At 36.0% G+C, this 72,089-nt stretch overlaps 2 protein-coding genes across 4 annotated transcripts in view; both read left to right on the top strand.

Annotated features, from left to right (window-relative positions):
* The window catches only part of LOC145669648 (ankyrin repeat and sterile alpha motif domain-containing protein 1B-like), a 332,601-nt gene extending 329,245 nt beyond the window's left edge, over positions 1-3,356 (top strand). For all 3 annotated transcript variants that reach the window (XM_081737896.1, XM_081737895.1, XM_081737894.1), the window contains exon 17: positions 1-3,356. This exon is cut by the window's left edge and continues 10,745 nt beyond it. The gene's annotated coding sequence lies outside the window, so the exon portion shown is untranslated.
* A 30,606-nt stretch (positions 3,357-33,962) lies between these two features.
* On the top strand, positions 33,963-34,820 carry LOC145669803 (uncharacterized). The gene has a single exon (XM_081738146.1). It carries the CDS (start codon positions 33,963-33,965, stop codon positions 34,818-34,820), a length of 858 nt encoding a protein of 285 aa, XP_081594272.1.
* Positions 34,821-72,089: the final 37,269 nt, after the last annotated feature.

Genomic DNA, 72,089 nt, shown 5'->3' with positions numbered 1-72,089 from the left:
TATATAGGATATTGCATTAATCAGGCTTTGTTATTGTAAGTCGACATTCCGGTATTTGTTTTATCTCATGGCACCATTTTCAAGTACAAGACAAAGAAAGAGTAATAATAATAATGATGTTTTCACATAACGCAAGAATATTTTAAAACAAAATTTGAAGGCGTAATATAATGTATTTTGAGGGTGAAAAATCTTAACAAAGAAATCCGTTGAAATGTATTAGTAATAAAGAAACTAACTTCCAAGTTGTAGAAAGAATGGATGGATGAGATATACTTATTTCAGCTATCGTGTTGTTGTTGTATTATTTTTCTATCGGTCTAATTATAGAAAAACTTGTTTAACAGAGTGCTGTTTAAATTATTAATGAGTATTTGTTATTCCAGGAAAGGAGCTTAGTACCTCCCCGACTCATTTTTGGATCAAAAGACCCATTATATTTCAGTCAAAATTTTTCTTGTAGGCTTTATATCTGGAGAACTACATACAGTATAGCCAAACCCAAACTATCACTTAACTCAGTATGATGCGCTTATTCCGGGGGAAAAATCGATTTAGGGTCCGTTCAAAAATGAAAACCAACAATAAATTTCAATCAAAACTTTTCTTGTCTGGGGAATCTTATATCTGGAGAACCTACGTATAGTGTAGCTAAACCCAAACTATTACTTAACTTAGTATAATGTGCTTATTCCATGAAAAAAAAAGGGGGTCAAAAATTTTGTGGCTCCTAATCCAAAAACTAATTCTTGAACAAGATCGCAATCTTTTGATCCATTTTTTATCATTCCTAAAATCCTTGTTTGCTTTATCTTTTTTATCCCTTTCTTTCATTTGAGAAATCATTTTTCTGTTTTCTTTGAAATTAATCAGAATTTTAATTATGAGATTTTACTGATTTTTTTTTTCTTGAAGTCTAGTTCAGCACCCCCCCCCCTTCCTTTTTCAAAATGAATGTGTATTATATTTAAATTTAATATTACTTCAAGTAGATTTGGTTATTAAACTTTAAAATATTAGCAAATTTAATTTTCATGGAGTAAGAAAAGTGGTGGCATAACTAATGGGGGGGAACAAACGGGCGCCTGATTGGGGGCGCAAAATGGCAAATATTTATTTTTACTATCAGGCGAGGAAAGGAGTTTTAGCAAACTAAAGATCATAAAAAAATTATATCAGAAAGTTAATAGGACAACAACGATTCACCAACCTTAGGAATGCAATGGGAGAATTACTGTGTGATGCGAATATCAGGTGTAGTTGGGGAGCGTTTTGGTTTGGTTGCTTACGGCGGAAGGGGGGGGGAGGGGCGTTAAGGCGAGTTCTTGTCCCAGGCGACAACTAGTCTAGTTGCGTTGCTGAGTAAGAAACAGTTAAATAGAAGAAATCAGTAAAAACAAACTGTTAAAATTCCAGTTCGTTTTCTCAAAAGGAAACAAAAAAAAAAAAAAAAAAAGTTCTGTACGTACAATGCGCTAAAAAAAATTAGTGCATGTATTCAATACCTTTATATATTTGAATAATTATTCGTACCATAAAATAAAAATAAGCCAAAATTTGTAATTTATTGAAACAATTATATTTCCTTCTGAAGTACAGATTTATGGCCTACATTATGACGGGGTAAACAATTTTGTTCTTGATGCTTCATTACATACCAAATGAATCAACTAATTAATTGTATTTGTTACTTTTAAATAATTATTCTATTTGAAAATTCGAATATTGGCGTTATTTGAATTTTGACAGTACTAGTTGGTCGTATTTTGAGGAGACCGTAGCCTATTACTCACAAGATAAATTATTTTCATTCCTGAAGCTGCCATTGAAATTAATCAGATTGAACAATCTCGCTGAAATTTCTTGAGTCATTGAGCAGAACCAGCAACTCAGTATCGAAACTAGAACTCATTTCTACTCTGTGTCATACGCAACGGGGGCTTCGGAGCTTTAACCCCCTTGTATACAAATATCTTAGATTAAAAGAACTTCTGCATACACTACTGTTTCTACTAGTTCCAGTAAATATAACTGGTAATGATAAGCATTTACGAGCAAAATCCAGAAAAAAAAACTAGCTGAAATCAACAATAAATATAAAAAATGGTAATACTTTTTTCGTTCTTATCCGATCAAAAAAAAAAAAAAATGTAAAGATGCTAAAATGCAGGAATTTGTTTTCTCAGTGACTAACAAGGAATCTGCTGTTAGTATACAGAATGAATATATTGTATATGAAATCTAGGAGACATAGATTTTCAAGTGCTCCCACTATATGGTCTTCGTGTAAAGTTGATACTCTACGTAAAAAGAATTATTAAAGATGAAATTAAAATATCTGAACAATTCATTATTTTAGAAAAAGGGATCCTTACTAAGTGTACATGTAGAAATGGACTTCTATAAACAAAATTGCTTTAAAAACAATTTGTACATTCTTATACTGAAAAAGAAACATCCTGTGTAACATTAAGTTGCACTTGAATATCTTCAATGATCGATTGAAATATCTAAGAAACATGTATTCGCAGCCTTTTATGATAATAATGATATTACTTAACCACTAACTCCTATAACGTACTACATATTTTAAGTTTTGCATCATACGTTTACACACCGTTTCGTGTATGCGTCGATGCAACAATTCAGTGTTGCGTTTACGATAAGCAACATCCCTGTTGAATATATATGTAGATCCAACAATTCAGCGTTGAATATATGCTTAGAATACATGAATTCTGTGTTAAATATAAACATGAATCCAAATATTCAATGTTGAACATGTGTTTATCCAAGAATTCATTCAATAATTCAGTTGAAAAAAACGTTGTAATCACGTTTTATCAACCACTAAACGTCAGACGTGCGAGAGTTAATATTAAAACACGTGATTTTTGTTGCTTCAGAGGGGAAAACAAATTTCATCACAAAACTCTTGTAAATAATTATAAATATATATATACATATATTTTAAAAATGGTGCCAAGAGGTATGCTTTTATTTTCAAAGTTTGTAAGTATGTATTATGTGTATGACAAAAAACAAGAAAAACGTGGTCAGATGTAGGTGAGAGTGAGTCCCGGTATGTTAATTGTGAGCAGTGTGTACAGATATATATTAATATAATAATAATAATTACTATTATGACGCAACAGAGTTGGTTGTGAACATTTTAATGCTTTTGGCATCGTCATGTTGTTTGCCATTTTATTTGATCGCAGTGAGATTTGTTATTGGTGCAGACTAATTATTATTATTATTCATTTCCGTATTTTATTTTGGCAAACAGTGTAATGTTGTTCATGTTTGCTAAAGTATTTTGAGATCTTTAATAAAGCTGACAAAGTAAGCTGTGATTTACTTCTTTTATTGCTTCCCCCCCCCCCCCTTCAGCGGAAACATTTTGTATGAGGGTTGACTAAAAAATTTCATACTTCAAGGACATGGCTAAGGCTCCTAGATTTTCAGATTTAAAAAAACGGGATATCCTACGAAAATTTACGGTAAATTCATAGTTATACACTTGCTTTCTGGTGAAATACCAGGATTAACTATGTTAATTCTCTCCAAAAGTGAGTGACAAAGAGTAGAGTATTCCTGTCAGTTGAATATCGATGACTAATAAAGAAACATAGTATTCCTGTCAGTTGAGTATCGATGACTAATAAAAGAGTAGAGTATTCGTGTCAGTTTAATATCGATGACTACTAGAATAGGATACTCCTATCAATTGAATATCGATGACTAATACAAGACTAGAGTATTCCTGTCAGTTGAATATCGATGACTACTAGAATAGGATACTCCTGTCAGTTGAATATCGATGACTACTAGAATAGGATACTCCTGTCAGTTGAATATCGATGACTACTAGAATAGGATACTCCTGTCAATTGAATATTGATGACTACTAGAATAGGATACTCCTGTCAGTTGAATATCGATGACTACTAGAATAGGATACTCCTGTCAGTTGAATATCGATGACTACTAGAATAGGATACTCCTGTCAATTGAATATTGATGACTACTAGAATAGGATACTCCTGTCAGTTGAATATCGATGACTACTAGAATAGTATACTCCTGTCAATTGAATATTGATGACTACTAGAATAGGATACTCCTGTCAGTTGAATATCGATGACTACTAGAATAGGATACTCCTGTCAGTTGAATATCGATGACTACTAGAATAGGATACTCCTGTCAATTGAATATCGATGACTACTAGAATAGGATACTCCTGTCAGTTGAATATCGATGACTACTAGAATAGTATACTCCTGTCAATTGAATATTGATGACTACTAGAATAGGATACTCCTGTCAGTTGAATATCGATGACTACTAGAATAGGATACTCCTGTCAGTTGAATATCGATGACTACTAGAATAGGATACTCCTGTCAATTGAATATCGATGACTACTAGAATAGGATACTCCTGTCAGTTGAATATCGATGACTACTAGAATAGGATACTCCTGTTAGTTGAGTATCGATGACTAATACAAGAGTAGAGTATTCCTGTCAATTGAATATCGGTGACTAATAAAAGATAGTATGCCTGTCAATTGAGTATCGGTGACTAATAAAAACTGTATTTTTCTAATATCGCAGGAATGATGTTATCATATTTTAGAGTGAAACAGACATTTGGAGTTTAAAACAAATTTTTCGGAGACAGACGTAAATCCGGGACATCAGGAGATCCTAGACATGGCTCATGACGAAAAGAGGCAGTGGCTTGATTGTAAGTTAGTTAATTTTCTACATAATTGTTTCCTTTTAATATTTATGTTCATTCATTTACTAATTGTGTGAAGTTTCAGGGATATGATTTATCTTCCTCCATTTTCAAATGCTCATACTCAGGATTCGTGTTTTTAATCTCAAAGGCGAATTGGTTTTCAGTCACGATAAGTTTTCTTTTTGTTGATACACCTTTATAACTTTTAAACTAATAATCAAAAAATGCTGAATGTACGATGCAAATATCGGCAGGGAGACATTGTTTGGCATATTTAGTGAAACCACAATGTTAACAGTGTTGCTAACCTAATATATTACGGTTGTTTCAAATGGCACTATACAAAGTGAGTGAGAATTAACTCTCCATTGAAAATTGTTTACAACTTTTTTTTTTTTAAAAAAAAAAAAAGTACTTAACTAATTTTCTTGAAACAAAATTTTTTCTCTACAACGGTAGAATTTATTACATGATATTTTATTTATGCCATTCCAGTATCAGTGGCTGACCATGGCGCAACGTCTAACCTTGCGTGAGTGAGCTCCTGTCGGTTCATATTCTAGTATTCTGGAATCCCGGTATGTAATTTGGCAATCCGTGGTATAAGTACAGAGATGGTGGCGTAGTGTGAAAGGACTTCGTGCCTCGATTAATGCAAAATCCATAAGGAATTGGGAATTGCCATTCGAAGCTAATGGATACACCCTATTATATATTAGGAGACGAGGTCCTTTCTCCTAATATCTAAATAAGGTCCGGATGCACACCTAATTTCTAGTCAAATATTAGAAGACATGATCGCGCTTCAATACCCAGAACGGAGTAAAATGTGCAAGTGGCTCATGAAATGTTCACTCGAAGACCTCAGAAATAGCGAAAGTGGTTTAAACCGATACATAATCCGAACTGCTTTGAAGGAAGGGTTGAAATTTTGTCTATGGAAACCATACTACTATCAAGAATTATCACCGGAAGATTGTGATCGTCGGTTGTTATGGGGATATGATGTTTGTCTGGAATACAGATTGGTCTGTTTTTTTCGGTAATGCCTTACATCCAGATGAAGCTTCGCTTCGTGTTGGAGCGGAGGAGTTGTTAGCTAGCACAATTGTTATTTATTGGGCAGGAAAAGATCTTAGGATGGTTGTTTGAGAAAAGTCAACATTGTCCAAAGGTCACAGTGTGATGCAGCATGGCATTCACGATAGTTCTGGGTCCATACGTCATTCGGGACACAATGAATGCTGAACGGTACCTTGCTATGCTTGAAGATTATGTTCACGGTATCGTATCCACGTAGGATAGCTACAACTACATAATCTTTATCCAAGATGGGACCCCCGTCTCATTTCACAAGTCCTGTCTGTGCGTGACTCCACACTCATTTTCCAAGTCGCTGGTTTGGACGTCGTGGCCCCTTTGAATGACCAGCAAGGAGTTCTGACCTAGCGCCCTGCGATTTCTTGTGGAAATGGACAAAAGAGGAAGTTTATGGCTAAAAACCTACAGCTTTTGATGAATTGTAGGAGTGAATTTGACAAGTTCTTGCAAAAGTACCGATGAAGTATCTGCAGAAGTCTGTCACAAACATCTCAACATCTCAACCATTTACGAAAACTAGTGGATAATGGTGATGCTTATTTGGAATTTTAGCAATACATAACAATTTATCATTAAGGAACAAAATGCTTTTCGTTTCATGAAGATTAGAAGTTTTTTTTTTTTAAATAAAACTCTAAACAATTTTCAATAGGAAGTTAATTCCCGCTCACAGTGTAAAATAACTTGATCATTATGAATTTTAACATACGTTAATTCTCTATGTCGAAAGAATCCAGTGCAACGTGTTTTTTTTTTTTTTTAACACTACTGTGCGCCGTTCTCGTTACACACACACACACACAATTTTGCACTCTGCCCTAAACTCTTTCCCCATTTTGAAAATCCTGCGGGAAAGCGTGTGCAATGCCTTTCTCAAAATATAGTATTGAATTACAGGTTTACACTTAACAAAATAGAAAATTGAGAACAGTGGCGTGCGCTAGGTGTTCGTGGTTTTTATTCCTCTGAGTAAGATATTATACAAAAATGAATATTTACTATATATATATATATATATATATATATATATATATATATATATATATATATATATAATATAACACCTAAAATTATATGAACTTAACGAGCTTGAATCCTACCCCTCCTCATCGGCGTCAGCAGCACATAATCTTTGAGGGGGACTTGAATGTATGGAATACCTCCAGGAGTGCGGGGGGTCCGGTGATCCTCCCTCGGAAAATTTAAGAAAAGTCTTTGCACATTGTATTTTAAAGCATTTTTACTTAAAAAGCAAACAAAAAAGTTTTTGTTTTATTTTTACCTTTGATGGTCTAGTTTTATTTTTAAATATAACACTGAAAAGCATATACTACACACTATACATATAGTTTGTTTGTTTATTAAACAGTAAAATTCAACTTTGTTTTACAATTTTAATTAAATGATACAAAGTGTGTCATAAACAAAAAATAATGGTAAAACGTATTGTGAAGTGTATACTCGGAAACAATAGTTTTGAAAACATGTTAACGTCTACAAGGCTACAACTAATATAAATGAGGGTTAACCATGTATAGTTATAAAATTAGTTTTTTCTTTTTTTTTTCTTTTTTTTTTTTTTTAGCTAAACTAAACTTACTTTGCTGCTCGTTATCTCTACAAAAAACATTTATTACTTTACAGTTTACTCTACCTTCACTTTCATAAGACAAAACCTTCTATAGATACACCGCATTGACTTGACACCTAGTCTTCCGTTCCAAGCGCTGCTATCGGCTGAAGGAATTCCACTCCCTTTCGCCAAGGCTCTCTAGCTTAGCAACAGCTGAACCCTTATTGGCTCAAGGTGTGGGTGTGTCGAGGGTGTGAACTTTAGTTCACATTTTTGCCACGGCTCAAAACATTTTGGCAGCACTATAACTGCTTTTTTTTAAGAATTGGAAACCAACTTTTGTGCTACTTCTTTCATTGTCCACTTTGTCTAACATTGTTTTGTGAACGTAGCAAGCTGCTACATAGTTGTCTCTCTTTTGCATCATAGTTCACCTAATATACTTGAAATATTGGGGGGGGGGGGGACGAAAATCATTTTACAAATATTGAGCGGCCACGTCCCCGGTGGGATTGACGCCCGTGCCCCTCCTTGGCCAATTTCTGCGTACACCACTGATTAAGAAGTTTGGAATATTGGATTGAGAACAGAGTGGCATTTGGTGAGGTGGTTCTGGGTTTGTTTTTTGATCTGGGAGAACAATTTTTCTCTATCTTCAAAACAAACTCATGCCCATTGACCATACAACTAAACAAACTATAAGTTGTGAGTAAGCGGGGTTGTCATAGAACATCCACTGAATAAACATGGAATTATAATTTATTTTGTATTGTAAATAAAACATATTCAGCCAACCTTTGAGATTAGACACTCTTATTTAGATACGCCTCAGTACTTTGCACGTCAAACTGCGATTCATATAGAAAAAAAAAATCCCGTGAAATATTGATGATTCAAAGATTGTTCTGCATTTTGGAGTTCTTCACTCTTCTTAAACAAAATATAGAGAAAGATCCCCCTGCCAACTTTGTTAGCAGTTAAAAAAAAAAAAAAAAAAAAAGATCGATATCATTCGGCGAGCTCATTAGCAGATAAAGAGTGGTGTGCAGATATTAGACCGGAAGATCTCATCCCCTTTCGATTCTCTTTTTTCTTTTTCTGTTTTATTTTAGAGAAGAATTCTAGTTTGGGCGCGAGATGAGGGTGCTTCCATCACCAGACTGCACCAAAGAGTCACGTGTCCATGGATTGCGCATCATTCCGTCCCCCCATCCGCTCCGTCAGCCTTCATACTTCCGCTTGAGTTGTCACCCACCGTTCCCCACACATGTGACGTCCCTCGCTCTCTTTTGGGCAGGAAGTTCGGCAACGTTGCTCTCAAAGTGTGCAATGAACCGGTGGAAAACGTCGCGGGGCCAGCTGATTGCAGCGATCATCGCCAGCCGCTGCACGGGGGTAGAAATTGGGTGGGGTTGGGTGGATTAAATAGGGTGTTGCCGTAGAATGGGGCAAAGGCAATTGGACGGTTAATTATGTGGTCTTTCCGTTTCTTTTTTGCCCTGCTCTATTACAGTTCTTCTCTGTTTATCGCGTGTCTTTCAGTTTCAAATTGTACCGAAGCATTCTCATCAACTTCTGTGTGTCGTCTTCCGAACGGAAACTAGGGTAGAAGAAATAGTGAGGTTGTCTAAAGTAGTGTATAACAAGGTTGCTAAAGGTCCCATGTGTTTAAATCCCAATGACTTTTTTCTTTTTTTTAATTCACTTCTCGTTTACAAAAGACAATGAAAAAATGAAACCGTGAAATGCAATGAAAGAAACCGTGTTCTAAAGATGTTAATGATTCGGCCATTTGCAACGGGTATGCAGAGCGCGTCGAACTATTTTGTTTTTGGTATCGGGTCCATAAAATACTCAACACAGATCACGATATCCAATAAATTGAACGAAAAGAGCTAGCAAGTAAGATCTTGGTTATTTTCGTATTACGAAAGGTGCCAATCTACAGGGAAAGTGAACACAAGCTTTAAAAATAAACTAAGCAGGGTAGGCTCTACCATATGTGTAAAAGTGAGGAGCAACGCGGGGAGATGACGTTCCTCCACTTCAAAAAAAAAAAAAAAAAATATGGCGTCCCTCCACTTCCTAAAAGATTACAATGGGCAAAGATAGACACGGGGGACGGCGTAACGTCATGCATCCCCTCACCTTTTCAGATTCACTTTTAACCTTGTGTGCAACACGTGCATTTGCACTGGGCGGTAGGTTTCAAAGGGCGGCAAAATCTCTCATAATTATGGGCTATTATTTAAAATAAATATTTCTTGTCTTCATGATGATGGTAGTCAAATTTACTAAGCTGGCCTTCTATTTGAATACTATATTCATAAGGTTTAGGTCGCATTAGTGTAAGGTCATATGGACAGTGCTAAAGCAAATAGTCAAACAGACAAAGCAGGAGTTGCTTGATTGTTAGCAAACAGAAGAACTCTATTTTCGAACAGTAGCGAACAACTATTCCATTTTGTTAGTTATCACAGTTTTGATATGAAAACTAGTCTTTGTTTTAAAACAAACAAGTTCCTTATCATTGAAGGTGGAAACAAGTTTTTTTTTTTTTTTTTTTTTTTTAAGAAATGATTAACAGATGTAGAAAGAAAATCAAGAAATAAAGATAAAAGAGCTAGTTGTACTGGAGTTGCAAGCTGATATATTGAGATTGAAGCTCGATATTGAATTATATCAAAAGTATTGCCATTCCATCTTACAAAGAGAGTAACTTTCATATATATATATATATATATATATATATATATATATATATATATATATATATATTACAGCCGCGGATCCAGGATATGACCAGGGGGCCTTAGCCCCTATACCCTCCCCTTGGATCCGCGCATATATATATATATATAGTTTATAGCGTTGATAATACGGATGTCCTTATTTCATTTAACGTTAACTTTGAGTTAATCATTCATTTTTGTTAAAAAGAAAAGTACCGAACAAAAGTATTGAAGGAATTCAACACAACTCCAAATGCTTTGATGAATGACAAAGTGGTTTACTTTTATGAACGTACAGTGAAACTTCGTGTTGGGCTAAAAGACTTTTTTTTTTTTTTAATCGATTTTCGGAGCCTGGGCTTATTTTAAGGAATGAGGGAAAATGTAGACCAGCACGAGGGCATTGGTTAGCATCGCTGTCGTAAGTTGAAAAACAAACCTTTCTTACTTTACTGATATCTCAACAAGCCCTTTTCAGTAAAAACAATTGTAATATTAATAATAGCAATAGGACTTACTACTTTGCTCTCCAGACACAGTTTTTGGAGAAGTTATCTACTGCGAAAAAATATTTTTGAATGAATTAAAAAATTGAATGTAACTTTGTGCGTGTGATCATCATGGACAAAAGGCAAAGCCAAATGAAGTGGCTTTTGGGATATCTACAGTTAGACTCCAATTCCAACTGGGATGTTATCATACACATGGCGGCGTAAGGCAAACTGGGGCCCGGGGCCAGTGAAGTAGGTTGGGGCCCCTTTTCAAACAATCGTGATTTATACACTTCTATTTTTGCCATTCATTTACATAATCATTCTTTCTGTTTGCTCCTCCCCCTTTCCCATTGGTGTGTGTGTTATATATTAATTATAATCTGGGATATATTAAACAAATAGGGCTGACATTCAGCATCCATGTTTATTTTTTTAAATGCTTAGAACCGCCTTCAGGCTGGTATCTACAAATAAAACTGGACTACGATTATCATTGCATTTTTTAAATTTAGTTATTCATTTTTAAACAAAGGACACGATAGAAAAAGGATTAGGAATACAAGTGTAACGGAAACTACAACCAGCATTGCCAGACTCAGAGCTCGGAATTATTCCAAAACCTGATCGAAATTATGCTAGATTCGGTCAAATTATGCTAGATGCTCATAATTACTTCAGAAGTTTTTTTTTTTTTTTTTTTAAAAAAACGAAATTGAGATACGATAACATAACAAAATACGCAGAGCGCAAGAATGCGTGGATAGAACTCAATACTTCACGCACCAAAGGTTTAACTCAACTAAACTAGTACAGTCGTTGCCAGACTCAATGGCGTATATATCGTATAAATGAATGCAAAGTGTTTGTTTACATATTTTGAAAGAAAATTACGTCGCAGCATAAGCGGAGTTGGGAATTGTCTCCTGCGGGGGGAAGGGGGCAGATGTTTGATCGGTCTCGGGCAATTTATTTCAGGAATAAAGATGGTCATGAAGTCAGAAATAAAGATGGTGAAGTTGTCAAAAAGTTGGGGGAGAATGGCCCCCATAGCTCCGCCCATGCCTCGGAGTTAAAGGATTAGAAAACCCTGGGTGGAGCCACAAAAAAAAAAAAAAAAAAAAAAGCCCAAAGTCGTTTCTAACTTACTTCGGAAAATAAGATTGGCTGTATCGTTTACCGACTGTATGAATCAATGGAAGAGGATACATTTCTGCCGTTCTTTTTCTTCCCACGACCAACTTCTTTCTCATCTCCAGGTTTTACGGCTTTTTGCTGAAATTATGCTAGGTTTGAGCAGGATGCTAAAAGCAAGATACTAGATGCTAAAGACATGCAAATTATACTAAATCTAGCATCATTATGCTAGATCTGGCAACGCTGGCTACAACCCACAACAGAAATAACAATAAGAACGAACAAGAAACGTAACAATCAAGAATCCAGAATTTATCCTACACCTATACTATCGTAGTATCAAGGCGTACTGTAATTAGATGGAATAGTGGAAGTAATGCTCCTAATAATATAGAGATAAATTTACGTACAAAACGTAACAATGAGCTGATATTGCAAAAATTGCAAATAATAATATAGCCGATGCGATTTTTAAATGTAAGCTCTATGTTTTCTAGAATATTTTTGTTCGGTTCTTGCCTTTGGTGTTTGTCCTGTGCAATTTCTCATATGGTTAAGTTTATTCATAGTTTCTCCCTGTCTGAATTTACGTTAGATGGGTTTTATTTGATTAGATTTTTCTTCCTACAATTAGCCCCATTCACTTTAACATTCGGTGTCTCTCCAGTGATAATGTGCGATCTATTCAGTCCCGCTGCTTTTGCCAAAATATCAATGAATAGTTAAAGGAGCAGTTCGACTTAGAAATGCATTTTTTATAATTTATTTCCACTTATAGAGTTGAAAATTCTAAAAGGAATGGTGTTTGTTTGATCGCGATACGTTCAGTCGTTAGCGAGTAACAGAGGAAGAAAGATTTTGTTATGACGTCATAAGTGGGCAAGGAGCGAGAGCAGGCTTACATACTACACAGTGCAAGGCATTTCGTTTGTGAGAGGTACGGTGGCACGTTCTAAGTGCGGTTTCCTTTTCCAGAACTGATTGCAAAGACTTACAAATATCATCTGCAAGTACGTATCTGATGGTGGGCTGTACAAACATTTTTATAATATTATAAAACGTATCCTATAAAGCATGAGTTTAGTGTTTCAAAAAAAAAAAAAAAAAAAGAAAAAAAAAAAAAACGAAACCAATATGTAAATAGATGACGGACGAGATTGCTGCAACACCTAAGTACCTTTTCTTTAATCATTCTTCCGATTCCCAAACATAAGTATGTTCATTTTCACGTTTTGTTGCAATTTTTAACGCTGACCCTATAATTTTGTGCTTCAAGGTATGTACAGGAGCGTAACATATGATGCAAAAATGAAATAAAATCTGTAAAGTTTGCCAGAATACGAAAAACACTTCACCGGTTAAATTTCTTTTATTCTCATAGCTGTCCGCGGAACAACTCTCATCACCCGTTTCATCATCATTGTCACATGATACAGAGAAACTAAACAATGGATCAATGTCTTGAGGAACAGTCATCGTCACTGATTCCTTCTACAAGCCGGTATATTTCACTTCCTAATTCACATTGTATAGCTTATTTCTAAAGCAGTATCTTCAGAATCATGAGTGACATCGTCTCTATTACCCTCTAATGCCTCGTCTTCACTACAACCATCAATTGCGTCTTGTACGATATTTGTACGTTGGTAACTGGACATAGATCGCTCCGTTCAATGGCTCGGATTTTAAACCTTTCAATAATATACTTGGAACAGCATTCTTTCTCAGTTTGCGTGTAAATAATTCTCCTGGTATTAGCCAGAAGTGGATCTAGACAGTAAAAACTCGGGGACGGGGGGTCAGAACCCAGACTATGATATGTATATCATGTTTACTAAAAACTTTCAAAAATATCTAAATAATAGCTTAAATCAATTTTGTCACTCAAAAACTGGGGGGCCTAGGCCCCGGCCCCAGCCTAGATCCGCCACTGCCATTAACTTTTCTTTCTGTAAACTTGACTTCTCGAAGGCAGGCTCTTCAAGATGTTTGGAACACGAGTGATTTTATTTGGTACATTTTTTCCCCATTGATTTTCTTGGGTCATAATTTATATCGATCTGGTGATTTCTCACGACTTAGAAACGTAAGAAAAGATACTTTACGCCCTCAGCTTCAATTGCACAAGAATTACAATCGAAAACACAGCAGGTGTTAGGCATTTCTACTTCACTTCACAGACACAGCACGCGCTGTACTAACACGTGTTTTCTACTTCACACTAGTGTTTCTTTTAGAAAAAAATCATTATTTTTACACAGTACTATTATATTTATTACATTATAGACGTATTATTTTGGTCTCCTCCGGGGGAATCTCTCAGAGCTCCGGGAGACAGTGCCACTCTAAAAACATGACTGGAAGAAACACTGTTTCGCACAACAAACGTAATTTTTGCTCTCTCTCTACTCTTTTTTATACTATTGCTGTAGGAAAAACAACTAACAAAAACTTCCCTCAAAAATTCAACACAGAGCAAGACTGCTAACAAATCCAAAACACAATCTATTAAATCCAATGCACTATTAAAGGTTTATCAGCTGCGTACAAGGGAGTGGTTGCTGACTCACATTGAGTTTCTCGCGTATCCCACCAATGACGTCACGTCACCATTTACGATTCATCAAAAACAAATGTCTGTAGAAGCTGAACGAGACGGCCTATCAAGATATAAAAAAATACGGGTCTCTTATTTTTTGTTTCTCTTTCTATTGCACCAAACTTGTTTTTAACTCGAACTGCTCCTTTAAGCACTAGAATATTTCTCTCCTGCTTGTCTTTTTTACTATTGTTTCCAGATTTCGCACTTGTTATATGATTATATTATTTTGTATTTAATAATTCAGTCATGTTTATATTCTGTCATTTATGATTATTTCCATTGCCATTCGTACTTAGTATTAGAATATATTATAACAAAAAATCCTGAATATATTGAATAATTGGGGATATTATAGATTAAATATGCGAGCACAAAATTCTACTACGGGTTATACCATCCTACTTTTCATTACCACTTATCACCAGTCAATTAACAAGTCTTGACAGTTTTTTATTACTTTTTTGGGGGTGCGGTGGCTCAGTGGTAGAGCGTTCACCTCCTGTGCTTGGGGTCCCTGGTTCGATCCCAGCTCAATCGTGTGGACTTTGTGGTGGACAAACACCGTGCTCGTGGGTTTTCTTGGGGTTCTCCCGTTTCCTCCCACTTTCTTCATTCCACCTTTTCATTCATTTCTCATCATCACCGTCCTCTTTAGCCTAACCGGCATAACCTTGGGACGTAAAACAAATATTTCATTTTCTTTTGGTACTTTTGTATTTTTATTGCCTTTACTTGAAACATGAAATTACTTTCGACAGTAGTTCCACTACCATATTAGCCTATGTTCCACCAACATTCAGAATGATACCTTCCTTGCTTTGGTAGCAGCGAAAGTCTCAACTATATTATCAGAATCCAGTGGATGCTATTTCATTTTCGATAGAAAAAATGGCCAGATTCGCGAATCTTTCCTGACTCATTGTGGAACGCAAGTAGGATTTTATCAATTTCATTTTGATGAAAAACCTTTCACATGAAGCGACAGATATGGGCAGTGTTATCAAAATCTGAAGAGCGGTTGCCAAACTTTAGTAAATTTCAAGCCCCATTGAAGATACATATTTCAGGATACCTTGTGGTGAAAAGTCAAGTTGTTCTTTAGCTTTCTGGGCACACCCTAGTGAACGAATTAAATCCTTACAATCCTGAAATAATAATAAGCCATCCAGGTCACATTCGGGTAGAGCAAAGCCAAATCAGAGCAACATACTTTTAGCCTTTCCTCACTCTCATTATCTAGCTGCTGCACAAAGTTTGTCATAGAACACAGGAATCCAAATCTGTCGTTCAGATCATGCATCTGAGTAAAATGATCATACATTTGTTGTCTCATTTCATCTAGAATTTCATTGATAGAGCGCTTCACTTCGGCCTGTACAATCAGATTTCATTCTTTGCTTCTCCAGGCATGCGTCTCCTTCTACTATGTGTACCCACAGTTATGTTCCACGCCATGCAACTTCTTTCAGTTGTGGATATGATTTCCTTGCCCAGCTCAAGTCTCCAGATATTAATGGTGTTAACCAGGCTCTGTAACTGAATAAGAGTTTGATTGAAACTCATATCCTGAGATTGAAGGCATTTTTGGATCTGATCAATACATGAGAGATTTGCAGACCAGAAATATAGTAAAACAATGAAGTTAAATGACTGGATGCTTGCAAGAAGTCCAGCATCTCTTCTAGTATCAAACGTTTCAATCGAAGTGTCACGTAGATCTTCCAACAAATCAATTACTTCATCCAATTGACTAGAAAGTGTCTTTAAAGCTTCTGCTTTTGAACTCCATCTAGTGTCATTTTCACGTTTCAGACCAATCTTTACGTGATTTTGCAGCACATTCCATCGGTGAGTAGATCTAGAGAAGAATACCAACAAACGTTCTATTGCTCTCAGCAAAGTCACCGACAGAAAGTTAACGTGCGCAGCATGTGAGACACAAGGATCAATGAATTATTGTTACAAGGAACGAAAATGGCCAAAGGACTTATATTCCGTATCAAAGTTTGAACACCAGAATATTACCCGGCCATTGTAGCCTGATTATCACAAGACTGGCCTCTCGAATCTTAATACCAAGCATATCACATTGAAATTTCTTCAGTATTTAAGCAGAAATACACGTACTCTCAACAGTCTTTCATTCGACAAAGATTAAATCAGTAAATGCTTCCCGAACTTGAACAGAATCACGTTGTATGTCAACAAATCGAATGATTTGTGACAAGTGTTCCATATGAGAACAATCAGGAGTTGAATTAAATATAATGCTGAAGTATTTTGATTATTTGAACACTTGTTTTCTTATTGAACATTTTCTTCGCTCTAAATTTGTGGGTTGAAATGTAAATTCATACGCCAAAAAACAAGAGCAGACATGGGGAAACCAGGTAAGCAAAAGGGTTTCGCTCGCTGAAAATTCGACTTGTAAAGGGCAAAAGAATAAAGACAGAAGGAAAACAAGTGAATCAGCGACTATAGCGTCTGCACCAAAGAGCTTTTAATTAGGAACAGAATGCTAGTACCCTAATAAAGCATTATATACGTTGATCCCTTCTTTCTGCCCTTCTCTTGAACTGATATATGAGTAAATAAATAAATAAATAAATAAACAGTGATAGTTTAGGAAGCTGGTTAGCAGACAGGGCTCCATTACTTGCATCATAAAACCTTAGAATGTAATTAACACAGTATATTTTAACTTTCATTATATTTTAATCTACACTCAGGTTTTCCTCTAAATTTCTCTGAGGTTATTGAACAGAGTAAAACTTTTATTTTATTCATATTTTAACCCACATACATTTTTCCTTTAAAATTCTTTGGGGGCCCCCAAGAGTATGAAACATTTACTTTATTTGTTTACCTATATTCAGAGCTTTTTCCTTTAAATTTCTTTGGGAGCCTCCAAGATAATGAAACTTTTATTTTATTTATTTTTAATCTACATTCAGTTTTTTCTTTAAATTTCTTTCGGGTCCCCAAGAGAGTGAGGCCCGAAGCTTATAGTTTGTTTAGCTCATACGGAAATCCAGCATTGATTCGCTTTATTAGTAAAGATATTTCTGTTGTTTCATCGGTTATTTGGTGTAATATTGATTGACAATTAATTGCGTTTACATTTAGGGAAGGTGTGGATTATAAACCTTGACGGCCTTTGTATGGCTCATGCTAACAAGGTTCCTTAGTAATTATTTTTTTACCTACCGTCGGGGGCCCGCACAAAGTGGGTCCCGGGGCGGGGGCACCGCTCGCCCCGCCCTTACGCCGCCACTGTTATCATATCACTTTCATTATAATACATATCCTAAGGAGGGAGTGGAGGTCCGAATTTTTTCGAAAAATATGAGAATCTCACAAGTCATTCAACTTAGGAGGCTGAAATTCAGTATATTAACACTTTATTAAAAATAAACAGAACATGTCCTAGCATTGTTTTTTTTTTTTTTTTTTTTAATTCTCTTTTATGGGAGGAGAGCATTTTCTATATGGGGAATTGGTAGTGGATTGATGTGTAAAAATAGTCGAAAACGATCAATATTAGTATCAAACCCATAGTTTTCGCGTTCACTGAGATGCATAGTAACAATCCCGAAGTCGTTCAAATGCAGATTTATTCCCATCGGCATGAGAGGAAGGAAATAGAAAAAAAATATGGTAGGTCGAGGGTCACAGTGAGACGTGGGTCAGAGCAGGAGCGTCATTTCAGACTTCGCTTGAGGGGGGCAAGAGCACCATCGACATTAGACTTTCACGTTTTGTACTAGTATATTAGTAGACATCGATTAAAGCATATGTATTCTTCAAACCCTTGGGGGGGGCAATTGGCCCCTCCTGCCCTCCCTAAATGACGCCCCTGGGTGGGTCATGGGTCCAGTGGATCGTGGGTCAGTGAATCATGGGTCAACTTTTTATTGATCCACGCAATCTCTGACAGCATTCGTTTAAAATATTTGATATCAGCGTCTCTTGAGTTTAAGTTTGGAGCTAACGCGTTGAATGAAACCCGGAAGCTTATTATAGTATTTCCGATTTGTTGAAATCACCGGAATCTTTTAATCTATTGTTTACACGTTTCTAAATCAAACATTTCCTGGTTTATGGACATCTGTTCCAACAATACCTATTTTGATAGTGTTGGCCTATATTCGATAAGTGTGTTCTTGTGGAAATAATATACTCCGACTGAATAACAACCGTGTCAGAATTGTCCATCTATTGGAACTAACCATCTGCAAATCCGTTTCCCAAAAATCGACAGTATTTCTATCGCTTCAATGATTCGGTTAATAGGTTCCTCTTCTTTTTCCCGTTTAACATGGAGAAAACTAACCCTTTCTTGTCCGCGCCCCTCTCTTGAGCGAACACATGGTTTGCTCTGTGTGTGTGGTCTAAGCAATGCGTCTCCATTGTTTTCAATACAAAGGATGATATTGACAAGGTTTGTTGTCCAAATACAAATTCTCCTATATCGGGTGTAATTCTTTTGGTGTTGTTTAATACAAATACAGACAGGCTACTCCTCTTAGGAGAGAAACATATGCCCTTTGCTTTAAACGGAATGAATGGTTTAACGAGATTTTGAAACAAATATACAAATATAATTACTTTTATTCAATAAACGGAATTTAATCGATCAAAGCACAAATAAAAAGTCACAGGGTTATTTTCCATACAAATTTAACGTTTTATACAAAGGACATTTTTTAAAAAATGCACTCAGCAAGTTCTGTAAGTCTCATGTTGATGAAACTTGCCATGTGTGTAGCTCAGGCATGCATCCATAAATTTTTGTTGGAAGGGGTACAAGCTCTGGGAGGAGGGTTAATACTACATTTATGTAGTATTCTGCACCTGAAAAGACGATGAATAATTGTAAAATACTTCCACATATATTTTCAGAAAAAAAAAAATATAGAACTATTCCCTGTTCGGACTCAGCTCTAAATTGCGATAAACAAAGCCATGTGAAACTAAATCTAGCTGATTTGCTGTTGGCCTGCCGACGCTTGTACTCCTCCGCAAAATAGTTCATATGATTTGATTATTACTTTCACTATGAAGCTTCACATAAAACTGCTACATTATTATAAACGACAAAAATATAAAGCAGATTATCTAATAATACTGGAATCGAGTGTGGTTAATGAAACAATAGAAATAAACACTAAGCATGCGCAGTAATTATGGCGCCAATTCAACTTGAAGGTGTGTTCTGCTTTTAAAGTCTGAAAGATGGCTGTTATGAATCCCGGTTCCACGACTGTTGTGCTGAAACACCAACAAGGTAAACCTTACTCACTAAGCAACAATTGTTTAGCAGCGAAATTCTTTTATTATTATTATTATTATTATTATTATTATTATTATTATTATTATTATTATTATTATTATTATTATTTTGAGTTTTTTCTTTTTTTTCTGCTGTAAGTATCTGGATAACACGAGACAATACTGTCAAAATGCACGTGTATAATTTGCTTCTCCCCGTGGGGAATGGCAGTGATACATTCATTACTAGCCAATCGTAATTGTGACAAGCGGAAGGATACAAATATTTTGTTTATCGGAGTTTAGAGCTTACGCTGAACAGGGAATAGGTTGTTTTTAATAGGAGAAAGAGTACGGATGAAGTGTAAAATCAAATTTTCATGCTGCATCAATTATTTCCCTATTAAACAACTATAGTTTTATTGAGAAAGTGTGCAAGTGTATGTTGAGTTAGGATTTTTTTTTTAGGAGGCGTCCGGACCTGGCGGACCCATTCCATGCGTGCGCCCCTGGTGTAGCTACTTCTCTATGTAGTGTCCACGCATAGTGACATATTCCTTCCATTTGTACTTGAGACTGAGAATTACGTCTTTCGTGAAAGTTCTCATTTAGCTCGTCAGAAAAAGTATTCGCAGCCACTGGCGTCTGTGGCATGTAATTTTTTTTTTTGGGGGGGGGGGACAAAAAAAAAGCCATTTTAGTGGCCTGCTCAGGCAGTTAGCCCAACCTGTTTATTATCTTCGATTCCATTTGTTACCTTTCTGCTTACCTTCACGGAATCCCTGGGGTATATCAAGAACTCTGTTATAATCGTTTCACAGACTGAATATTATATTCCAAATAAATGTAATTATTATTATTTATATGCTATTCTGTCGTTAGTAACTAAATTAAATTAGGATAAAATATTGAATATTTTGTACTTCAAAATATTGGGAGTACTTGTGCCCCTCGTCTCCCCCACTAGAGACGGCCTTGTTCGCAGCATGTTTCAGTTTGTTGTAATCAGAAAAATGCTTTCCACAAAGTTAGTGTTTCAAATTTGCAAATAAATGAAGGTCAGACGGTGTTCAATCCTCGGAGTTAGAGGGACGTGACGCTTTTTAATAATGAAGAATATATGAGTAGGCCAACGTAAAAATCCGTTAAATCCATTTTTAAAAAAATATAAAATAGTGGTTGCTCTGGAAGCCTTGGTTGTTAAGCTTTTATTTCCAAATAGTAATCAGTAGCAAAGGCCATTTTAACTAGTTGGAAATTGGCATTGAAATATGTAACAATTTCCAAAACTTGTTAAATCCATCATTGCTATAGATGCAAAACCAGTTGAGTCCATCTTTCACATTCAGTTCATAAACTGTTAAATCCCACAACTGCAAATCACGTCATGAGGAAAGCAGAATCAAATCCAGTTATTTCCATATTTCAAACAATTTTTTTTTTTTTTTTTTTTTTTTTTTGACTGAGAATTGAGACACTATACGCCTAAACCTAACTGTTCGTGACATGTTTCTGTGCTAATCGGCTTTTCTTTAACAATCACTAGGCAAATGCACGCAAAATCGAAAGAAAACGATACTGTAGGCAGCGATGATCACAATTTTGTTGTTCAGACTACACCATAAAATGTCTAGAAAACGTGCACGACACCCGGAAAACTGGAAACGAAACGTAGCCAAAAAGACAAGGTAAGTGGATTATCCTATCGTTTGAAGACGTTTGTGTTATTTTCAGGGTAACTTTATTTTGAGCAGAACATTGTTGAGTGAGGTTCTTCTCTAAACAGTCTCTTCACCTTGAGCAGAACCTCTTTCTTAAAAAGGCTCCTGTCAATTAATGTTTGAAATTATAACATGCGTTCTGGTACATTTTAAAAGATTTTGGCCACGTATTTACTATTTCTGATTCTCTTGCTCTTGCCGCTGTTTTGCTCAAACTAAAGATTTGCACATTTTGTTTTGCTTTATTTCTAATTCATATATTGGGATTATTGGCAAATTGATATCTACCCTAAGTTTGTCCATAACAGGTACAAATTGATCCGGGTTCGATTCCCGGAGGGAGCTCATGTGGTTCGAATTCCACGTTAATAAGTAGGTCCCCGTCTCACAACTCAATGCTTACGCTTTACAAAGATTTTTTTTTTTTTTAGATATACGAAACCGAGAAAATGGTACTGCACCAGAGGACGACGACGATATGGATTTCCATTTAGTAGATGATGAAGAAGAGCTTATATCACTGACTTTTTTTTTCTCATTTGGATCAGTTATTTCAATTCAGAACAAAATTAATGTAGCATTTATGTATTAGTATTCACTTGTGCCAATCTGTGCAGTGTATAATTGATAATACATTTTTTTAAAAAATATTTTAGTAGGCATAATAATGATTTCTGACTCTGATTCCCTTTCTAACAGATTTTGTATCTTGAGCCTCAACAAAAATGGGCGCTTATCCAGGCAAAACCTGTTAAATCCAAACTAATTTCTTCAATAACTCCATTCCAAAACTAGTGTGATTATATAGCTTTCGACAGACCAACATTCGCATTACTCTTTCTTTTTTAAAATCGTTTCCAATGCTATTTTACAATTATGGCGTGTTTAAACAGTTTTTCTCTATTTGCCACAAATTTTAAAATGTAGGTTTAACGGGTTTTGCAATTTGCTTACTCATGTAATGATTATCCTTTCTAATGATGAAGAATCTCCTATCTTCTATCTTCTATGTATCTAAGAAAATGCTACAATAGCAACTAAAGGTCACGGTCACGGTAATTTTGAAGTTTTGAGTAGAGTATCGGGCCGAAGCCCCTGACTCCATGAGTTAGATGGTATAAAATATATGCAACATGTGCAGGTGGTTTGTTGGGTAGTACTATTGTTTTGTTAGGCGTGGTAGACTACATCGGGCACTGTCGCAGAGTAGCTGATGATGATATCAGTGCGAACGATGGGAAGATATTAAATGCGTGGCGTGCGATAGACATTTCGTAGAGCGAATTCGGTGCCGATGTTAGCTATTGCTGGATTAATGTGTCTGGGTAAAGTACGCCAGAACTTACTGTGAAGATGTCACAGTAGTTCTCTAGCAGTAGGAAGTTCTAAATCTTCCAGAATTTGTCTGTTTTGTGTATATATGTCGTGACCAGTGATTATACGACCAGCTCTAGTTTGCACACTTTCAAGTGTTCGAAGGTGACTGTATGAAGCGTGTTGCCAAGCAGGGCATGCATATGAGAGGGTGGACAGAATTATCATCTTAAGTATGTGAACGCGGACCTCATGAGAAATTGAACTGGAGCGAAAGATGGGATATAACGCTGAGATTTTTCGTAACTATCTTTGCTTGATGTCGCTGATATGTGCGGCGAATGTTAGCCCACGGTATAAAGTCACTCTGAAGTATTTGGCGTGGGTGGCGTGAGGAATGTGTGCGTTCTCATAGATAAGATGTCGAGGGACGCGGATGCGTCTTCGACTGTGGATGACAGCACAACTTTTGTCTGTATTTACTTTAATCCTCCAACGTCTTGCCCATTCCTGAAAACTTGTTAGTTGACGTTGCATATAGATGTAGCATTGTGCAAGGGAGCTAGTGGTCGTGAAAAAGGCAGTATCATCGGCGTACGTTGCGAGAAAGCAATGTGGTAGGGTCGGAAGATCTGCTGTATATAGAGCATATAAAAGCGGTGAAAGTACAGCGCCCTGTGGAACACCTGCTTTGATAGTCCTAGAGGAGGATTTGACACCGTCAACAGACACATGAAATTTTCTGCCAATGAGGTAAAAACGAAGTAAATGCAAAATACGATCTGGAAGACCCTGGGTGTATAGTTTATATAATAGCCCTGCTAGCCAGACTTTATCAAATGCTTTTGAGACATCCAGATATACTCCAAGGGTGTGTTGTTTTCTGTTGAAAGCCACTGTTAAGTGATCTACTACGCGTACGAGTTGCGTAGTAGTACTATGTTGTGCACGAAACCCAAACTGATGGGATGGTATGAGATCGTTATTGACTACATGCTGTCTTAGCCTCCAGAGTAACACACGCTCAAATAATTTACTTAAATGCGACAAAAGACTGATCGGCCTATAGTTTTCTGGGAGCAGCGAACTAAAGCTCCTGAGTTCCAACCTATAACTTTGGATTTCAAACCTTTGATTTACTGTTATTTGTGATTTTACGTTTAGTAAAGACAAATATTTTAAAGTATTTGTACTTTAAATAAATTATTTAAATAGACCCGTTTTTCATAAAGTTTAACTTTTTAAAATTATTGTTCAAAGGTTTTGTATTTTAACAATTCTTTTCCAAAATCAATGCAAATGAATTGTGCTGCCATCTTTGGAGACCTTTTAAACTATACGTTTGTGGACGTTTATATGTTTGTGGCAAATCCTTTCGACAATGAGATCTCGGAAACTACAGGCTCTATAAAGATGACATTTTCACTGATCGATTGCAAGTTTTATGTAGATTGTCCAGTTCTAATTGAATATTTAAAAAAATCATGGCCATTATTTCTTTATTACATTTTTACGGGTACACTGGTAGTGTTGAAATTAGAAAAAAAACCTAAAGCATCATATCCTACGCAGTATACATTCCACCACCACATAATTGTATACGTGGTTGCATACCTCTCAGATGTTTGTCCCATGGCAAAATGATAATGAAAGACGAAGGATAATCATTTCTCCACTCTAACTAGTAAGTTGAATCTGTATTGTTTGGAGTGTTTTGCCCAATGGACACCATATATCACTGACATTATAATTAATTGTGTGTGTAATGTATTTGCTTATTACATACTGCATGCAAGAAGAAAGAAAACACTGATCATACATAAATTAAAAACTCCAACTGGAAGTAGGCTCAAATCTTTAAATGGTGCGAGATATTGAAAAAGTAATCGAAAAAATCTCTCCTTTATGGTATCTCTTGCCAATTTTTAACAAGACGTCTTTCACTTGTGTTTGTAAAGGGACATGTACAGATGTGAGGAATAACAAGGAGATTCATGCTCATATGTGAATGATGCGCCGTGTAGAGAGCGCAAGTTCAGCTAGTACGTATATTAAAATGCTAGAAAAGTTTATGTTTCTGGCCAATCCTTTCGACAATGAGATCTCGAAACCCACAAGTGCAAGAAACGTGCCGTGCCCGTTTTCGCTGATCGATTGCGTAGATTTGTCAATTCTCATTTAAATTTTCAAAAAACTTCTCTTTATTTTTATTTTCTATTCCACATTTTAGGTGTCATTTTGGCCCTATTGATCCTTGTGAAAAGGCAACCAGGAGAGGAGCTACGTATAGCGGGTTGGTGAACATTTCAGGCGCTTTGCTTTAATCTGAATGACAAAATCTATTGCAAGCTGCCAACTTCGAAGGCTTGTGGACCCACAATGAGGCGTACTTGGAAATGGAATTACAAGAAAAAAAAATTGCATTTGGTATTATCTATTACTTATCCAAGTTTGCCACCCTTCCAACATTCTATATATTCAAATACTACATTTATGTGTTTGTCTGTAGCAATTAACTTCCTTTGAGAATCTTCCTGTCCTTTACTTGTGTTCGTAAAGGAAATTGCACAGATATAGTGAGAAGTGGGAAGGAGATTCACGCTCATAGTAGAACTGTGCGCAGGTTCAGCTAGTATAAAATGAAAATAACATTATCCTTTTTTAATGATGAAGAATAAATAATGAAAATAACATTATCCTTTTTAATGATGAAGAATAAATAATTAAAATAACATTATTCTTTTTAATGATGAAGAATAAATAATGAAAATAACATTATCATTTTCAATGATGAAGAATAAATAATTAAAATAACATTATCCTTTTCAATGATGAAGAATAAATAATGAAAATAACATTATTCTTTTTAATGATGAAGAATAAATAATTAAAATAACATTATTCTTTTTAATGATGAAGAATAAATAATGAAAATAACATTATCATTTTCAATGATGAAGAATAAATAATTAAAATAACATTATCCTTTTCAATGATGAAGAATAAATAATGAAAATAACATTATCCTTATTTAATAATGAAGAATATAGAATGAAAATAACATTATCCTTTTTTAATGATGAAATATAAATAATGAAAATAACGTTATCCTTTTTTAATGGTGAAGAATAAATAATGAAAATAACATTATTTTTTAAAGATGAAGAATAAATAATAAAAATAACATTTTCTTTTTTCAATGATGAAGAATAAATAATGAAAATAACATTATCCTTTTTAATGATGAAGAATATAGAATGAAAATAACATTATCCTTTTTCAATGATGAAAAATATAGAATGTAAATAACATTATACTTTTTTAAAGATGAAGAATATAGAATAAAATAACATTATACTTTTTTAATGATGACAATAAATAATGAAAATAACATTATACTTTTTTAATTATGAAGAATATAGAATAAAATAACATTATCCTTTTTAATGATGAAGAATAAATAATGAAAATAATATTATCCTTTTTAATGATGAAAAGTAAATAATGAAAATAACATTATCCTTTTTAATGATGAAGAATAAACAATGAAAATAACATTATCCTTTTTTAATGATGAAGAATAAATAGTGAAAATAACATCACTCTTTTTTAATGATGAAGAATAAATAATGAAAACAACATTATCCTTTATTAATGATAAAGAATAAATAATGAAAATAACATTATCCTTTTTTTAATGATGAAGAATATAGAATGAAAATAACATTATCCTTTTTCAATGATGAAAAATATAGAATGAAAATAACATTATACTTTTTTAATGATGAAGAATGTAGAATAAAATAACATTTTTTTTAATGATGAAGAATAAATAATGAAAATAACATTATCCTTTTTAATGACAAAGAATAAATAATGAAAATAACATTATCCTTTTTTAATGATGAAGAATAAATAATGAAAATAATTATCCTTTTTTAATGATGAAAAAATAATGAAAATAACATTATCCTTTTTAATGATGAAGAATAAATAATGAAAATAACATTATCCTCTTTTAATGATGAAGAATAAATAATGAAAATAACATTATCCTTTTTTAATGATGAAAAATAAATAATGAAAATAACATTATCCTTTTTAATGATGAAGAATAAATAATGAAAATAACATTATCCTTTTTTAATGATGAAGAATAAATAATAATGAAAATAGCATTATCCTTTTTTAATGATGAAGAATAAATAATGAAAACATTATCCTTTTTTAATGATGAAGAATAAATAATGAAAATAACATTATTCTTTTTAATGATAAATAATAATTAATGAAAATAACATTATCCTTTTTTAATGATGAAGAATATAAAATGAAAATAACATTATCCTTTTTAATGATAAAGAATATAGAATGAAAATAACATTATCCTTTTTTTAATGATGGAGAATATAGAATGAAACTAACGTTATTCTTTCTAATGATGAAGAATCCTTTTGAAAGACAAATAAGTAACACAAAATTGAACAAGACAATATTAGAGCTAAAAAGCACAGAAAAGTGCAATAAAAAAGTATCCTTTGGGCACAAAACTCTGATCCTTTCCCACTACAACGCCCAGCCTGTGATAAGCTGTCCACTAATCAAATCATTTCATCATATCTTTGATTTTTTTTTTGTCCAGGGGCGCATTTATGTGGATTACTGGGTCCGGACCTTCCCAAAATTTCCTAACTTAACATACATTTTAACACTTTCTCAATAAAACCATACAGGGAAATGATGATGTAGCATGAAAATTTGACCTTACACTTTATCTGTACTCTTTCTGTTATAAAAACAATCTAGTTCTATCATTTTCTTCCTGAAAATATAGATGAAAGTTTTACTGTCTTTTCTGGTGCAGAATAATACACATTCAATACTACATAGACGTAGTGGATGGCTTGCAATATTAGACTCCCTTCTAAGCTTGGATCCCTCCCAAGAAATAATTCTGGATGCACTCCTGCTTTAGCCACAAACTGTTTTAGAGTATACATTTTCAATTATAGAACCAAATGTATCTTTATGAGTTTAGGTTGATATTTTAGAATAATAATGAAATAAACCAAACCAAATAAAATGTAAAACGTTATAATAATAATAATTTAGAAAGATATGTTTCAATTTGATTTCTTTTTGCGGCCCCTATGAGCTCTAGGGCCCTAGTTACCTTGCGTTGTTTGTCTAATCGGAAATTCGATGCTGAGCACACGCGCGTGTGTACATTTGTATCCCGAAATATTGTTCGTAAACTAGTGGAAAAATTGTTCACAACACTTTTCGTAAATTGTGGGGTCTGTAAACCGTGCGTATACTGTATAGTAATATAGAGGGTGGCCCAAAAGTAGGTATACAGTACCGTACTGATCAGCTCATTGCATTTGATATCATTTCTTATTGTTATCCATCAGGTAGACTTAGTTTCTTTATTATTTGTTCTTAATGTGTTTTTACTTACATCATAAGCTCGGAAGAGCCGAAACAAATAGACCCATAAACTAGAATGTTATATTTGATCAATGCAGGGATTTATACCTACTTTTTTGCCACTCTGTATTTCAAATCTTTACACTGGTTCATAATTTTGACTACTGTATTTAAAAAAAAAAAAAAAAAAGATAAGAATTGATCCAGATTTGCTGGATCTTTCGTATGTTCTTAATTAACACACGAAATCTCTAGTTGCAAAATAAATTGTTACAGGAATTGAATTTTTATTCAGTATAGTTGTTATTATACATAAAGGGGAAAAAAGCATTTGTAAATCTGTTCTAAATCAGTTTTATCTCGCGGATAGAAGCACTCGCGCTGCTGATGCGAAGGAAAGTGAATACTATAGACATCTACCGAGAAAGTGTTCAACTACTGAAACTAGCTCTGAGCCGCACAAAGATATTTTCAACGTAACTTTTTGCGTGTTAGATGTTGACGATCCATTTTCGTGTAAATCACACTACAATTTAACAAACTAATACAACACAAAACAAATTTCCTTTAATGCTAATTGTTCTTAATATTTAAAATTTTATTGTGTGAACAGTAATAACAATCAGAATACTGGTATGCGGGGGGGGGGGAGGAATCATAGCACAGAGCTTTCGACCTGTAGCTATGTGGCTACTGATCTGCAATCCAGCCACGGCTTTGATTCAAGGGGAAAGGGAGGCGAGGGGCAGTGTAGAATTCCCCCTTCTCTTAATTTTAACATATTTCACAGTATGCAAATATTTTCAATTGTGTAATATCTTCAGAAAAATTTTTTACGACTATCTAAATATATTCCTATTTTAACTATTATAGACTATTTAACATACTGACTGCCTTGTGAACCATACGTGGCTCACAGTAAACTGCTACTTGAGGCCCCGTGAGACATATATTGCTTTTGCGTTGACTTCTGTTTGACACTTATTTGAGGCCCTACGAAAAGCATTTTGTTTTCTCTTTCGATACGATGTTTGGCTCAAGTGTGTGACCATATTGCATGCCCTTTAGCTTTTCGAATTATACACCCAAATTCATGGAAAATATGTGAAAATGTTAACTTACTGAAAATGCGAAAATGCAACTTGTCTGTGCTTTTATTCAGCTGTGGTACTGCGCATTTTAGAATTTAACACAGAGATGCAAATAAGCAACAAAATTTTACTAGCCCAAGAAAAAAGCTTTTAGCCCACATGCCACAGTAGAATCATTTACTTACCTTCGATATTATATTAAATACTCGCCTGCACAGATGAACCACTCGCCTCGGGCGAGTGATTATTTGCATCCCTGATTTAACATATTCAAAATAATACGTACCTTGGGACCTCAATATTCAATTTTCTAAGCTTCTTTAAACCAGATCTAGCTCCTGGCGTTAAAAAAAAATAAAAAAAAAAAAAAAAAAAAACCATGGCTCACGGGACCTCAGAGGAACAAATTTACTTCTAGGTCCTGTGAGCCATATGTGATTCACATGAAAAACAATAAAATTGATACTTTTTTATTAATAACACATTGTGTCATACCATTAAAATTGTGAAAGTATATATTTTAATGATATGCAACAATGTATTATTAATGAAAGTGCCAGTTTCCTTGTTTTTCTAGTGAGCCACATATGGCTTACAGGTCCTAGATGTAAATTTGTTCTCTGAGGTCCCGTGAGTCATATGAAACTCACGCATTTTTTCCCGCCAGGAGCCAGATCTGGTTAAAAAAAAAAACTTGGAATATTGAATATTGAGGTCTCTAGGTATGTATTATTTGATATTGCTTTGTGGCCTAGTGGTGACCATAAGGCAAACAAACATAAGTTGGTGCCGGGGAACGGTCAGAATGGCAGGAGGACAAAATGGCAGGGGACATAATGGTAGGAGGACAAAATGGCAGAGGACGAAATGGCAGGCGGACATAAGGGCAGAAAGTATAATTAGAATTCTCGGGTTTTAAAGTATTTTGTTTCTTACTTGGTAAATGAAGATTTCAACATAAATTTTCGATTTATTCATTATGTTCCAAAATTCGAACTGCTAATAATATTTCAATTCTGAGAATTCTGATGTAAGAATTAAGAGAGTGCCACCAAGATTTCTGCCGGAAGTTTGGAATGCTCGTGAGGCAACTCTGCCTAACAATTCTCGCACAAATAACTTATGTGAAGGGTGGAATCATAAGTTTTTCCATTTGGTTGGACACAACCACCCAACGGTATGGAAACTCATACAAAGCCTACAGAAAGAGAATTCCACCGTCCATTCTACAATTTCCTAGTGCGAAAGAGGAGAATACATCGTCAAGAAAACTAAAAAGGTTTATGTTGATCTGCAGCATAGACTGAGGAACCTACGTGTGGATTATTACACAAACAAAAGATCTCTTGAGGAATTCTTGCAGGGAATTGCTCACAACTTGAAATTAACGACAATGTAAGTAGTTAGTCATTCTTATGATTGCAAATTGTTTTTGTAGTCTATTTTACGGTATATTTTATTATATAAAATTAACGACGGTGTAAATAATTAGCCATTCTTTTCTTAAGACTGCAGAATGTTTTTATAGCATATTCTAGGATATGTGTTATAGGATGGTCACGACACTTTAAGTAACTAGTCATTCTTACGACTGCAAAGTATATTTATAGTCTATATTACGATATATTTTGTTATATAAAATTAACGCCGATGTAATTATTAGTCATTCGTATAACTGCAGAATGTTTTTATATTGTTCTAGTATATGTGTATAAGATGTTAACGACCTGGTATTAGGCCGGTAGTCAGCCCAAAAATGTAGAAAGGACCCGGCAGAAGTTAGGGGGCGATCCAACCATATTATAGTTCATCACCATATAGTTCATTTGCAAGCCTACCGTGAAAATTTTAGGGGGGCTGCAAAAATGTAGGGAAGCCCGGCCCCCTAGACCCCCTGGATACGGGCCTGCCTGGTATGTAATTAGTTATTCTTACGACTGCAATGTGTGTTTATAGTCTATATTATGATATATTTTGTTACATAAAATTAAGGACTATGTTTTAATCATTCTTATGAGCGCAGAGGGTTTTAAGTAGTGCTGTCGAAATCGGCTTTTGAAAAACCGGAAACCGCTTTTGCGGTTTTGATGTTGGAAACCGCTTTTGCTGTTTTCGTTTTGAAAACCGCATGATTAAATTTGGCATGATTGTAGCTTTCCGGGACAAACCCACAGAAAAATTGCCAAAAGTGATTTTTTAAATTTTTTAGGGGTCTAAAGGGGTATGAAAAGATTCCCATGTTATTTAAACGGACGTTTTCTTGAGATACAAAATCTTATCTTTTAGATAGTTGAAATAGGAAAAGAAACGATAGAATTATGGGTTTAAGAGATGCAACGCCGTAGGTAGAGCAAAGACAGTGTGTGGGGGCGAAGCCCCCGGATGGGCAGATTCAGGAAATACGAAGAGCAAGTTCACGAAATTCATTGTGTACTGTAAGTAGATATTTTCATTCCACTTACTTGTAATAAGCTAACTGTACAAAGATATCTGGGTTAAATAGGGCCTCTCTCTCTCTCTATATATATATATATACATACATACATACATATATATATATATATATATATATATATATATATATATATATATATATATATATAATAGTTGTAGGTTCATTAATTCCAGGCCTGGATAATTATTTAAATGCATATATATATTTATATAGTCTATAAGGAGTTCCGATATTTATTTAATTTGTATAATTTATCTGTATATTATTTGTATAATAATTTTATTTTATTTATATATTGCATATAACCTTCTAAAGTTTTACATCTTAGCTAGATACACTGTTCCATTTGTTTATATAGTTTCAGAATCGGATACGTGCTGATGATCTGTTAGAACTTCAAAGAGGAGGTTGGTAGCGCCGGTTTTTTTTCAAATTACTAACGAATTTTTTTCATTTTAGCTGGGGATCTTTTCGTTCATGGATGCTGCCATTTGTGAGCAGAATCGTATATAAAGTGAGCTGTTTCGCTCGGTCGGAGTTCTTCTGACGCTCTGGACCACATGGTTAAGTTCGACCGAAGGTCCTAATGTCTGTTGGATCAACCATATATATATATATATATATATATATATATATATATATATATATATATATATATATATATATATATATATATATATATATATATATATATATATATATATATAAGGTATGCTGTTTAAGGCTGGCAGAGTTGGATGGTCTTTCGGAATGACCGAGGATAGGGAATAGGAGTTTTTTGGTAGATAACTAAAGAATAGTTTTCTGGTGAGAATTCCTTTTTGTTTGTTAGGTCTTGAATTTTAATCACGCCGAGGACGTGGGGATATGTATTAAATAGGTTTTACATTTTGAGATATGTTTTAATCTCTTGGATAGGATTATTAAGGAATTCTATTTTCGAAAACCAATGGTTTTGGTTTCGAGGCCCCTCTGTTTCGAGAACTTTGTTTCTCGGGTTAAAGTTTATTGTTTCTTGTTTCCCTGATCCTAATCCTGTGTCAGTGATTATCTCTTGAAAAAGAGATAAGTTTCTGGTCTCTTTTAGAGATAGACCTTTATTTGGACAAGGCCTAATTGTTGGTGGCCAGTTTATTGTCTCGCAGAGAGAGACTTTGGTTATGGAAATATCCACTTTACGGGCCAGTTTATAGTCTCATGAAAGAGACTTGTTTTTCCATGAACTTAACCTATCACCTTGTAGTAATTTTTTAGTAAGGTATCCCTTTTCACAGGTTCTCTTGAATTATTTGGACATTCACCAAGATAATAGCAGTCTAGAATGTATTAAGGAGTGCTGGTGTAGTTTTGGCGCACTACACTTTGGAATATTTAGAGGTAAATTTGAATAATTTGCATGAAAAGACATACCAGTACATAGTCACTTTCAATTTGGATCTGAAGTTTTTTGTACACATATCCTTTTCATACTGCGGTGCAAGGTGGATGTGTTGAGTGAGTGCTCTCTGCAAATAATTTAATTTAAAAAGTTCTACTGATTTTTCAACTCATTTGAAGACAGCGACATGAATATGAATAGTTAGAGATTGTGATAATACCGTCTACAGGTGATAGAAGTGAATAATTATCCAGTTTAGGCGTTTAATTACAAATGTAAACAAACAACTGAGCAGAGCTGTGTCTGTTATTGCAATAGTGAAATTATCTTCAACAAGTAAATTGAATAGTTAGACCTATATGCTAGAAGTTGAATCTAGTACATTACTGAAGTTTATTTTCCTTTACTAAATACTATTTCTGTGATTCAATCTCAGTATTAGTACTGTATATAGCATACAACATATTACTTATGTGTTTTTGCTTCTCCGAATCCCTGTGTTATGGAAAATTAGTGTGCCAATTTCTAAAGCGATGACTAGCAGCAACCACTATTAAAACTTGCCGCCATTTTGGATCCCGATATAAGTATAATTAACATAGTGTGCTCTATAGTATAAATATACTGTTATATGCGGTTCAATTTGGTTATCGAGAATTAGAGTACTAGTGCCAAATTCTTTGATAAGCAGGAACCATACTGAACGCATACCGACGCAGGAACGTAAACTTTGACGCCATTTTGAATCCCGATTTAAATATATTTAATACAGTAGTGCGATCACAATGTCTTCTTGTACAATTTGTAATTCAAAAGTTAGTCGTTATGATGACGCACTACAGTGTTCAAAAAAGAATTGCAATAAATTATTTCATATAGTGTGTTATAAAATATCTGTGGAGAAATATACGGACATGAAGCAGACGGGTATTATAAAGGAATGGGTATGTAGAGATTGTAGTGGTTCTAATCCGAGGGAGGTAGTAATTACAAAAACTGTACCACCGAGCGCAACTGAGTCAATGCTAATTAACAAAAGTACATCCTCAAAATTAGATGACAAATCTTTGAATCCTTCTGATATAGGAATGAAGCTTGAGGAACTCTGTGCTCAAATAGCTCAATTAACAGCTAGTGTTCAATTTATGTCTAATCAACACGATGAATTGTTGAAGAAGCTTGAACTAGAGTTTAAGGGTAATATTCAACGGGATAAGGATATAGCCAAGCTAAAAGCAGAAAACATAGAATTGAAAAAGCAATTAAAATTACAGGATGTGGAAATAAATGATCTTAATCAGTATGGACGCAATAAAAATATTGAAATACATGGTATACAGGAGCGTACTGGTGAAAATTTAAAGGAAGTTGTAATCGACATGGCTCAAAAATTAAGAATAAAATGTGGGGAGGAAGATATTGATGTTGTTCACCGATTATCAAACGGTAAAAATAATCCAAAAGCAATAATTGTACAATTTACAACGCGTACAGTGAGAGATAGGTGGTTGACTAGAAGAAATACGGGTTTAGTTAGTAATAATTTAGTATCTGGAAGTAATGATAGTAGAATATTTGTGAATGTAAATTTAACTCCTAAAAATAAGCAATTATTTTGGAAAGCTAGAACAGCTGCAAGAAATACACAGCATAAATACTGTTGGGTAAATGGCAATGGACAAATTTTAATTAGGAAAAACGAAAATAGCCAGGTTATGATTATTAAAACTGAAGAAGATGTACCAGGATTTCCAAATTCTATTCCAGTGTAATCTTGAAATATGTAGGGTATAATTTAAGATGGCAGTAGTTAAAAGTACGTTTGATATATATTACCAGAATGTGAATGGGTTAAAAACTAAAATTAACGAATTTTACCTAAGCTCTACCATGTTTAATTTTGATTGTGTTGCCATTACTGAATCATGGCTAAGACATGAAATATTTAATAATGAGTTGTTTGACGATAAATATTTGGTCTACAGAAAAGATCGAAACCTAGAGCGTAGTAATATGAAAGATGGAGGTGGCGTTCTCTTAGCTGTTCACAATAATTATATCTCTGAAAGAATAACAAAATTTGAATTGCCAGATAATGAGGATTTGTGGGTTAAAATTCAGTTATCAGATTTAACATGTATATATATTTGTATAGTGTATTTCCCGCCACATAGTTCAGAAGAATTATATTTAAATTTTTTTCGAAATATTGAAAGATTTAATGAACTAACATTATCTCAAAATGTTTTTATTATAGGAGATTTGAATTTGTCGCTTTTAACAGATTATTTGGATGGTAACTATTTTTTAAATTTGCCTAATTTGGAGAACAATGTCTTACATAAAGTATTTTTTTAAAATTTCTCACAAATCAATAAAGTAAGAAATCTAAACAATAGAATTTTAGATGTTGTATTTACTAATGTATTACACGTTGAAGTTCTTGAATCTGATGTTCATTTTGTTCAACCTGATCGTCATCACCCATGTTTGAATATTAGTATTCCGTTTTATAAAAACTGTAAGACACGAAATGAAATGGAAGACGTAGTCTACAACTTTTGTAAGTGTGATTTCTTGAAACTTTATCAGTTATTGAGATGTAAGAAATGGGATTCCTTATATGAGATTAAGGATATTGATAATTGTGTCGAGTTTTTCTATTCTGAATTATATGGAGTTTTAAATGAATGTACACCTAAAAATATAAAGAGGAAACGTTCATATCCAACCTGGTTTACTCCTGAAACAATAAAAATGTTAAGGAAGAAAGAACGTTATAGAAAGAAATTTAAAAAATCAAGACTTTACTCAGATTACATGCAATTTGCTGCACTAAGGACACAAGTAAAAAAATAGTATTCAAATAGCTTTTCGTGATTATAACAACGCAATAGAAGAGCAAATCGTAAAGGAACCTAGGAAATTTTGGAACTATATTAATAAGAAAAAATCTTCAAACATAAATCAATCTGTACTTGAATATAACAAAGACAAAATTGTTGACAATAAATTGAAATGCGAAGCTTTTGCTAAGCATTTTCAATCAGTTATGAAATACCTAATATTAAACTATCAGATATTTTTCTGAATGATGTTTCTTCGACTGTAGATACAATGTCACTGGATAGGATCACTGAAACAGAAGTAATCGAAGCTATTGACAAAATGAAAGGTAAAAGGTCAATTAGTAATGATGGTATACCATCTTACATTTTTAAAGGTTGTAAGGAATTTCTTGTTAAGCCATTGACCTACATATTTAATCTGTCTATCACTCAGTGTTATTTTCCTGCAAAATTTAAAATATCAGCAATATGTCCAGTCCCAAAAATTAATCCTGTAAAATTAATACAAGACCATAGGCCGATAAGTTTGATTTCTTCTCCAGCTAAAATATTCGAATCAGTAATCTGTAAACACCTGTTTAATCACATCTCACGATCTCTCTCTGATTCACAATATGGTTTTAGACATAACAGATCTACAGTAACAAATTTGTTGAATATAAGTCAAGCAATTAGTGAAGCTCTTAACGTAAGGTCTCAAATTGATGTAGTGTATACAGATTTTAAGCGAGCCTTTGATTTGATTAATCACGAAATACTTCTTAAAAAGATTAAAGGATTTGGTATTTCAAATGAATTAATCCGACTATTTAAGTCATATTTAAGCAACAGAATCCAATATGTAACATATAATAATTGTAAATCTAAACAATATTCTGTATATTCTGGAGTACCACAAGGATCCAATTTAGGGCCTTTACTATTTTTAATTATGATAAACGATTTACCTGAAGAGTTCCAATATTCTTCATGTCTAATGTTTGCTGATGATACTAAATTATACAAACAAATTTCTACAAGAGATGATTGTGAAAAATTACAGAGAGATCTGGTGAGGTTGAGTGAATGGTGTCAAAGAAACAAATTTGAACTCAATATTTCAAAATGCAATGTTGTAACATTTTCAATCACAAAGAAATCTGTTATATTTAAATATATTATAGGGAATCAAGTACTGGAGAGGAAAGAAGTTGTCAGGGATCTGGGAGTATGGTTTGATGCAAATCTAAAGTTTACATATCATATGGATATCAAAACAAATGAGGCGTTTAAAATGCTTGGATTTATTAAACGATCGTGCTGTCATTTTAAAAACATAAAAACAATATTAATATTATATAACTCTTTTGTAAGAACAAAATTAGAGTACGCTTCTATAATTTGGGAACCATACTACCAAAAACCAAAGCAACAAATAGAAAAGGTACAAAAGAAAATGTTAAAATATATTAGTTATAAGACTGATAATATACCAACTCGTTATGTATCTTACAATATACTTCTCAGGAGGTTTCAGTTTTTGTCACTGGAGGATAGAAGGTTTATTCAATGTGTATTGTACTTGAAAAAACTTATTGATAACCAAGAAGATAATATGTCTTTCTTAGGTAAATTACCATTTTATTGCCCACGTCAAAACCTGAGATTCAGACAAATGTTTTATATGCCTGACAACAAAACAAATTTAGCAAAAAACTCTCCTTTGTATAGGATATGTGATAGAGGCAATAAAATACATTCTATGGGTCTGGACATATTTCAATTAAAATGCTCAATATTTAAACAAAAATGCGTCCAAATGTTACTTAATAAAGTGTAAAGATTGTTATTATATCTGGTACTTATTGACTGTACGTGAACAAAACATGAGTAATGGTTAGTTGTTAGAATTACTTTACATGTAGCACATTCTGCACCATTATAAAATTAACAATTTGTGCTTTGTAATTGCCTTCGGGTATTAAGTACAAATAAATTATTATTATTATTATTATTATTATTATTATTATTATTATTATTATTATTATTATTATTATTATTACACAGACACCGCTATTAATATATAGATAAAATCAGAGATAGATAAAAGCAAATTTTTTGGTACTGAGTCCATATATATAAAAAATATGCTTGTCGTTAAGTATTTTCGTTTTATACATTATACGATCAGTGTTGTATTAGAATAAACTTAGGATTTGTCACCACTTTCAGTTTCAACAGAGTCGAGGGAAAATTCATTCTTGAGGCGCTGAATTTTTGACCAAAGCCTTTTTTTCATAGTCTTTACCATTCTTGCTCCACGAAAATAAGTATTGAAACCGGAAGTACTAGTAAATTTCACCCACTTTCGGTTTTAATAGAGCTTTGCGGATGGTGACGATATATTTCCTTGAGATGCTGAATCACCTAAAAAAATCACTTCTTGCTATCTCTTACGGATAAAGATTGAAACCGGAAATGATTGTTTTCAACCACTTCCGGTTTCAATAAAGAGTTAATTTAGAAATTAAATATATTCTTGAGACACTGAATCAATTGCTGAAAACGGTTTCTCGATATCTTCTATAATTTTTGCACTGTAGAAATAAGTAGTGAAAACCGGAAGTAAAGTAATAGTAACTTTCAACCACTTTCGGTTTCGATACAGTGTTGCAGGAGATGATGGTACGTTGTCTTGGGATGTTGAATGGATTGAATTTGCAAAATAACGCTGTCGCTATCTATTCTCGTTTCTATTCTATAGTGATGAACGTTGAAAGCGGAAATGATTCATTTATACCACTTCCGGTTCGGATAGAGGGTCAATGGAGGATGTAGGACCTATTGTTTAGACTCTGAATCTATTGCAAGAAACCGTTTCTTGATATCACTTACCGTTTTTACTTTATGGAAATCAGTATTGAAACCAGGAATATTAGTAAATTTCTACCACTTCCGGTTTCAGTAGAGTGTTCCATGTGGTTATGATATGTTCTCTTGAGACGCTGAATCGAATACAAAAAAACTACTTGTCGCTATCTATTCTATGGGAACAAACACTGAAACCGGAAATCGTTGATTTCTTTCACTTCCGGTTTGAATATAGGTTTAGCCTAAGATATGAGAACTACGCTTGGGACGCTGAATCAACTGCTAGAAACTGCTTCTCAATATCTTCCACCATTTTGCTCTATGGTAATCAGAAACCGGAAGTCGTAGTATATTTCAACCATTTGTAATTTTGTCAGGGCGTTGCATCTGGTCGTCACAATATGTTTCCTTGAGATGGTGAATTGATGGCAAAAAAAAAAAAAAAAATCACTTGTCGCATTATATTCCGTTTCTATTCAAAGGCGAGAAACGTGGAAACCGGAAACGGATAATTTCAACCACTTCTGGTTTAAATAAAATCTTAGAGGAGATGAAACCTGTTCTTGGGCCAGTGAATCGATTGCAAAAGACTGCTCTATGATATCTCTTACCATTTTTTGTTTTGAAACTCTAATGGCCGTGTGCACCAACAAAGTTCAACTGTTGAACGAGGGTCATAACCAAGCTCGGTGAAAATGTCTGTTGCATCAACAACGTTCAATGTTAAGTCTCGGTCAAATAGTGGATAAACTTGGTTTTTGTTTGAACGGCCGAATTTGGGGATTTAAACTTCGTTGATCTAAGTCAGTCTCTTTACATTCAATAATGTCTTTGTATTTTTCCACCAATGAAATTACAATACATTTCTCGTGTTCGGAAACATTTTTTGCTCGTGGGTTTCATTATTTTTTCTATCACAATTACTCCAGATCACTGAAATTAGACTACTCACAACTCTATGCACACAATCTCGAAAGTCGAAAAGGCCAGCACGCGGTGAATGCTTTCTTCATTTGTTACTTTGTTAAGCGAAGATTAAAGACAAAAGACGACAACCAATCAGAGTCGATTTTACAAATTGACTGAAGTTTACTTAAACAAGATGTACTGAACTTCGACTTTCAATGGTGCAACATAGGTCAGGGAACCACGTTTAAAATTGAACGTTTAATGTTGAAAACGTTTGAGTGAACGTTGTTTAAATTTCGTTGGTGCACACAGCTATAATACGGACTGGTAGACGGAGGGAAATAACCGTACTAATAGGTGGCCTACTCATTCAACCTCATGAGAGGTGCACCAGTTTTTCGTGGGACAACCTATATAAGATTTCAGAAACTTATGCATAACATTGTTTGGAAGTATAATGCTGCTGCTGTGCTGCTGCTGCTGCTGCTGCTACTACTACTACTACTACTACTACTACTACTACTACTACTACTACTACTACTACTACTACTACTACTACTACTAATAATAATAATAATAATAATAATAATAATAATAATAATAATAATAGCTAGAAATACTGTTATCAGTGAAGTTGGTGCGCAACTTTAGGTTCCCAGAAAATATACTGAAGAGATCACACGAAGAAATCATCACCATCATACGTATTCTGCTAGTATTGGCAGGTCACTTGCCGCAACTAATGCTCCACGGTCTTCCGCTAACCTCTTCGTTTTCTCGTAGGATTTTTCTGTTTTGACATCATCCAATAATTGTAGTTTGCTTCGCCCCTCGCTCTTTTTCCTTTAACACGTCCCTCATGATACAATTTTTTCTTAGCCAATGTCCCAACCAGTGTCTCTTCCTCCTCTTAATAATGTCTACATTTGTTCTTTTTCTCCCACAATTTCTATGACCCTCTGATTCGTTTTCCGCTCAACCCAGCTAATTCTCTCCATTCTTCTCCACACCCACATTTCGAAAACCCAGTTGTTTTTCATCATTTTTTTTCGTAATGTTCATGTTTGTGACCCATACAGCACAATACTCCACACAAAGCACTTTATGAGTATTTTCCTCAACTTTTTATTCAAGGTCGCACAAAATAGTCTTTTCTTCCTCTTAAAGGCTTCTTCAGTGCATGCGGTCCCTGGTTCGATCTCATCTCGCGCCAAGTGAACTTTGTGGTGGACAAACACTGTGTGTGTGGGTTTTTTCCGGGATTTTCCCGTTTTCTGGCACTTTCTTCATTCCACCATTTCATTCATTTCTTATCATCACGGTCTCCGTTAGCTTAGCCGGCATAACCGTGGGACGTAAAACTTAAAGATTTCATTTCATTTTCCTAAAGGCTTCTTCCGCCATTCCTATACTTGCTTTTATTTCACGTTCACACTCCATTACTAATAATACTACCACGTATCGAAAAATAGTCACCTGTTCTACTTTTTCCCTTCCTACTTCTATTTTTGACTCCGACCACTTCATTCTAATCAGCATGGCCTTTGTCCTTCTAACATTTATTTTCATCCCATATTCTTCATAATCCTCCCTCAACTTTTTCAACATCTTATTGATTTTTTCTTCAAATTCCGCAACAAGCACCATATCATCTGTAAACCATACATGTCTAATCATTCTACCTCCTACAGAAATGCAATCTTTATTTTGTAGGCTCTTTTTCACCATCTCTTCTAAATAGATTTTGTAGGCTCTTTTTCACTATCTCTTCTAAATAGATTTTGTAGGCTCTTTTTCACTATCTCTTCTAAATAGATTTTGTAGGCTCTTTTTCACTATCTCTTCTAAATAGATTTTGTAGGCTCTTTTTCACTATCTCTTCTAAATAGATTTTGTAGGCTCTTTTTCACTATCTCTTCTAAATAGATTTTGTAGGCTCTTTTTCACTATCTCTTCTAAATAGATTTTGTAGGCTCTTTTTCACTATCTCTTCTAAATAGATTTTGTAGGCTCTTTTTCACTATCTCTTCTAAATAGATTTTGTAGGCTCTTTTTCACTATCTCTTCTAAATAGATTTTGTAGGCTCTTTTTCACTATCTCTTCTAAATAGATTTTGTAGGCTCTTTTTCACTATCTCTTCTAAATAGATTTTGTAGGCTCTTTTTCACCATCTCTTCTAAATAGATTTTGTAGGCTCTTTTTCACCATCTCTTCTAAATAGATTTTGTAGGCTCTTTTTCACTATCTCTTCTAAATAGATTTTGTAGGCTCTTTTTCACTATCTCTTCTAAATAGATTTTGTAGGCTCTTTTTCACTATCTCTTCTAAATAGATTTTGTAGACTCTTTTTCACTATCTCTTCTAAATAGATTTTGTAGGCTCTTTTTCACTATCTCTTCTAAATAGATTTTGTAGGCTCTTTTTCACTATCTCTTCTAAATAGATTTTGTAGGCTCTTTTTCACTATCTCTTCTAAATAGATTTTGTAGGCTCTTTTTCACTATCTCCTCTAAGTAGATTTTAAATAATGTTGGCGAAAGGCAGTATCCCTGTCGAACTTTTCTACCAATTACATTCTCCTTTGTCATTTCCTCCCCTATTCTAACACTTACTTGTTGCTTCATTTATAAATTTCTTATGAGTCTTCGATCTTTCTATTTCAGCCCAACCTTCTTTAGAATTTCGTACAACAATTTTCAATTCACGCGGTCAAAAGCCTTTTCTAGATCAATAAATATAACATACACCTAATTCCTTTTTTCTATAAACCTTTAACCTTTTACCTTTAGTAATCCACTTGCATCTCTTGGGCCTTTACGTGTCTTGAACCCGAACTGTTCTTCCTCAAACTTTTTTCATTTCTTCATCCACACAACCTTCTGTTCAGAATTCGAAGCAAAACTTTTGCTGCATAAAATATGAGACTAATAGTTCTATAATCCTCACATATCTTTGGGTTTGATTTCTTCACCATCGTTATCACGATCGTCGTAGGAAATCTTTTGACCACTCCCCTGTTTCATATATTTCATTGCACAGTTGGAACAATTCTTTCTTGCTCTTGTCTCCAATATTCTTAATAAATTCGATCGGTATATATATATATCCCGATTGCCTTTTTATTTCTAATCTCGGATATAACTTTTTCAAACTCATCCCGAAGAGTACTGAACCCTTTATCGTCTTTGCCTACTTCATTTTATACTTCAAGGTCTAGGCCATATGGTCTATCCTTACTCTTACATATTTCCTCAACATTCCTTATATATTTATATATGAAACGTTTGAGATGCAAGCAAAGATTTCTACTCTACAACAAAGTACGCAAGACTCCTCCCACACCATGTCGATCTCCAATGTTGTCTGTAGTTATTCATGGTGTACAATCTGACCTGCATGAGGACAAAATTCATGCCGAACTTCATCGCGAAGGCCCACCTACAAAGCGTTGTATAAGGATCAAGAGCCAATTATCTCGCATGAGTGCTGACTGACCGACAACAGCTGATTGACCAACTTCTGTCCAAGAGCAAATAATTCTATCGACATTGATAGAAGGCTGAGCTATCCCGCATGTCAGCACCTCTGCCTGTACGTTGCTGGAAATTCCAAAATTCACAATCAACAGCTGAATGCACAAACACTTTAAATTTCGGTTATTGTTCACGTGAGCATTCTACTACAAGCTATCCAAACCTTCGAGAACCATCATATTCTGATCACTGTTTTGAACATTACCCACTTACAGTTACAAATGTAAGCCTCAATTTGATAGAGGTAACCTGAACTTGTTCCCATACGTTCTGTTGATGTACCAACTCTTCTGCAGCACTGAAATTCTACCAGAAACTGGCTATCTCCACTGTCATGGTCTACACTCACCATATCGCATAAGCCTGCTGCCTCCAACACGGTTACTTTATGATCTTATTGACTTCCCATCATTATGAACTCCTCTCGAATAACTTCGTACAAGTTATATTTGCAAACATTTCGCTACGCGGCATCCCATGATATTCGATATCCTCCGCTACGACCGTGATACCGATGCACCACCAACTTACTTGGATTCAGTACTTCATGATTTTATATCATTTACAGTTAGATCATGACATATGAGACCCCGAAATCTTTACAATCTACCGACCGCATAAACTTTCACCTCATATCTATCCATCATGTGCACCGTAATACCTTCACTCTCATCATCAGTTCCTGAATCGTCCTTACTACAGAAGATAACTACATTCGGCTGAACTAATTCAACCCAATGATGTGGCTTCCAAATTACTGGAGTCGATTTCAATCACTTTATTACCTACATTTCTTCACTTTCTTTTTTGATGACCACAACTTTAACAACTGTCCTAATAAGTATGTGTTCCTGTGTCAATGGTAATGTTACCTTGGATTCTAGCAATATACCTATTACCGATTATTTTCCCTTGAATCATCTCAGTGAATGTATGATTAGTATTAATGTACAATGCATAAATAAATAATAAATATGACAACCTTTTAGACCACCTACCTACCTACATTTCCATCGACCCCATCGCTCAACACTACAGTACTTACCCGAAGAAAGGGCAGAAACCTTTAAACGGGACGACAGACAATAAATAAATAAATAAATAAAATAACACAATCAAGTGATTACCTCAGGGAGTTGCTTTTACACCTGCTTTAATATCGCATTTTTTGCTATGTACGGAACTTAGAATATTGTCTTGTAAAAATATAGTAAAGCAAGATGGATGACAAGTGTTTTTGAACAAGATTTTACTAGATACTGTCATTAGCGAATAACATCCACACATACAGGGAAGGCTCTTGAGGAAAGTCACATGGGCAAAATAAGAAAAATATAGCTTCAAACTAAGGGAAGAAAATTTATCTACTGTAGACATATAGGCGGCCACATAGTGGGTGCAGCTGCATCCACATTAACTCTGGTCTTCCTTTTCCCTACAACAATTCATTCAGTGCTGAATACCTGCACTCACATTAACTCCGATCTTCATTTTTCCTACAACAATTCATTCAGTGCTGATATCTGCACCCACATTAAATTTGGTCTTTATACTTCCTGTAACACTCATTTAGTATTGAATACCTATTATTTTCTGTGTTTGGCTCGTGTTGCACCATCATGTCACTTTCTATTGAAAAGTAGACCATGGATCCATTCAACAGGAGAATGCCATGATAAAATATCTTGTAGCACTTAAGTAGTTTACACTATGAAACATGTACTCTTACAAACTTAGATTTTTTCAGATATTTTCTTGAATACATTCATAGTTTTCGTAGGTATTATACGTGTATACATGTATCTAATTTCTTTAAATATGTGCATAAACGTATTCATTATGTACATGTTGGTATTTTTATTTTGCTATGTCTAATCCAGCGTTTCCCAACCATTTTCAACTTGCCGCACCCTACAGGTGTAACTTGAATTCTCGCGGCACACCCATAGATATTATCTATATATATAAAAGAGAACGTACAATTTTTTGTCCGCTCATCACGCTAATACGGCTGAACCAATTTCTTTCATTTTTGGGGGGTTATTAGGATTTGGACCCTAGATGGTTTTTATCATATCACTTTAAGTTTTAATTACCAGTGTCTTGAGATAATTGACCATTCAGGTGTCCATAACGTACAAATCCTTTGTTATTAGTTCATCATAGGTAAAAATAAACGTATTTATATGCAACCCGCATGACCGTGTCACTCGGCGGGTTAACATAAATGACAGGCGATATACAGCGGAAAATAGCTTGAATCTTCTGTTTAAAATTTTTAAATTGATTTGCTTATTTTTACAGACACTTTTACAATATGCCAGCACCGGGATGACCGCAGCGAAGCGGGGCGGGTTAACATAAATGACAGGCGATATAATGTTAAGATTTACTGCAATCTTCTATGGTTTTTATCATATCACTTGAAAGCGAAAAAGTAAAAATTATCTAAGTAACAAAGTTTATTGCGTTCCGGAGTGACCGCAGCGAAGCGGGGTGAACGCTGCTAGTTTGTAAATATAAAATACCATGGTAATTCTTTTCTGTGATTACTGATCTCCTTCTCACAGAGAAGAAAGCTCGATCACTAGTTTTCCCCTGTGGTAAATCATTAGGATTATTTTTCATTCTAATTTAAAAATAGAAAACCATTGCAATGAAATACAGAATTCAGGATTTTAAAAATACATTTTCTGTTTCGAAATTTTATCCAACCTTTCACTAAGAAGGAAGATCACTCAAGAACGAACGAACAAATAAATCTCTTGTACTTTTAAAGCACAAAATTCTAGGTAATTTGTATGCATGTTCGCTTTGTCGAAAGGATTGAATGATATTTTAAAATTTCAAGTTACAAAGTAGTCTGAAACAATAAAGAAGCAATAATGGTCATAACAATGATAACAAATACTTTTTCAACATTAAAAATGTACAGAAAATTAACACAGTATGAAACTTAAAATTGTAGATTCACACTAGAAGTTCATAGTAATGTGAAATAGATACAATTATACATTCCCCCCCCCCCCATGTCTTGCAATTCGATTGCTATAGAATTAATAATTTGTTTCGATTTCCTTGCGGCACACCAGCGACCCATTCACGGCACACCGGTTGGGAAACGCTGGTCTAATCTGTCCCCAATTTGCACCCAAGTTACCGAAATTCCGTTACCGTAGACGTACTACAGTAAAATTCTTGCACACATCATCATTAAGTACTCTGGCGTTATTGGCAGGTCACTTGCTGCAACTGAGAAGCTTCCATGCTCCACGATCTTCCCTTACCCTCTCTGTCTTCACGTACGACTTTTGTGGTTTAATATCGTTCATTAATTGCAATTTTCTTCGCCCCTCCCTCTCTTTCCTGCCACCATACCCTCTAAAACGTCCCTCATGATATAGTTCTCTCTCAGCCAATGTCTCAACCAGTTTCTTTTATTCTTCTTAGTAATATTTAAAACTGTTCTTTTCTCCCCTACCATTTCTAACACCCTCTAATTCGTTTTCTTCTCGACCCAGCCAATTCGGTCCATTCTTCTCCACACCCACATTTTGAAAGCTTCTAGTTTTTAATCATTTTTGCGTAATGTCCATGTTTCTGACCCATACAGTACAACATTCCACACGAAGCATTTTATGAGTCTTTTTCTCAACTCTATATTCACGATCCCACAAAATTGTACTTTCCTCCTTCTAAAGGTTTCTTTCACCATTCCTATCCTTGCTTTTATTTCACGTTCACATTTCATAGCATTACTAATAATACTACCCAGATATCGAAAACTAGTCACCTGTTCTATTTTCTACCTTCCTACTTCCAGGGGTGCCCATCCCCCCCAAAGCTGATGGCGCACTCCCCCCAAAAACTAATAATCTCTTCCCTCCTCAAAACTCAAGTCCTCTAAAAACAATTGCCCAGTGTAGCAGTAGTTTTTATAGTACTAGTAATTGTTATTTTTGTTGTTGTTTTTATTTCCTGTAGTAGTATTATAGAATGCTTGTAGTAGTAGTAGTAGGGGCAGCAGTAATTATAAAAATGGCATTACTTAGTATTGTAGTCTTGGTAGTGTACAATACTAGTATAAATATGTTCTATAAGGATATTGAAGGGTATAAAAACTTCTACACACTGTGTATGCCACAGGTATTCTTTTTTTTACAATTAGTAGTATTATTTTTTTCTTTACAAAATATTGATATAATTCCCTTGTACATGAAAAGTAAGACGCAAGTTACAAGTTATTGAGTTTGATACCAAAAGAAAATGTTATCCTCGAAATTAGCCAACAAAAAGAAGTGATATCCAACAAAAAACATTCCTGTAAAAGAGCCAAGTACGAGTGGCCTTAAAAAGAATTGAAATCACAAAAATAGGCGCCAAGTTCTGGTGGACAACATTTACAAACACTCACTGGCTCACTTCAAATTTAGATTTGAAACTTGGCTGTTATCTGTATGGTTACCACTATAGTGCGTCCAGTAAGAGAACGTCTCTGACAGCTCGCAGTGACATTGTCATTACTCGCGTGTCAAGGTTTTTTTTCGGTGCAACTGTAGTGGCAATTTAATTGATGGTATAAGACAGAGTGATCGTGGTTGGTAACACTGGTATCAAAGTAGAGGCTGCAATGTCCCACCGCGTGTGGTAAGAAACGTCAGAGACCATCTCTTGTTGGCCGTGCTATAGCTCACAATTATGTCAAACTACTTTGTAATTTTCAACAGACAACATAGGCAAGTTTCAAATCTAAATTTGAAAGTGATTCCTTGAGTGTTTGTAACTGTTGTTCACCAGAACTTGGCGCCATCCTTTCATATAGCAACTTGTGCGGTACTTCATTCATAGAGTTTCTAAGCAGTTGAATTCATTTTCGAGATTTAAAAAAGAAATCGCATCGTGTTCCAATGTTATTCTGACGACAGCAAAATTACTTATTCGACATTAGAGTAAAATTCTTCGCAATTTTTTTTTCTCGATGGCACAACTTGCGCCATTCATCCCTCCTGTGGGCGGCCCTTCTCTCTTAAAACGAACCAACCTTTCCTTTCATACGGCTACTTGCGCGGTACTTCATTCATCGAGTAGCCTATCGAAGCAGGGGGTACGGGGGGTCACCCCAGAAAATTTTTTAAAATTAGCTTCTCAAAATCGTATTTTAATGCTATTCCGATAGTAAAATTGCTAGTTCGAAAGTAGAGTAAAATCCCCCTCAAAATTTTTCTCAATGGCGCAGCTTGCGCCATACATCCTCCCTGTGGGCGGCCCTGCCTACTTCTATATTTGACCCCGACCACTTCATTTCAATCTCCATGGCTTTTGTCTTTCTAACATTTATTTTCATCCCATATTCTTCACAGCCCTTCCTCAAGTTTTTTAAACATCTTATTTATTTTCTCTTCAGATTCTGCAATATGCGCCATATCATCTGGAAACCGTATTCACTATATCATTCTTCCTCCTACTGAAATTATGTCTTCATTTTGTAGACTCTTTTTCACTATGTCTCCTGGATAAATATTAAATAATGCGGGCCAGAGACAGCATCTCTCTCGAACTCCCCTTCCAATTGTACTCTCCTCTATCATTTCCTTCCCGTATCTCGGATATAGCTTTTTCAAACTCATCCCGAGGAATACTAAACCCTTTATCATCATCGTTTACTTCATTTTCTACTTCAAGATCTAGGACACACGATCTATCCCTACTCTCATATAACTTCTCAACATATTATTTCCATCTTTCTAAGACTTCACTTCTCTCCTTAACTAGCTTGTCATTCTTATTTTCTACTGCCATCGTAATACCCCCTTGTTTCATCCCAGTTCCATAGATTTCACCTCCTTACATTTCCTCATATTTCACAATTCTCTTTCTGCTGTCAGCAAACTAAGGAAAAGTAGAGTGGTGGTGTCCTGTTGCTTTCCACTCCGCATTATCCCAGCCTTTAAAGTCACTCTCATCAAGCCTGGAACAAATGTCCAAGTTGCCGTACCAATCATTATGGTTTCCGCCAACTTGGCTACTGGAGAACTGCTGCCTTCACCCATAACACTCTTCGTCTGGCTACTCCATTTAGACCAATTCGGTAGGGGTGACCCTTCTGGTAGTGAACTACCACCGACATAGCTTTAAATTTCACTGTATCACGCAATCCTCCCCACCCGACACGTAAGTGTCTTCATAAAGGTGGTGTTTATCGGGGACAATTGTACACATAAAAATGTATAATTCTTGTACACATTGATAAATTTTCCTCAAAATTCGTCAAGGCATTCATTATATAAATGTATGTGCTCTTGTACTTCAATAGTCGAACTATGGACGTATTGACAAGCGACCATTTGTAATTATCCGTTGTACTAATATTACCCGTCAGACATATTCGCAATTTGCAGATACGATTATACGAATCTCGCTGAAATTGGAATATAGTTTCCTCTCAGCTAGGTAGTTTATTTGTTAATTTAATTTCTTTACAACATTATTTTCACAACATATGCACGATACGTTGTATTTCTATATTTCTGAACCTAGCACTGGTGTTTGGTTTGGCCAACACGTTATTAGTATGTCATTTATATGTGAATATTTGAGAAATTGTAGACGCTCCATTGATGTAATTAATTTTTAGCTTCCCCCTTCTTTTTCTCTCACTCTCTACGTTACCCTGTCAAAAACCACTCAACACCCCATCCCTCTCCAGCCCCCGAAGCCTGTCACCATCAGCAATTGCAATCACTCGAACCTTGATGATGTTCCATATTGGATGTTTAATACACACACACACAAACACGCACATATATATGTATATATACGCATATATATATATATATATATATATATATATATATATATATATATATATATATCATAAACGTACACTATCTAATGGATCCCCTGCTGTTTCTAACTCCACTCCGTTATACCACTCTCCCGCCACCACTAACACGGGTGCCTAAACATACGTACATGGGAATACTTCACTCCTCATTTTTGTTTTCCAACCTTTCATTTTACCTATCCCCTTTCTCCCCGTTAACTCCTACCATACATACCAAACCCATATCTCCCCCTTCCCATCCCCCCGGGAAAAAATAAAACATTCTGTTATCTATCCCCATGGGCAAACATAGAAATAATTGCTCAGCTTGGTGTAAACGTGCGATTTTTAACAGGCGCTAAAGTAAATGAGCTAAACGTAAACAGGTTTGTAAACTGTGTTAATGTAATGTATGTGTGTGTGAGTGTGTATTAGAAGGTAGGGAGGTAAAGGGGGAAGAGAATGCTGTTTTGATTGCGTCAGATTCTGATTGGATGGTAGATTGATTGATGTGTGATTGCCATGTTGAGTTTAGTTTTTTGTAAAATTCTTTTTCGGTGATCGAAAAAGGCAATGTTGTCACAAGTTTCTAAAAAAAAAAAAATAAATTTCAAATATAAAGAAACAAATAATATCATTCCCATCCATTAAATTTAATGAAAAATAAGTGTTCGTTTCGGTACCATTTATATTTGTTTATTTGTGGACTTTTCTAACAAATTTGTGACCCTCTTTTGGTCACATAACAAACAAACAAACAAACAATATTCACACACGAACGTATATGCTGTAGAGTATCATGTGTTATATATATATATATATATATATATATATATATATATATATATATATATATATATACATGAGATAATGTTTATACACACATATATGTATGTATATATCTGTATGATGTATGTTGACATTATTGCTCAAATTAATGTATTAGAGCGTGCACTGCCTGCGGAATTACATTAGTTGTTTATTTGCCCAAATAGAAGCAAATCATTTCGGTCAAATTACTGATAATTTTAGCGATGAGTGCGCTGTGGAAAAGTGGGGGAGGAGAGAAAGAGTGGTGGGGCAGTGTTATAACAGCTTCGCGTAGATTAAGCTGGGAGGGAAAAATCTATAAATCCACAGTTTGGTAGTTGTGATTTTCGAATTTCTAGTTAGATTTATGTTGTTATTAGTTTTGATAACAATATTTAGAATGTTATTCTACTAGACATTGAATTTATTGAGTTAACCAGGATATCTTGCTAGCTAGTGATCAGAGACTTATGTAGAAAGGTGGATCCTGGGGGGGGGGGTGACCCGCTCCCCTAAAATCCGAACTTTTTTGCAAATTTAGTCTGATATAATGGGCAATTTTACTAATTTTAATTTAATTTGTCCTAATATTGATCTTGACCCCCCCCCCTCCGAAATAAATTCCTGCATACGTCCCTAATGGTTGTGGTGGGAAATGGATTCTTATTTTTCAGAAGGGTAAGAAGTTTTCAGAAGGAATGTTGATTCTTTTTCTACATCACACTCTGAGTCCCTCATCTACCCACTGCCGTTGCATTACTTCGAGACTTCGCTGCTGCTACCAGTCGCATCTTCTTCTAATTTAACCCTTGCACTACCTAAGTATTTTTTTTTTTTTTTTTTTTGTAATGCGAAGTACCAATGGAGGACATTTTGTATCCATCTGTTAAGATTAAATATATTATGCAGATGAAACAAATTCAAACTTCACACAAAAATCTACAGTGACTGAAGTGAACTGTACACGGAACAAGACTAACTGCTAAATTCAGAAAAGGCGGGATAGAGTTATGCTACCATCTATAAGTGACACTTCTAAATATGTCAATCTCCCACCAGCGGGGGAGGTACTTTTTGCCCAATTTAAAACAGAAAATTTATGAGACACACTACCATTCAATTTTATATACTTTAACTAAACATATTGAGCAACTTTTTTTTAAATTTTAAAGAAACAATTATAAGTGTAATTACATAAACATAATGTGGTGGTCACAAAGTACCGCACGTTGGTAGGCAAGAGTTAATTCTAATCTCTTCGAACTGTTTCCTTTCTCTCCTTCAGTTCTATGGTCTCTCACCTGCAGAGTGAAACGGTAATTTGTTTAGGATTGATTCCGTTAATGGGTTCTCTTATTTCTGTTCTTTTCTTCCCTTTATTTTCTGAGACACGGGTTCTCTTATTCCTGTTCTTTTCTTCCCTTTATTTTCTGAGACACGGGTTCTCTTATTTTTGTTCTTTTCTTCCCTTTATTTTCTGAGATACGGGCTCTCTTATTTTTGTTATTTTCTTCCCTTTATTTTCTGAGACACGGGTTCTCTTATTTCTGTTCTTTTCTTCCCTTTATTTTCTGAGACACGGGTTCTCTTATTCCTGTTCTTTTCTTCCCTTTATTTTCTGAGACACGGGTTCTCTTATTTTTGTTCTTTTCTTCCCTTTATTTTCTGAGATACGGGCTCTCTTATTTTTGTTATTTTCTTCCCTTTATTTTCTGAGATACGGGCTCTCTTATTTTTGTTATTTTCTTCCCTTTATTTTCTGAGACACGAGTTCTCTTATTTCTGTTCTTTTCTTCCCTTTATTTTCTGAGACACGGGTTCTCTTATTCCTGTTCTTTTCTTCCCTTTATTTTCTGAGACACGGGTTCTCTTATTTTTGTTCTTTTCTTCCCTTTATTTTCTGAGATACGGGCTCTCTTATTTTTGTTATTTTCTTCCCTTTATTTTCTGAGACACGGGTTCTCTTATTTCTGTTCTTTTCTTCCCTTTATTTTCTGAGACACGGGTTCTCTTATTCCTGTTCTTTTCTTCCCTTTATTTTCTGAGACACGGGTTCTCTTATTTTTGTTCTTTTCTTCCCTTTATTTTCTGAGATACGGGCTCTCTTATTTCTGTTCTTTTCTTCCCTTTATTTTCTGAGATACGGGCTCTCTTATTTTTGTTATTTTCTTCCCTTTATTTTCTGAGACACGAGTTCTCTTATTTCTGTTCTTTTCTTCCCTTTATTTTCTGAGACACGGGTTCTCTTATTCCTGTTCTTTTCTTCCCTTTATTTTCTGAGACACGGGTTCTCTTATTTTTGTTCTTTTCTTCCCTTTATTTTCTGAGATACGGACTCTCTTATTTTTGTTATTTTCTTCCCTTTATTTTCTGAGACACGGGTTCTCTTATTTCTGTTCTTTTCTTCCCTTTATTTTCTGAGACATGGGTTCTCTTATTTCTGTTCTTTTCTTCCCTTTATTTTCTGAGACATGGGTTCTCTTATTTCTGTTCCCTTCTTCCCTTTATTTTTTGAGACACGGGTTCTCTTATTTCTGTTTTTTCTTCCCTTTGTGTTCTGAGACACAAATCGTGTGTTTAAACTCTATGCTTCTATGTAACATAAATAAGTGAAAATCTATTATATTATAGAAATTTGTGTAAAAATTATGTATGAGAAATTTTTATGTGTGTTGGGAATTGAGGATTTCAAGGTTGGAGGGCAGATCAATAACAAGATCAGGAATGCAGATGATATGGTTATTATAGCTAGAACCGAAGAAGGACTACAGGAGATGAGTGGCAAAATAGTTGACACTGGAAAACTATATGGAATGGAAATCAACATCGAAAAATTGAAAATCATGAGAATATCCGCTGGAAATGCGCCCTTACGGGTCAGAGTAGAACAAAGAGTACTTCGAACATTTCAAATATCTGGGAAGTATTTTGACGAAAGATACGTATTGCACCGGAGAGATCAGGTCGAGAATTGCCATAGCCGAAGAAGCATTGAACAAGAAAAGATCACTCTTAACTAGCAGGCTCAATATTGGACTTAAGAAGAAGTTGGTCAAGTGCTATATAAGGAGCATTGGACTGTATGGTTCAGAGACTTGGACATTACGGAAGTTAGAGAAGATATATTTGGAGAGCTTCGAAATGTGGTGTTGGAGGAAGATAGAGAAGATAAAATGGACAGAGAGAGTACAAATGAAGATGGTTTGAAACTGATAGGAGAGAAGAGGATGCTTCTAGCCAGCATCCTTTGTAGGAAAGCCAACTGGATTGGATACATTTTGCGAAGAAATTGTCTTCTTCATACCGCCATACAAGGAAAAATGGAAGGAAAGCGAGGAATAGGAAGAAGAAGAACACAAGTGATCGATGATTTGAAAAACAGAAGAAAATATTGGGAGTTAAAAGGGGACGCTGAAGATCGAAAAACGTGAAAGAAACATTTCCAGCCTAAATCTAAAATTAAAAAAAAAAAAAACTCATTAGTTCCAGAACCTCCCAAACGGCAGAATACTTAATAACAATAATAATAATAATGGGGAGGGGGTGCAAGACTACAAGACACTACGTCTTTGTAGCATTGTACCGATATTATTATGCACGCGAAACGACAATGGGTAATTGATAAATACTGCTACCTACATCCTAAAAGAAAAAAAAATGATAGAAATAGTTTGTTTTTATAAAGTAGGAGAAAGTATAGATGAAGTGTAAGATCAAATGATTAGGCTATATCAATCAGTTCTCTGGTAAACAAATACGGTTTTATTAAGAAATTGAAAAAAAATGTATATCGATACAAAGATTTTTTGGGGGGGAGGGGTTTGGACCCGTTGATTCCCACGTGGGTGCGCCCCTATATATATATATATATATATATATATATATATATATATATATATATATATATATATATAAAAGTGTGTGTGTGTGTGTGTGTGTGTGTGTGCTACAAGCATTACCGAAAACTGAAGGAGACTGACACTCACACAAAGAAAATAAATGTAGAGCTAATGTGACACAACTGATAGCAGAACTTAGCCCGATTAGAAGTGTATGTATTTTAAATCACAGTCCGATAAGAACTCAATGTATAACCTCAATATCATACCCTAACGTTAGTTGCTTTTCTTCCTTCTTTTCATTCTTTTCAATCTCATTTCTTCTTCTTACGCTGACCTCTCGTTTTTCTTTCTTGTTTTTTAATAATACTTTTATTAAATAACTTTTTTTTTTTGTTAAAATGAAATCGAATCTTAAATTTACGTAATTTCATACTAACTACAGGTCCGAAAGCTCTGAAATTTTGTACACATAACATAAACTCAATGACAATACAATATTTTTCACATAATTGTCACCCTAGCTTTGTTGTTTTATTGTAAAATTAGTTCATTAGAAATAATTATCGTTAATTACCCGCTTCGCGGAGTTAAAATAAAATTAGTAATATATTACGTTAGTCAGTCACTTTTTTTTTACTATCACTGAAGCGCTCTGTAATACCTTTCATTTATTCGATTATTTATTATCGATTCGATTATTTTTATATATCTCCCTCTCCTCTTCCCCCAAGATTTGGGGCTGAATTTAGACTTAAGCGTCATCGCAAGTGTAAATGTTCATCTCAGCGACCTCGAAAACTATGGATTTGAAACTAATATAGGTCATTTTGGATAATTATATATATATATATATATATATATATATATATATATATATATATATATATATATATATATATAATCCCCTTCCCCTCCCCTAAGTTACACTGTCAAAGTGAAATGATGAGAAAAACATCTCAGGCCCGAACTCATTTATGTTGAAAATTTGATCGAGATCGGTCGCGTGTATTAACTAGGGATGGGCAAAACCGGTTTTTATAAAAACCGAAAACCGGTTTCTATAAAAACCGAAAACCGGTTTCTATAAAAACCGAAAACCGAAAAACCGACATTTCGGTTTTCTCCAAAACCGGTTCGGTTTTTCACCGAAACCGGTTCGGTTTTCTCCAAAACCGGTTCGGTTTTTCACCGAAACCGGTTTCGGTTTTCTCCAAAACCGGTTTCGGTTTTCTCCAAAACCTGGTTTTGGTGAAAACATTTCGAAAACACACAAAACTATTTCTGTGGAAATGGATTCGGTTTCCGGAGAACAACGAAACACCATTCTGGTCAGAAATAGAACAAATTTTGGAAAAAAACACGGAATCGGTTTTGAAGAAAACCGAAACCGGAGCAGGTGAAAAACCGAACCGGTTTTGGAGAAAACCGATAACCGGTTTCGGTGAAAACCGAACCGGTTTTGAAGAAAACCGAAACCGGTTTCGGTGAAAAACCGAAACCGGTTTTTTGAAAATTTTCAAAAACCGGTTTCGGTTTTTCTAAAAACCGAAAACCGAAAAACCGGTTTTTGTGCCCACCACTAGTATTAACTCACAGTCACTTTCATTTTTATTTGTATCAGATTATCGAGCGCCTGCTTCTTATGCAACCCAAACCCACTTAGACGTTTGGTTGGGTTACAGTCAACTAGTTGCTCGAAAAACTTCATGTCAAGTTTAAGGGGGCAGACTACTAAATATTTTTGAAAAACTAATAATTTTTCTTTTGCCCGTTTTTCGTAAGTGGAAAGAGGAAATAAAATGTAACTTACCAGAATAATAGATAATGTTATTCTACATTCGAAAAGACGAATTGGGAGAATTTTCAGTGTTGCCATCTATAAAAATTACAGTGTGACCAGAATTTGAATTACTCAAAAATCTATTTAAAGGCAGCGACTAGAAAAATGAACTCAACGGTAATTGGTGACTTATCATGCTGTCTATGTTCCTTGTTTACTACTTTTTAAATAATGTTTCCATTTATTTTGTAATAACTTATTTATTTTGTAATAATTTATGTAAGTTTTATAAAATAAATAGAAATATTATTTAAAAATTAGTAAACAAGGAACATAGACAGAATGATAAGTCATCAATTACCGTTGAGTTCATTTTTCTAGTCGCTGCCTTTACCTAGATTTTTGAATAATTCAAGTTCTGGTCACACTGTAATTTTTATGGATGGCAACACTGAAAATTTATCCGATTCGTATTTTGGAGTGTAGAATAACATTATCTATTATTATGGTACGTTACATTTTATTACCTATTTTCACTTACGAAAAACGGACTGAAGAAAAAATACTAGTTTTTCAAAAATATTTAGTAATCTGCCGCCTTAAGAATCAAAAAGAAATTTAACGAAGAAATTTATGTTAAGCATTACTTCAAAACTTGGCACAATAGTTCAGTGCTGTTTCGAGACTTTTATGTGGCTCCTCTAATGGAAAAGTTTGAAACAACAAATACGGACTACTGCACTAAACTTTCTTCCTCTAATATCTTTAAATTATCTAGTGCTACAGTTATTGCTGAAATACTCCTAAAAGTGAACTACACTATGTGGTCTTTTCATGACAAACAACTTACGCCATATATTAGACATTTAATGAGATATTAACGAAATAGCATGAGTCGTATTCGAAGATTTTTTTGTTTTTGTTTTTACACTTAAGAAAGGACTCATTCCCAAAATTAAACTATCTGTTCTGGATATTTTCTTTAGAAGTGATTTGAGATATATTATAAGATTACTTATGTATGAAATATGTATATAATCACCTGATCCGATTTTGAGAAAATCGTCCGAAAAGAGCTCACTCCAAGAGTAAACTACCCTTTTTGGACTTTTTAAGGACAATTGAGTTATGTTATATGGTTAGGTTATGCCATATCTAATGTCCTGCGTGGTTATGCTTACAAACACATCCAATGTATGCTTCTGTTTACAAACATCAACCACATGCATTTTACTACCGACTACTATAGCTGCAGGCGACGGAGACAACAGCAACATCAGAGGTCACATGACAACGAGGGAACAGCAGCGCCACCGCCACGCTTGGAGCACCTATATAACCGAGAGCATTCCATGGACGGACATCAGTCTCAGCTGGTCAAATCTCTTTTCTTGGCTTGCAGTGGAATCTAGGAAGTACCTCACGTAAATCCAAAGCCTTTAGCTTTCAGTGGAGCTGTCGGTTCCTTTTCCTCCGTTCTAGCTTGCAGTGGAGCAGCGGGAGATTCCTAATCACAACCCCGTCCTAGCTTGCAGTGGAGCAGCGGGAGATTCCTAATCACAACCCCGTCCTAGCTTGCAGTGGAGCAGCGAGAGATTCCTAATCACAACCCCGTCCTAGCTTGCAGTGGAGGAGCGGGAGATTCCTAATCACAACCCCGTCCTAGCTTGCAGTGGAGCAGCGGGAGATTCCTGATCACAACCCCGTCCTAGCTTGCAGTGGAGCAGCGGGAGATTCCTAATCACAACCCCGTCCTAGCTTGCAGTGGAGCAGCGGGAGATTCCTAATCACAACCCCGTCCTAGCTTGCAGCGGAGCAGCGGGAGATTCCTAATCACAACCCCGTCCTAGCTTGCAGTGGAGCAGCGGGAGATTCCTGATCACAACCCCGTCCTAGCTTGCAGTGGAGCAGCGGGAGATTCCTGATCACAACCCCGTCCTAGCTTGCAGCGGAGCAGCGGGAGATTCCTGATCACAACCCCGTCCTAGCTTGCAGTGGAGCAGCGGGAGATTCCTGATCACAACCCCGTCCTAGCTTGCAGTGGAGCAGCGGGAGATTCCTGATCACAACCCCGTCCTAGCTTGCAGTGGAGCAGCGGGAGATTCCTGATCACAACCCCGTCCTAGCTTGCAGCGGAGCAGCGGGAGATTCCTGATCACAACCCCGTCCTAGCTTGCAGTGGAGCAGCGGGAGATTCCTGATCACAACCCCGTCCTAGCTTGCAGTGGAGCAGCGGGAGATTCCTGATCACAACCCCGTCCTAGCTTGCAGTGGAGCAGCGGGAGATTCCTGATCACAACCCCGTCCTAGCTTGCAGTGGAGCAGCGGGAGATTCCTGATCACAACCCCGTCCTAGCTTGCAGCGGAGCAGCGGGATATTCCTAATCACAACCCCGTCCTAGCTTGCAGCGGAGCAGCGGGAGATTCCTAATCACAACCCCGTCCTAGCTTGCAGTGGAGCAGCGGGAGATTCCTGATCACAACCCCGTCCTAGCTTGCAGTGGAGCAGCGGGAGATTCCTGATCACAACCCCGTCCTAGCTTGCAGTGGAGCAGCGGTAGATTCCTGATCACAACCCCGTCCTAGCTTGCAGTGGAGCAGCGGGAGATTCCTGATCGCAACCCCGTCCTAGCTTGCAGTGGAGCAGCAGGAGATTCCTAATCACAACCCCGTCCTAGCTTGCAATGGAGCAGCGGGAGAGTCCTAATCATAACCCCGTCCTAGCTTGCAGTGGAGCAGCAGGAGATTCCTAATCACAACCCCGTCCTAGCTTGCAGTGGAGCAGCGGGAGATTTTTGATCACAACTCCGTCCTAACTTGCAGTGGAGCAGCGGGAGATTTTTGATCACAACCCCGTCCTAGCTTGCAGTGGAGCAGCGGGAGAGTCCTAATCACAACCCCGTCCTAGCTTGCAGTGGAGCAGCGGGAGATTTTTGATCACAACTCCGTCGTAACTTGCAGTGGAGCAGCAGGAGATTCCTAATCACAACCCCGTCCTAGCTTGCAGTGGAGCAGCGGGAGATTTTTGATCACAACCCCGTCCTAGCTTGCAGTGGAGCAGCGGGAGAGTCCTAATCACAACCCCGTCCTAGCTTGCAGTGGAGCAGCGGGAGATTTTTGATCACAACCCCGTCCTAGCTTGCAGTGGAGCAGCGGGAGAGTCCTAATCACAACCCCGTCCTAGCTTGCAGTGGAGCAGCGGGAGATTCCTGATCACAACCCCGTCCTAGCTTGCAGCGGAGCAGCGGGAGATTCCTAATCACAACCCCGTCCTAGCTTGCAGTGGAGCAGCGGGAGATTCCTGATCACAACCCCGTCCTAGCTTGCAGTGGAGCAGCGGGAGATTCCTGATCACAACCCCGTCCTAGCTTGCAGTGGAGCAGCGGGAGATTCCTGATCACAACCCCGTCCTAGCTTGCAGTGGAGCAGCGGGAGATTCCTGATCGCAACCCCGTCCTAGCTTGCAGTGGAGCAGCAGGAGATTCCTAATCACAACCCCGTCCTAGCTTGCAATGGAGCAGCGGGAGAGTCCTAATCATAACCCCGTCCTAGCTTGCAGTGGAGCAGCAGGAGATTCCTAATCACAACCCCGTCCTAGCTTGCAGTGGAGCAGCGGGAGATTTTTGATCACAACTCCGTCCTAACTTGCAGTGGAGCAGCGGGAGATTTTTGATCACAACCCCGTCCTAGCTTGCAGTGGAGCAGCGGGAGAGTCCTAATCACAACCCCGTCCTAGCTTGCAGTGGAGCAGCGGGAGATTTTTGATCACAACTCCGTCGTAACTTGCAGTGGAGCAGCAGGAGATTCCTAATCACAACCCCGTCCTAGCTTGCAGTGGAGCAGCGGGAGATTTTTGATCACAACCCCGTCCTAGCTTGCAGTGGAGCAGCGGGAGAGTCCTAAACACAACCCCGTCCTAGCTTGCAGTGGAGCAGCGGGAGATTTTTGATCACAACCCCGTCCTAGCTTGCAGTGGAGCAGCGGGAGAGTCCTAATCACAACCCCGTCCTAGCTTGCAGTGGAGCAGCGGGAGATTTTTGATCACAACCCCGTCCTAGCTTGCAGTGGAGCAGCGGGAGATTCCTAATCACAACTCCGTCCTAGCTTGCAGTGGAGCAGCGGGAGAGTCCTAATCACAACCCCGTCCTAGCTTGCAGTGGAGCAGCGGGAGATTTTTGATCACAACCCCGTCCTAGCTTGCAGTGGAGCAGCGGGAGAGTCCTAATCACAACCCCGTCCTAGCTTGCAGTGGAGCAGCGGGAGATTTTTGATCACAACCCCGTCCTAACTTGCAGTGGAGCAGCGGGAGAGTCCTAATCACAACCCCGTCCTAGCTTGCAGTGGAGCAGCGGGAGATTTTTTATCACAACCCCGTCCTAGCTTGCAGTGGAGCAGCGGGAGAGTCCTAATCACAACTCCGTCCTAGCTTGCAGTGGAGCAGCGGGAGAGTCCTAATCACAACCCCGTCCTAGCTTGCAGTGGAGCAGCGGGAGATTTTTGATCACAACCCCGTCCTAGCTTGCAGTGGAGCAGCGGGAGATTCCTAATCACATCCCCGTCCTAGCTTGCAGTGGAACAGCGAGTATGCTACACCTCCTCACATAGCTTGCTTCGTGAGGATTCATTCCTGAAATTGTCAGGTCGAGGGGACACCTCCTTGAACCAAAAACATTAGAGAATTTGTATCTATTTTGTATTATAGTAGAATTTTTAAATAAAATCCGGTAGTGGGAAAACAAGCAGAATTTTGCAATATTAAGGGAGTATTTGTTTACGAAATGTTAACAAAGTCCCCCTGAAATGTTTTTGAAACAATTGTCCAAAAAGAGCTGAAGCATAAGAATATTACACCGTCTGTATTTTTCACAGGGAAATGACTTGTACCACGGTATAAGAGAGCTAATGAAATATTGATGTATGTAATATAAATAAAATAGGTAGTGGTGTTTCTCAGAAAATCGCATTCTGTTTCTTCTTCTTATCTTTGAGTGTCCTTATTTTTGCGGGTAGAAAGAAAATTAGAAAATGTCTGAAGAATCTTACACTGAGAAAAAAATTGTTGGTGGCATACTTAAAAAGGTAGGTAACATGCGTAATTCCCGAAGTTTTTGGAATTAACTTATAGCAGACGTATAACTGAAAGCGTATGTTTTATAATACTTTCCGTATAAGTGTTCCATCTATACGTACCTTCCGTATGAAAAATTATAGGCGGTCAGGATCTCACATACAAATGGACATATATAGCACATAACTGAGGAATATAACATAAGTGTATGCATTGATATACTGAAAACTGTTAGATGTCAGACATCCTGCAACGGCATGATGTAACATCTAAGGGCAGTGCTATGTAGCATACAGATAAAGTATGCTCCGTACTGATTTCTGTAGTAAGCAACAGTATACCGTATATTTGTACAATATACCGCTGTCCGGAGAACGGATTTTACTATTCAGAATTATTAGTTTCAGAAAAGTCATTTATTTATTTATTTTTGCATATTTGTGGCCTAAAATTTAATTTGTTTAATCTTATCGTAAATTTAAACCCTCTCATCTCCTCAAAAGTTTGTTTCTTCAAGTGTATTGAAGGTTTTTATAGATCATATAAATGAGTGAAAGAGGCTGAACACACTGAGGAAAAAAAATTGTAGGTGGCGTACTTAAAAAGGTAGGTTACATGCATAATTCCTGTAGTTTTTGGACTTAACGTACAGCAGATGTATAACTGAAAACGCATGTTTTATAATACTTTCTGTATAAGTGTTCCATCTATGCGTACTTTCCGTATGAAACAATATAGGTGATCAGGATTTCACATACAAATGAACATATATAACATATAACTGAGGAATGTAACATAAGTATATGCACGTGACATACGGAAAACTGTTAGATGTCAGACATCCTGCAACGGCATGATGTAACATCTAAGGGCAGTGCCTATGTAACATACAGATAAAGTATGCTCCGTACTGATTTCTGTAGTAAGCAAGAGGATACCGTATATTTGTACAATATACCGCTGTCCGGAGAACGGATTTTTCTCAGTGCAAGAAATGTCAAATTTACGAAAATTTATGCTACTTGCGGCACCTCAAAGCATGCTGCAATTGCCTTAAAGTTTCATTTTTCTTTTTCACATCAAAATCCAATCTTTCTATATTATTAGAAATAAAGACAATAAATTTAAGTGTTTCTCGTTCCACCCTATTATACATACATTGGGACAAAGGAACGGATATTCAAAAATGTTTTTTTTTTCCTTCATGTAGGGGGCCATGAAACGTGTAAATTCATTGCAATCTCGATTTTTCTCTTCATGATCTCTATGCTTTCTTCTCCCCTAATATTGGTCGACAGTAAACAGGATTCTTTTGTTGAAGAAATATTAAAATCAGAAAACAAGAGTATAGTAAAATATAGATAATTACAGGGTGTAACATAAATGCATGGCCAAAAGTGACGAGGTGGTTGCGGACATCCGAATAAGTAAAATTGTTCCTATAAATATGGGTCCGATGCCGCTTCGTTTCCGAGATACAGGGTGCTCAAATGTCGAGTCCCCTAATGGCTCACTATGGGAAAGGGAATGAAAATGTTCAATCTTACAGGAATAATACAATCAAGTGGAATTATGCCTGTGCGAATACATTTACACTAACATAGAGAATGAAACTAATCAAAATTTGACTTTATTGGGCTGTCAGTGTTGCCAACCTGGTACAAAGTGTTATGTTTTCAAATAGCACTAGATGTTCACACGTTAGCATATGATTGCCGATTATTCCTAAACATGGGGGAGATTCCACTTCGTTTTCGAAAGACAAGACGTACAAGTGTGATGTCAATTAACAGCACACAATAGGAAACAACGGTAAAAGGTTGTACTACATTGGCAACACTGACAACTCAATAACCTCAAATGTTGATAAGTTACGTATTTACACAGGTATAATTCCACTTGATTGTATTATTCCTGTAATATTGAACATTTCCATTCCTTTCCCATAGTGAGCCATTGGAGGGACTCGACATTTGAACACTCTGTATCTCGGAAACAAAGTGCCATCAGATCCATGTTTATAGGAAAATTTTTACTTGTTTGGATGTCCGCAATCACCGCGTCACTTTTGGCCCCGGAATCGACTCCCAGTACCAGTTTATTTATAAAATCCTTTAATAACAACAATATTTACAGATACTATAGTACACTTTTCTCTAATTGTAAGGTAGAAACTAGGTAGCCCGAGACCGTGCGGTTCTTGGACAGGATCTCTACACAGCCCTGAAGTCAGCTAAGCAGAGTGGCGTAGGAGACCCCAATGCTCCGAAGCAAGCAGTGCGGGGAATAAAAGTCACAGAGCCTCGAAGTAGGCTAATCAACTGAGGTTGGGGTCACGACAAAGACCCGAAGCAGGCTAAGCCAGGAGAGGGATAGCCAAGAGTCCAGAAGCAGACTAGAGGCTTTCAGGTAGGATTCTCCTGGTGCTCCAATCAAGCAAGAGCAGGTAGATCAGAAAACTGGTGCCTGTACGCCTGGTTGGCGTCCCAGAGCGGCAGTGGCGCTGCTGATGTCCTGTCGTAATGTGACTTGTAGGAGGTACTGGTGGTCCGTGGTCTGCTTCTTGTAGTAATCCCATGTGGTGTATAATATTCCGACGTAAATACATGTACTGATGTTTACAAACAGGAGCATATGGTATTGTGTGTACACAAAAGCACATGGTACATTACAATATAGTATACGTACTAGCACAATATCACCCTCCTAGGATTCAATCAATAACTGATCGTATCTGAAAACATCTAATAATAAAAAGTAAATAAATAATAACCGTAAAAAATACTTTTAAAAGCAATGCTTTTATTTAATGTATTAAGAAAAGAGAAAACAATTCTTAGATAAAATGAAAAAATTGGAGTAAGACTTTAAAAAATATTAAAAGCTATTTAATGTTTAAGAGATATTTCCAACGATCATACGTTCTTAATTATAGACATATGATAATTTAGACATCGCACTTACTGATTATAATGAATTATAGAGAACTGAGAATAGCCCTCAATCTTAGGAAGGGCATCCAATACTTTTAGTTTTAGTCTCATTTCTTCATTAGTAAGACTAAAAACATTGGATGCGATTTAATGTCTTATCCACAGACACTTTAGTCCATCAACTTTAGTCCGTCAAGAGCGTCCTGTGCTTTTAATCTTAGCTGACAAGTGAGTTTCTTCATTTTTCCCGCTCCTAAAAAACTTTCTAGTACATTTTATAAAAGCATTGTAACAAAAGTCTGTTTTTCTATTATAATTGTTAGCATTGTATTTTCACCCCAACATTTTAATAATAATTAACCTTAAGCGAGGTATAACAAGAACGGAAATGTGACATGAGCATTAATTCTTCGTTGTGCCGTACGCAAGAGAAGAAGCGATACGCATTATGTACATGAACATTGCTTACGCCGCCGTTCTTCATTATGAGAAGCGCTACGTAACGAATTGATGAATGGCGTAACATGATGAAGCGCTATTTAGATCGTTAATTCAGCGTAATCGAGACGGATATTGTCCCTCCCTTTCCTCTGGCATTATGTATACTGCATCAGGAACGGTGGATAGTTTAGCAGATGTGATTGTTTAGTAAGTGATCTTCAATGGAACTGCAAGGGCGCTTTTCGGTCGGAAGAGCGGTTGTTCTCTTCGGACCAGGGTTACCACATCTGCAGATTTTATTCTAAATCTAGTACTTTATAATTAACTAACTGATTCTATGGCTTACGAAACCTAGAAAATTAATGCTACATTGACAAAAACTCACCATTGATTACTATTCTTAGTCAATTGAGTCCAGTATCAACTTTGTACTTCTATTTCTGAGATCTATCTTAATATTGTCCTTCCATCTACACCATGACTTCGTAATGGTTTATTTCCAATTGGGTTTCCAGTGCGTTTCTACTTTCTTCTATTCTGGCGACATGACCTACCCACTTGTCTCTTCTAGTCTTACAAGGGAAGAGAGGGAGATTATATATCGAAGTGGAACATGGTTTATACATCAATCGAAAGCACTAATGACGCTTAAAAAATAATAAAATTTTTCCGAATGCATATACTGTGCAAGTTATATGAATGTATAGGGTGTCCATCCTTAGAAATTGCAAACAGTGAGACAAATATCAAAACAGGAAAACATGTGTTTGATCATTTTAAAAGTATAACGTATTAAAGCAAAAAGTGTTGTCCCAGGGCCACCCGCAGAGTCCCAGGTGGGATTCAACCAAAAAAAAATTGCAAATGGTAAGGGGCCAAGTACCATATCGTTGGAAAGCTGTTGGGAAATGAAAAAAGACCTAACAAATATTGACTTTTTAAACTTACCCTGAGCAAAAATGGCGGCCGGTAAAAATGTTAGCATAACGTCATTGTTAAGTCTATGGCCACCTCAAAAAAACCTGAAACGGTGAGACAAATGTCAAAACAGGAAAACACATTTGTCATCGTATCAAAAGTACAATGATTGAAATTAAAAGTATTTGTCCCAGGGTCGTCTACAGGGTTCCAAATGGGGTCCTACTCAAAATTTTCAAATGGCAAGGGAGATCGAGTAGCATATCGTTGGAAAGCAGCTGGGAAATGAAATAAGACGGAACAAGTCTCGATTCTAAAATTATCCTGTGTAAAATGACGGCTGGTCAAAATGGACATCCTCATTTCGATTCTCCGAGCGCATTCGCTTTCTAATTTTGCAATCGTTACTTGTCATTTTGAGACACTTGTACATATTCGCTGTTCCTGGCGCAAGAAAAGTTTTTGTTTGCATCATTTTATACTTGATAATCCAGACAACGTGCATAAGTACCACTATTGTTCATTATATGTTAACTAGTCAGTTCTCTACTCAAATATGTCAATCATGTGGTTCGGATTCCACGTTAATCAGTAGGTCCACGTCTCATATAGCCTCGCTGCTGAACGGGACGTTAAACTCAAATTCAACTCAACTCAAATATGTCAAATGTTCTTTCTTTTCTATTCTCCATTTCTTAAATTTATTTTATTTTATTATATTTCTTTTTTATATAGATATACTGGACCCAAACAACAGAATCTCACATTAGGGGCATTTCGTTTCTTTACCTTGAGTACAAGAATTAAAGTGAAAACAAACTAAAACCGGATCACAGAAAGAAGAACTAAAATGCAAGATATTTGTCCAGTGTTATCGTAGAGCGTCCAGACTTGTTCCATCTACTTTCATTAACAACAGCTTTCAAACGATATGGTACTTGATCCCCCTTGCCATTTGAAAATTTTGAGTAGGACCTCGTCTGGAACCCTGTGGATGATCCTGGAACATTTTTTTTACTTTCAATCATTGTACTTTTAAAATGATGACACAAGTGTATTTCTGTTTTGACATCTGTCTCACCGTTTCATGTATTTTTTGGGGGTGGCCATAGACTTTACATTGACGTTTTTGCTGACATTTTAACCGGCCGCTATTTTGCACAGATTAATTTTAGAGAATCGATATTTGTTCCGTCCTCTTTCATATCCCAAGAGGTTTCCAACGATATGCTACTTGACCCCACAGCTTTCAAACGATATGCTACTTGACCCCCTTGCCATTTGAAAATTTTGAATAGGACCCCGTCTAGGACTCTGTGGAGGATCCTGGAACAAATATTCTTTGTTACTTTGTTTTCAGCCCAAGCCAAGTGAACTTTGTGGTGAACAAGCACCGTGTGCTTGGGTTTCCTCGGGGTTCTTCCGTTTCCTCCGACTTTCTTCATTCCACCATTTCATTCATTACTCATCATCACCGTCTCCTCTAGCCTAACCGGCATAACCGTGGGACGTAAAACTCAAAGATTTCATTTCATTTTTTCAACGTTGTGATAATTGCATTGGTAGCATAGGACAGTACTTTTAAGGGGATTAAATCAAATTTTATGTAAGCTTATTAGTTTGTTTTTAATAAAATTGTTCACAATATTTTCGATCGCACCTCGTACATATACAAGTATTACAAAACGGATATCTCTGTCCCTTCGTAGGTCCCTCAATAAGTATGGGTAGAAAATGGTAAAAGATAGCGCAAAACAACTTTCTCATATGAGGGTTCAACGTTACAAGGATAGGTTACAACATTCTATTTCAACCGAAAGTAGTAGGAATTTATAAATTCCGTGTTCAATGTTGATCGTCATATTCAAAAATTGGAGAGAGATATATTTCAATGAATTCAGCGTCTCATCAATATATTTCCTCCCCCATTTTTATCGCTCTACTGAAACCGGAAGTAGTTAAAAATCCACTATAGTTTTCTTTTTCAGTATTCATTATCACGAAAAGCAAAACTATCAGAGCTAAAAACGATTTGTTATTATGAATTTAATGTCCAAAAATATGTTAAACCTCAGTTCTAATTAGGAATGGGCACGAGCGAGTTTTCTCTGAAACTCGATTCGACTCGAAACAGACATCTTTGAGCTCACTCGAGAACTCGGCTTGCAAAAAAAAAAAAAAAAAAAAAAAAAAAAAAAAATTTCTTCCAACTCGACTCGAATTTAGTTCGACTTTCAAGTCGAGTTGAATTCAAAATGAGCCAAATCCTGTGTATAGTTACAAGTACTCTCTTCAAGCATCCTATATAGATAATATAATTATTATCAATGATACTACTGCTACTACAACTTATTATTATTATTATTATTATTATTATTATTATTATTATTATTATTATTATTATTATTATTATTATTATTATTATTATTATTATTATTATTATTATTATTATTAGCAACAACACCGTGTGTGAACGCTGAATACAAAAAACTAGTTGACTACCGACCTCGGGAGTCGTGAAGTCTAGGACGCAAGGACATCGTTCACGAGGTCTGGGTTCGAGTTTCGAAGAAGTAAGTATTTAGGCTCGAGCTAAAAGTTGTTAAAACTTGTAGGGAGCCTGCCAAACATATTCAAAACTGCTCGACCCGTTTTAGGGTTGTCATCCGCTCGGTTCACAGCTCATTCACTATTCGAGTCGAACCGAGAAGTGAGCCGACCCAAAAGCTCTCCCAATTGAGCTGGCTTGGGCCCTTGGCGAATTGTGCCGAACCGAGCCGACGGATCACCCCAACTGGGCCGGCTCGAGTCATCATCTGAGTTAAGTTGAGTCGAAACGAGCTGATGGACTCGTTTCAATCGAGTGGCTCGAGTCGAAACGAGCCGATGGACTCGTTTCAATCGAGTGGCTCGAGCCGATGGCTCACCTGAACCGAGTCGGCTCAGTTTAGCCGAACCGATAGCTCATCCCAATCGTGCCGGCTCGAGGTGTTCCCTCAGTTAAATCGAGTCGAACCGGTTGACATAACTACTGGGATCGGACTTCTACTTGAGCTCAAAATTTGACCATGCATGTCTCAGCCTTGATGGTAAGAACTACACTATATACTTATATTAGTGCTCACGACTTTTGAGGTTGTCTCGTTATAAAAATCTGTTGTTGTCTCGTCATCGAGATGAGACGAGATGCGAGCACTTGAGCAATTAATTTCATTATCACACACAATTTTTCCTTGCTGAATTACAAGTACTTCTCAGTGAAAAATAGAATGAAATTTGAAAGTCTAGGTAAAGTAGGTACAATAAAGGAAAAAAAAGTAAAATTCGATTGTGTCTCGAAAGCCAAGTAGTAAGCCACTATTGCCACTATTACAATTACAAATACCAATATCCAAAATGGCATGCAGTTCTGTTTTTCATTTAGATATACTCTCTCAGGTGAGTAATAGAACCAAATGAAAATGGAAGGAAAATGAAGGCCTTGCAAGTAAAACGTGGACAAATTTATCAGTGTTCAGAAGATGCTGTCTACAATGCACTAAACAGTGTGGGTCGGTGGGTCATCGTGGATCACGGTGGGTCATAGCGGGCCACGTCTTATTGATCCACGACCCATTGATCTCTTGCATCTCTGCTATACATTTTTTAAAAATGAATCCATTGCAATGTCGTTATGAGGGACGTTTTCTTTCTCTAGGGAACCGTCTTGGAAAAACTAATGTGGTAAGAACTTATGTTAAACTGTGGTTCATTCGTGTACCATCAAAATTCATCTAAATTGTTGGAAAAATCTAGGAGGAGTTGGCCGCCAAATATTGTTTATATTAATTTTTATTTTTCGATATTGATCTAGCATTGTAGTAACAATCGACTAGGGGGTTAAATTAAGAGATAATATCCTCTGATCTACAGAAACTCAGTTCCGTCACCACTTATCAGTCACTTGAACGCGTATTACGTGTATTATTCTATATGGCCGATATATTATTTTCAGGGGGGGGGGGCTCTAAAGAAGTAAAAGTCGGAACCGAAAGATCGAAGATTCATAAGAAACTTACACAGAGAAAAATCCGTTCTCCGGAAAGCGGTATATTGTACAAATATACGGTATCCTCTTGCTTACTATAGAAATCAGTACGGAGCATGCATTATCTGTATGCTACCTAGGCACTGCCCTTAGGTGTTACATCATGCCGATGCAGGATGTCTGATATCTAACAGTCTTCCTTATATCACATACATATGTGTATGTTATCTTCGACAGCTATATGTTATATACGTTCATTTGTATGTGAGATCCTGACCGCCTATATTGTTTCATACGAAAAGTACGTATAGATGAAACACTTATACAGAAAGTATTATAAAACATGCGTTTTCAGTTATACGTCTGCTGTACGTTGTCCAAAAACTACAGGAATTACGCATGTAACCTATCTTTTTAAGTACGCCACCTACAATTTTTTCCTCAGTGTATATATGAACCAACAAGTAAATGTTAGAATAGGGGAAAAATTGGAACGTGAGTTTGACAGGAATACTGTCTCTCCAACATTATTTAATATCTATTTAGATGAGATGGTGAAAAAAGAGACTACATGATGAAGACGGTATTTCGGTAGGAGGTAGAGTTATTAAATGTACACGGTTCGCTGATGATATGTCGCTTGTGACGGCATTTCAAAAGAAAATCAGTAAGATGTTTGAAAACTTGAGGAAGGGGTGTGAAGAATATGGGATGAAAATAAATGTTAGGAAGACAAAAGCCATAGTGATAGCAACAAAGCGGTCGGTTTCAAATATAGAAATAGGAAGGGAGAAAATAAAACAGATGACTAGTTTTCGATACCTGGGTAGTATTATTTATTAGCAATGAAATGAAATGTGAACGTGAAATAAAAGCAAGCATAGAAATGGCGAAAGAAGCCTTTGGGAGGGAGAAAAGTCTACTTTCTGGGACCTTGAACAAAGAGTTGAGAAAAAGACGCGTAAAATGCTACGTGTGGAGTATTGTGTATGGGTCAGAAACATGGATATTACGCAAAAACGATGAAAAAAAGGCTGGAAGCTTTCGAAATGTTGTTGTGGAGAAGAATGGAAACAATTTGTTGAGTTGAGCAGAAAACGCAAAAGAGGGTGTTAGAAATGATAGGCGAGAAAAGAACAGTTTTAGATATTAGAGAAGAGAGAAAGAAGATGGTTGTAACATTAGGTAAGAAGGAACTGTATCACGAGGGACGTTTTAGAGGGTATGGTGGCAGGAAAAAGAGGGAGAGTGTAAAGGAGGCTACAATTAATGGACGATATCAAAACAGAAAAATCGTACGCTAATTCAAAGAGGTAAGCGGAAGATTCTGGAGAATGGGAGCTTCTCAGTTGCGACAAGTGACATGTCAATAATGGTAGAATACCTATGAAGATGATGATAATGATGATGTCCTCGCCTTGGTTAGATCTGCAATCGTGCAAGTGCAAACTTGTGCAAACTTACAGACTTATTTTGAAAGGTTTGCGCTTTAAAAATGTGGAACCCTGTTAGATTATTGCCTTTCTTCCTGATTTATATGTTTCTTGTTAGAAGTTTGCACTATTGACTTGATTCGGATGGCTACCCTGATTTAGATACGAGAGGGTGACACACAGCACCCAGGGATAACAAACGTTTAAGGATATCGTTGCTTTTTTTTCTTTCTTCTGCCTTCTATTGATAGGTAATCAGTGAAGCGTGACGATATCGTAAGATCCTAATTCACGGCTAGGATTACGTATACATCACTCCTTCAAACTCTCCCATCCCTGGCTCCTTTATTGAGAGAGGTCACGGTCTCAACATAAATTGATGACCATCAAGATCTATTCGAGCAGATATCGGTTGATAATAAAAGTACTGCCCACACACAGACAGACACACAAACACAAAAAAGAACATTACTGTGCTTCCCGTAACTTTGGACTTTAGCGAAAGCAAATTCATTTGTTTTTCTGTTATCATTTGGGATTCTCTCTGGCTTTTCTGGGCACACGAACAGAAATCTGAAACCTAGATTGGAAGAATACTGTAGGCGGAAATAATTACATTCTCAGACTGCAGTTGTCATGCTTGATTTTAAATTAGAGTAAACGTAGTTGTGGAAATCATGTTCTCCAAGTGTTCAACAATAAAACAATGTACGAGGGTGATTCAGAATGTAATGCCTCCAAGGTGATACAGTAAAACCTGTCTTCAACGGACCCTTTATTAAACGGAAAACTGTCTTAAACGGAAATATTTCACGGTCCCATGA

This window comes from Thermobia domestica, chromosome 14 (genome assembly GCF_964235325.1).
Source record: "Thermobia domestica chromosome 14, izTheDome1.hap1.1, whole genome shotgun sequence".
NCBI classification, from domain to species: domain Eukaryota; kingdom Metazoa; phylum Arthropoda; class Insecta; order Zygentoma; family Lepismatidae; genus Thermobia; species Thermobia domestica.
Note: the sequence above shows the minus strand (reverse complement) of the source record. Positions and strands in the feature narration are given on the sequence as shown.

Bases quoted from the DNA above. Each gene is read 5' to 3' on its own strand.
- LOC145669803 (XM_081738146.1), top strand. From the start codon at position 33,963: ATGAAGCAGACGGGTATTATAAAGGAATGGGTATGTAGAGATTGTAGT.